Source organism: Coloeus monedula, assembly GCF_965178545.1.
Source record: "Coloeus monedula genome assembly, chromosome: 6".
Taxonomy (NCBI): domain Eukaryota; kingdom Metazoa; phylum Chordata; class Aves; order Passeriformes; family Corvidae; genus Coloeus; species Coloeus monedula.
The window spans coordinates 21475611-21547699 of record NC_138786.1 but is presented as its reverse complement, the minus strand read 5'-3'; positions in this window follow the sequence as shown (position 1 = coordinate 21547699).

Genomic DNA, 72089 nt, shown 5'->3' with positions numbered 1-72089 from the left:
AAAAAAAAAGACAAAGCTTTTCAAGATCTACCTCTTCTAAATGTGCCCTACTTAGTCCATTTCTAGGGTGGGTGAAGGTAAGAATATTGAAGGCTTCTTTTTTGAAACCATTTTGAAAGGTTCATAATTTCATTCTATTTTGTTTTAAATGCATTTTTCAGAACCCATACAGGTAAGGGAAGCTGGAAAGGAATAACAGCCAGCTGTGTTCAGGCCATTAAAAACCAATCTGGGCATATCTATGAAAAAGGACATCCTGTTGGTCTAGAAATTAGTAAATTGAAGTGAAATTATAAGTAATTAGCTGACACACTTTCACAAACCCTGTGAAAATTATTTTAAAACATCTAACAGCTGTTGGCTAATAAAGAGAAATAGTCTAATTGCAGCAGAACATTTTAAGTGCCACTGCCAAAAATGTTAGAATGCCATGAAGGGTAGCTGTTATGTGACAGAAGCAAGATCAGGAAGGATGAAGAACAGGGGCCATCAAAATGTGGGAAGCAGATGTGTGAACTAAACATGTCACATGCTGTGCCTGAGTTTCTCTAAAGCCATGGGCCACAGTGACTGGTTCAGCTCAACTGAGCACTCTTCCCTTTCTTAGCACCTGGTCAGGTGCACCACACGATTGGACATACATATGACTGTCCCCTACTTTCTTCCTTCTTGAAAAAAGAAATTACTGTTCTTTATGGCATTGGTGAAACAGTCCCTCAGCTGAAACTCTGTGGAGGACACCAATATTCCACATCCTGGTAAAGGCTGGTTGCTTTTTATTATTTGTGTGAATTCCTGAGGAGCGTTCTATGGCCAATGTAGCATGTTAGCTGAAGGCAGCATATTATGATTGCAATGTAATGGTTACCACTGCTGTTTTAATTTAGAATTTGTATTTGTTTCGTCCTTCCCTTGCATGTGCTAACAGCATGTTTATATCAGGAATGTGAGTTCCGATGATGAACAGCTAATTACATAAAACTTGACATCCCAGTCCAAATCCCAAATTAAAACAATTCGTCTCACCATAGGGTTATGCTATTTTATATGTAGATCTTTAACTTAATTGTAATTACAATTTTTTGCTGTTTTCTCGAACTGAGGTTTAAGCAATGAGCTGTGATGGTCCATTATAAATCCTGAGCATAAATGTTACACAGCTCCTTTCTCATTATTTGATGCAGAAAAGACTTTTCCTTTTCCCCCACAAAAGTCAGAAACTTTCCTGTACAGCAAAGCTAATGTTGAAAGCAGATACAAACAATCTGTAGAGAGACAAGACTATTTCTGTAATGTGTTACTAACAAATTTGAGAAGTGTCTTACGAATCAGGAAGCAACACCAGTTTTCAAAAAGGTCCTTCAATAACATCCTAGTTGAAAGTGTCGGCATTTAATCTGTAATGTCTGAAATTCAATCAAAAAAGGAGCAGTTTACACATCTAAGGATCACTAAAATGGGTACCCCTGAAATCATTTTAAAATTCCTATTCAGTGAAATGCTATTCGTGATATTACTGATGGCACTTCTTTCAAATATAGTAGGGAGTTTTTTTCTCAAAAAATTCTGCAAAAGTTGATTCTGTATTCAAATTCACTGCTATGTAGGAACCAATTCCAAATCCAAACATCCCTCAATTTAAAGAATATTGGATTTAAATACTTATCCTAAAATCATAGAATTTTTAAGGTTGGAAAAGACCTTTAAGATCAGGGAGTCCAATCATTAACCAGCATTTCCGTGTTGATCACTAAACCATGCCCCCTAGTGCCATTTTCACGTGATTTTTTTACTCAATCACTTCCCTGAGCAGCCTGTTCCAATGCTTCACCACTCTTTCAGTGAAGAATTTTTTTTCTAATATCTAATCTAAAACTCCCTGGTGAAACTTGATGTCACTTTCTCTGGTCCTGCCACTCATTGCCAGGGAGAAGAGATCAACCCTCACCTTGCTACAACCTCCTTTCAGGTACTTGTAGAGAGTGATAAGATCTGTTAGTGGTTTAATTGAACTTTGAATCTTTGATACCATGTTTCTCTTCAATCAAATAGTGTGTAAAGCTTAGTTAATGTAATCTCTTACTAGTATTTTAGCTGAAATAAATTGATAAGCATTGTGAAAAACTGTTCTTTTAGTCTGTATCTGTTATTAAGGGAGAACTGAGATGGCACACCCTCCCAAAACAAACTTTTGCATTTGGGAGTAAAGAGTTGTGAGATTGTACTTGTACATTTTTCAGAAAAAAAAAGAAGGTTGAAGATGACTTCTGGTCTTCTGTCCATCCCTGTGTGGCTGAGCAAAGATCCAGTACAAACTAGTCTGACATTGTCAATGAAGAAAGAATAAAAAATTTTGTTTGAAGGCAGAGTTCCTTATGAAATTTTCAGAAAAAAAAAAATCCTCAGATGTCTTCTATTACAGTTCCTTTTTAATGCCTGGAGTTGGGGAAATTCCTTAATTACTCTATTAACGACAAAATGCTTACTGTATTCCAACAAAATCCTGGTCAGAATGCCAAAGAAAATATGCTCATGCTGTAACTACAAGTACTTCTATTAATTAGATGTGGAATTTGGAAGAAACTTGGTCCTGAAACACATGATCACAGTTTTTTTCCAGCAGATGACACTGTATTTCTCTCTGGAGAAAAGATCCTAATGCGTGTTCAGACTCACTCTGACGTACAGAGAAAATGGGACATCTATCTTCTTGCTACAGCAAGATTTAAAAAATATTCATCTCCTGCAATAGCTCTTCCAGTGACTGCAGTTAGGTGTATTGAGTTACTTATGTATTACCCTTCACTTTGATTGATTTGCAATAGCGTTATATACATTCAATGACTGACAATAAGAAAAGCAAGACTTCAGTTTATGAGATGTTTTGTAATATTTTTTGAGCCCTTACGCAGACACCTGTGAAAATGACTTAACCTGAGTGGTTAATTGAGTACTGCATCTTCACCTACAAATCCAGGTAAGTAAATGATTAAAGCAGGAAGCCCCTACTAAGGGAAGGAAAACAAAAAAAAATTAAAAATTGAAAATTGTCATTTCAATTTACAAAGCCTGAGCTATCCGTAGGTACTTCTTTGGTATAGCCAGGGTACTTCTTTGGCTAGGCAAAGGTGTCCTCCTCAACCTGTGAACAGTGCTGCAGAATTTTATTCTTCCTCTCTTCAAACTTTACTTTTCTCATACTTCAGTGACTGCACAGAAAGGTCCAAGTGCAGGCAGGAAAATTGAGAATTTGACCACTGGTAAAAGAGAGAGCAGCAATAAGACTATGTAATAGATCCCATTCTTATATTTTCTACATATCTACAGGTATTCTGGATGCAGAATCTGTGTCAGAGCTGGTGTTCTAAATGCTTGCTAGTTGTGCCTTTCACTTAGACTATGTAAATCTTGTAGGGTTGAAAGAAAGTGTAACCATACGACTACATGTTTTCCCATTCAGTGCATGTGTAGCAGATTGAGCTCTCTTTTTCTTCCCAGACAAATTCCCCGAGCATTCAATGAGAATTCATTTCTGTAAAACTTATTAACTGACATTTAGAAAATAAGTTTCCATTTTTCCTTTGAGACAGAAGGTATGACAAAAAACCCCCGCAAACATTCATAAACCATGTGGAGTACTTCCCGTGAAACTGAAAATTATGCAATTATACTGAGTACTGAAATTCTAGTTCAAAGTGTGGATTTTCTGTAGAATCTAAGTTACATCTTAGAAATTTGAAATTCATGAGCATGAATCCAGATAGTCTTTCATAAAGGAAGAAAGAAATTTTTTTTTCTTTTCTTTTCTTTTCCCCTAGTAGTAATATAAAGTGAAAGCCTTTATGGGGTATCTACAGTTAAATATATATATCTATATATGAGCTCTTCAACAAATTTATAAGTGACTTGGAGGGAGGACCTGAAAGTATACTAAGCATAGGAAGTTCAACAAAGTGCCAGATTCTACACCTGGGACAGGGCAACCCTGTATGTGTGGACAGACTGGGGAGTAAGAGGCTGTAGAGCAGTGCTGTGGAAAGGGAGCTGGGGGTCCTGCTCACTGGCAAGCTGAATCTGAGCCATCAGTGCCCTGGCAGCCAGGAGGGCCACCCGTGCCCCGGGGTACATGAGGCACAGCATGGCCAGCCGGGCAAGGGAGGGGATTGTCCTGCTCTGCTCTGCACTGGGGCGGCCTCACCTCGAGTGCTGGGGCAGTTTTGGGAGCCACAATATAAAAATGATATAAAGGCATTAGAGAGTGTCCAAAAGAGAACTACAAAGATGGTGAAGGGTTTAGAGAGGAAGCCAGGCAAGACGCAGCTGAGGTCACTTGGCTGGTTCAACCTGAAGAAGAGGAGGTGGAGGGGAGACCTCATCGTGGTCTCCAGCTTCCTCACAAGGGGCACTGATCTCTTCTCCCTGGTGACCAGTGACAGGAGCGAAAGGGACATCAAGCTGTGTTAGGGGCAGTTTAGGCTGGATACTTGGAAGAGGTTCTTCACCCAGAGGGTGGCTGGGCACTGGAAGAGGCTCCCCAGGGTAGTGGTCACAGCACCAAGCCTGACAGAATGCAAGAAGTGTTTGGACAATGTTGTCAGACACATGCTGTGATTCTTGAGGTGTGCTGTGCAGGACCAGGAGTTGGACTTGATGATTTTTGGGGGTCCTTTTCAACTAGGGATAAATTCTATAATTCTGTGAACAACTAATGTGTTACACAAGTCTAAAACTTACTCACATAACATAAAACTGTGAATATTATTTTTACATAAATTTAACTTCTTTTTTTTTTTTTTTTTCTGAACTCCTTACATCTATTATCTTTGAATGGAGAAACGACATCATCCTTTCTATTGCTTAAAAATCTTTCTGTTGAAATATAGTCTTGATTAGACAAGGCCAGTTACTGATTTAAGGTACACATATCTTTCCTGAAAACAGTTGTACTTGCTTATAAGTAGTAATGTAGAGCTGTTAAATAGCAATATATTTCCTGAATGCCAGCACTTTTAGTTGACTGCACATTCCAGCTTTGACATTTGCTGTTTTATTAGTCTAGTGCTGATGAATGGAAGGAAAAGGTCTCATCACAAGAGGGTTTATATGAAACAGTTTATCTGAAAGAAGGAAGAGGCAGGATTTTTTAGGCCTTCAATTGACATAATTTTTATTTTTTCTGGTGGGTTGTGAAGGCAATCTGCAGGTCACATAGCCCTCTATACCCCAGAATGAACTAAATTTACTTGCACTGCTCAGGATGGTTTTTTATTTAACATAATCTTCAAAATTTCCAAGGCTGGAAATTTCCTAACCATCTTATTAGTACTTATTGATATTACATTTATGCCATTCCTGTAAAAAGAATATGCTTTCTCGTCTTATCATCCCCTGCAGCCTGTGGCAGACAGCTCCCTTTCCCCAGCTCTCCTTCACATTGAAAAGAACTCTTTTAAGGTTATCTCAACTGAATAAACACGAGTTTCCAAGGGTCCTTTTATGTTGCTTATTGTGTGACCAGTTAACACAGCTAATAATAATAAGCTGCATTTACTGGTAAAGAGCAGTTTCTGATTATGATTAGTTAATTTTTATGCAGAGTTCTTCAGACTATGGTAGTACTCAGAAAGTATAACTAAAAGTAGTTGGAAATGAGGGATCAATTGTTTGCAATGATCATTTTTTTATTTGTCCATTTGTGACACTACAGAACTAAATACAACCTTTTCCAAGGAAAAATGCTTTAGATTTTTTTAAATTGTGTATTATTACTTACTACTAATAGATGTTTTTAAAACATCCAGTAACTGACCTCTGCAGAATTTTGTCTCTTACATTATTTAACTTTTGAGTAAATTTTTTTAACTGCAATGAAAACTGTTATCCTAAAGCCAGGAGTACAATTAAAATCACTGAGCATATATTCGATCCCTATTCTGGCTTGTATGTTAGACACATTCTTCAGAAGAGTTTTAAAACCCTGATCATAGATAATGACCTTCGAAGAAAATAATTGACATAAAGGATAAAATGTCAGTGAGATTTTCATAAAATATAATATTCTTCATCATATATGCACCAAAATACAAGATATTAATATAATTCATTGAATCATTCAGCTGCCAGAAATTTGGAAATACACATTCAACATTTTCTTTCTGTTTGATTATGTGTGCAAGGTTACATATTTTTAGTTTTCTGGTTCGCAGAATCAGTTTCTTGTGTATCTTTTACTCATAAAACTTGCCATTTTGTAAAAACACAGTACAGAACTATTCAGGTGAGAGTCACTGGTCTTGATCAAAACTTTGTGTATTTCCAAAGGTATGTCCAAGTTCTGTATTTCTGTTGACAGTCCTGTAACTGCCTTCAGGCTCTCAGGAAAAAATTGTAGCATATAGCTGTAGTTCCAGGCTCATAGGAACAGGTTGAATAGAGACTGCTGAATGTCTTACTGCTCAACAGACCTGGATAAAATAAGGCTTTATAAAAAAACCAAGTTTTAAGAGAAGTTATGCCCTGAAGCTGGAAAGTAGATCTGCTGAAAGTGTTTCCAAGAAACTCAGTTTGTACACAATGCATTGTCAGGTAACAATAACTGCCTTTGCTGTCAGGAACCTCATTCCCCAAGCAGCAAACATCAAAATGTGTAGATGTATCTGGTGTGCCTACAATGGGATTTCTTTGGCTGAAATGTCTGATACCATTTTAGATGAAGTTGTTTCTAGCTTGAAAGAGTTGAACAGATACTCCTTACAATGGAATTGCAAGGGAAAAATATGGATACAGAGTTTAGTCTTCTGAAAATGGAAGATGAAATTTCATCACAATAACATGCTTCAGACCCTTACAGAACATGACATTATTAGAGCTCTCTCTTACTTCCTTGGTTTAGTCAGTTTAGTGTCAAACATATAAGTATTGTTGAATGTGGATAAACAGATTAAGATAACGCAGGGCAAAGTGCACCAGAAAACAACTAAAAATTTGTTTCATCAACCTTTGATGAAATAAACTCAATGAACACCTGAAATAAGGAGTATTAAAAAACAGACAGAATTTTGGAAATATGGAGATTAAAAAAAAAAAAAGAGATTTCATCATATAGTTAATTTAGGTGCTATTCAGGAACTGAGTATCAAAAGAAAAAACCTTTCAATGCAGATTAAGCCTAAACAGGGAGAAATTCCCGAGACCGGAAAAAATTATTTATACTTTTTTTTTTTTAATTTATTTATTGATATAAATTCTACTGCAGGTAGAAGACTCTTGAAAATTTTTCATCTATCAGCAGCTAGTTTTTGCATAAGTATTAAAAGAACATTCTGATTTCTTTTTAGGTAGGGAATACAGATAACTTTGTCAACTGAAATAGTGGAATCTAACAAGCAATACAATGAATACATTCTGCAAAGGCAAACAGTGCTGGAAAAGAAAGAAATGAGAACTAATTTTAAATAGTGTTATTTATAACTATGTAGACTTTTTGGCCTCAAGTGGGATCTTAATAGCAGTAAGGTGCTCCTTGCATATTCTGTAACATAAATATTAACGACTTAGAGCCTGTGTTAGCATTGCAAGGATTCATAGGTGAACATGAGTGTGCTTGTGAGTGTAGACAGCAAGAGAAGGTGTGTTTTCTTTAGTGAATACTGACACTGACCTGCTGGACAACAGCACTTGTTTGTGTTAGTGCTGCTGATGTTTACATTGGTGCTGACAAAGGCCCTGCTCTGTCTGTGGTGGCCTGTGTGGCTAGGCGTGTTAAATGGTGTGTGATTGTGTGTGATGTATCCTTCTGGAACACTCATTCAACTTTGCTGCTGACTGAACCTGCAAACTTGAACAGCAGCTGCATCAATCAGGCTGGACAGAGAGACCTCCTAAACCTCAGCATGCCACAGGCCTGGCTGCTGCAGTCAAGAAGAAGGATTGGCTGCTGGCACATGCTGGAGTCAACAAATCATGTAACATAATTAACAGGGATAGATTGTGCAGAAAAGATGAGCATTGAGTTTTAAAGCTGTGAGGACAGTTGCAAGAATTAGTACCAGATGTGATTAAAATCACTGTCTGTCTGATACTTAACACTGACTACTCTGATGACTACTGCCATCCTTTTTGTAATTTTTGTCTTTTGCTGCTTGATGTGAGGCAGAACTGGCTTGTCCATCTCTTAAGTCAGTGCTTGCCATGAAGTAATGACCCTTTCCTTGAAAATACCCTTGACATTGTCCATCCCCAATGTTATTTATTGGCTTTCTCACCTTGAATTCCTTTGCAAGAAATTCTTCCAAAGACTCGTTGTGATTATATGGGGCACAACCTGTTTTGTTTCCTTCTAAGCTGTTGTATTTTGACCTTTCTTGTACATAAGTCTGCCTTTAGAGATGAAGAGGAAAATGTAAGTGTCAATGAGAGAAGTAGAAGCTGCCTGCATTCTTTACTGATTTGTCTCAGGACAGCCATGGCACTGGAACACAATAATCAGTGTGCAGATGTTGACACCTTTTACATCTTCAGACAGCACACCACACACCAGTTTCACAAGGGTGGTTGTGAGAACTGATCAGTTACTGTGTACAAATGGGCCAGGGACATACATAAGGCCTAGATTAGTTTAAATGCTATTTCAGACAATTGACGTCAAGGAAGCAAGAACTAAAATTAGAAATTATAATACACAAAAGCACCTTTTAAACAAAAAAATAACAACTGTTCAAACACAAACATCTGCACATCTCACCCAAACAGGACCAGTACATACTACCTACAGGCCCTACCCAAAGCTGTGTAGGAGAATTTGTGTCTACACAGTTCCTCAGAGAAGCGAGATCTACCAGAACCATTTCTCTGACATCATGAGGGATTTTGGCACCACTCTCACTGCCACCTTCCTTTACCATGTCAGATTTATGTCACTAGTCCCTTTCATTTACTGTTGCTGGGTTCATCCTCATTTTGAGTTTTAATCTCCAAGTAGAGCTGTTATTTCTTCATTTTACTCTCAGGTCATTACTAGACTTTATGATGTTTGGTAGACTTAGAAAAATCCAACACACAATAAAAACTATATGTAATTTATGATTTCATACAAAAAATTAAAGAGAGCAGAAATGCAAGGTCATTAAGGAAAAGATGGAATAAACATCACTTGTATTTGGTGTTCAACATGACAACTTTGTTACTATCTACATAACGTTTCTTCAAAGGAATTCGTGGTCAGTGTTTGCTAAATGAACACTGAAAGAAAATTTAAAAGCGGGTAGTTGTTCAATGAAAATTAAGCCTGAAGCTACACTTGATTCTGTAGAAAACTTGTTCTGGATACAAAATGTATGGTTATTTAAATGGAATTTTTGTGGTCTTCGTTACTGCTGTTGCAGTGCTCTACATCACTGGTTAATTTATCTTCAAAATCCTCATTTTAAAGATAGGTTGTATATTCAGAGTGCAAGTTGCATGATCTACACTGGTTTTGTACATGTTTCCTGATTAAATGAATGGTGTTCGGTTTAGCCTGTAAATCCCCTAATGTTTTAAGACTTGGACACTTGCAGGCAGCAGCAGGCACCTGACCTTAACGCCCTCTCTGTAAACAGCAAGGTGGCTGGCAGATTATCTGTGAGGGTCCTCGATTTGGAAATTAACTTCCTTATCAATTAATTGGTCTGGGATTCAGTTTTTTAGAAATCTAGACATGTTATAAAGCCTATCTGGTTTTTTGTCTTCCATTTTTCTATTAAAGAAACTGAGGGAATAACTAGGTGAATTCCATACTTTTAATTTAGGAACTTATAGGCACTGTGAACAGATAGCAATAGTTTCCTTATGAATACTGAAAAAAACCCCATAAATTAATTTTAATAAAATTATGCTAACAACATTATGTAAATATTTATTCCAAAATTAACTATCTTTGTTTGGGCTATATTTTTTTTTTTCCTTTGCATTATCTTGAAGTATATTTCACAAATGGGTTTATGTGTTGGAATATTTACTGAAAAAGGCTTTTGCAATCTATCATTATAGGACAACCACTTACAACCAATGCTTTATAATATGAAACTACAATCATATTTGATACCTCATATTTCTCATAAATAGCAGCGCTCCCAGGCACACCATGTGATTCTCAGGGATTGTTCTGACTGTGTTCTCAGGCACATGCTGGGTCTCTTGGGAATGTCCTTCGCATGGGTGAGACTTGTACTCGATCCTTGTGGGTCCCTTCTAATTCAGGATATTCTGTGATTCTGTATTAAGTTAGTTTGGGAAATATAGCAGGCCTGACTTTTGTTTGCAACCTCAAATAAGCCTGTCACTGAATTCCAGGCAGAGATGATCTTAAGCATAACAGTAGTGCTGCTGCTGTCAATTAACACCAGAACAAGGAGCTTTGAGTACCTCAAGTGGCACACAGCAAAAATAAACAATTTCAAGAGAAGGAATGGAATGAATGCTACCTTTCCTCTTCACCTGCAGTAACCAGGTTGGTGTTTGCTCTATATTCATTCTTCAGCTCATCTTGACTCAATAGAGACAAGTCTCACTAGCTTTGGAAGAATTCAAGTGTATATTTCTTTATAGAGATGATCAAGGGTTCTGAACTTCTGACTCCAGAAAATTTTTATTGTCTTATAGACTTCCTGTAGAAGGAATTTTATAATTTTAATGTTTTAATGGAAAAATATTAATAAGATTTGCAGTAGGATTTGACTATGAAATTTTACTCGTGATGAGTTACTCAGGAATCTTTGACTACATTCCTGTGGAGTCTGCCTGCTGAGCTGAGTGCTCTAGAAATTTTGCACTATCATGTTAGCATGCTGTGTTCTACCGCTTTCAACAGTGCCTGTACCATTCATTGTCAAAACAACTCCAGGTTGAATACTGGGAGGTCTTTACATCCAGAATACAGAACAAAATCAATTGTCTTCTTATTAGTTTTCCTATTAGCTTAAAAATCTTCTTGCAAGAATGATTTCTATTCTTCCTACTCACAAATTGATGAGCATGGTTTCCTTAAAGATAATCCAGAAATAGTCAGTGTGATGTGACGTTAGCGAGATAATGGAAATAAATTTATTCTTTGTGTTTCAGGCATGGATTTGTGGTTGTTCTGTCTGGCTGCCTGTGTTGACACACACACATGGAATTGCTTTTAGGGTGTAGGACTGAATCTTTTACTGAACTTGTGTTGGCTAAAAAAGGAAAAGCTTTAAGAAATAATTAAAATTAACTAAAACAGGGAACACAGTATGTTTAAAATAATTTGAAAACGAGTTTTTTACACAAAGGCTTGCTTCATTTGTTGCCTGAATTTGTTGAATGCTAGCATTTTGTTGAACAAGTTACACAACAAAATAATGAGAGCACTTCAAAATAGGTTTCCTATTTCTTTCTCTGCAGCTAATCTCAAAAACACTGACTATTGACACCAACTCTAGAGTCCATATACATAAAACCCATATGGTTTAATCAGTCTCTGAGATGTGTCTATCTCCTCAGACACCTGCATCATCATTTAAAGTATACAGTCTATGAACTGAGCAATCTCAAACTGTAGTCATCACTGTCATGTGAAATTTTCAGATAAGAGTCTGATGATTTAATACTTCCTATATTCCTCCATCTTTGGATTGCCAGGACTTGGTTCAATCTATATTTGAAGCTTTGAATTTTTTTCATATTCAGAAAATGCTTTTAAGGATCTTGCAGTTCACATATAAATCTGTGTAGGTCACACAGACACTGAACTTAGTCCCATTAGGAATACAGGATAAGCTTTCAAGACCTGTCCTTAGCATTCTGTGTCACTCTATGTGGCTGTAAAATGATGACCAGAGGTAAAATTTTAAGATATGCTACTCACAGGATGTTCAAATGAAGCAGTCTTAGAAGTGAGACATGAACTTAGAAATACTCTTTTTTCTTAAGGTTTCTATCAAGATTTGAATCCATTTTTCATTTAACAGTTCTGCCTGCATATGATTATGACATTGCTGGTTTTGACAGCTGTACTAGGTAAAGTTCTTCTTCATTGCCCTCTCATCCCAGCCCCCTCTATTTCACTCCAGATTCCTTTGTCTGTAGGTAAACAGGTTACTGATTCCATCAGCAATTATGTTCTATTTTTAATATTGATTTAAGTATTTGTATGTTGAATATATTATTTTTACTTCCTCGACCTCTGAGTTGGTTGTTTCATTTCATTTGCAAAATAGTTCAAAGCCTCTGGTCATGCTCTTTTTTTTTTCCCCTTTCCTAAAAAATGATATGTAGAGAACCTGGAATATCAATCTCAAAATAGCTGTAGTTTCAACTCAAACATCTCAAGGTAATGAGTTAAAATCAAATGCCCATCTAAGAAAACAACTCCCAAAAGACAAAGTAAAATTTGCATAAAAGTTTACTGTGTGTTTCTTTATTCCTCCTTAGGGAAAACCCTTAACACATCAAGCGCAAAATGTTATCTCAGTGTCTTTCCAGAATAATCACTGATTTTAAGTGAGGAAAATACAGCCTTTCCACTTTATATACAGGTCCCAAGTTAAATAAGCTCCTACTTAGAGAAAAAAAGTATGATAAAAATTAGCCAACGAACACATTAATGCACAATTACCATTGAGTGTATTTCCTCATGTTTTCCTTTATTTCTTCTGTAACATCCAAAATGGTCCTCTCCGAGCCTCTGACATAGGGTGATGCAGACTCTCATGAGCAGTGCCATTTCTGTTCTATTACATCTTTTCTATAACATTCAGTATCTTCTCTAGCTCTCTGGCAGTTTTCTTATGAATGTATTCAGTTTACAAGACCAAGCACATCATTCTCTTTAAAGTTGTCCTTCCTGCTGCATTATTACAAGATGATTTTTTCTTCAAGTTTGTGATATTTATGACACCTTTTGATTTATGCTATAGATTGAAGAACTCTTTGTTATCTTTTCCTGCCTGTGAGTTTTTTCAAAATCGTGATGTCTAGTACCGTGCATCTGTTTGCAACTACATTTGAAACATTTCTGACTGAGAGTTTACTCATCTTCTGCTGAGTGCTGGTTCATGGCTCTTACAAAGAATTTCTCTGAGGTAATGGACCTATTGCAATCTGTTGGTGCTTGAAAAGGTTCTGTTAGCAATTGGCAAATGAATATTGCATGAGCCACTGCTTTGCATAACACAACAAACAGTAAACCCCTTTTTTCTGTGCATCATTTTAATTTACAGATCATTATATTTTGAAAGGTGATGGAGGAGGAAGAGAAAGAGTTCAAAGCAAAACTTTCTGAGGTGTCAGAGATGGAGGAAAATTCCTGTTTGTTTTCAGCAAAGAAGTGTGGAATTTTTTGCTATCTTCCTAAATAAATTCAACGACTCTGAACTTTGTAAGAGACTGCCTAGTTTACTCATGGAATGCAGCAAAACAAGTCCTGTCTAAAAGAAATGGACATTCAAGAGCATTCAAGAGGAAGGTGTACAGTCATCTCAGTCAAATCTATTATTCATTAATCAATTATTACAGAATGAAATGCTTGGATTTTATGGGTTTGATTTGTTACCATCCTCTTTAGCTATTACTTGATATTCTTCTAAAGAAAATCCTTGTAGGAAACAGGCATGGTATTTCCACAGGTAATTCACTGTGTGTTAATAAGAAGCATGCCTTGTATTATTGCCCTGCTTCATTAGCTGAAATTTAAAGCAATAACTAGCGTTAGAACATATTGTAATTCAGCCTCATTTATTTAATAGCCTCCATGGAAAATAAGGAAGTATTTGGATAAACTGTCAAAAGAAATGGGCTGGATAGTATCACCCTTCAATGACATCTGTCTGTCAAGTCCCTAGACTTCAGGTTTCAGTCCCTCATCCAGGGAAACACAGGAGACTTTTGTTCTCCACATTCAGAAGTCACTTGTGCAATTATGCCAGTTGTACTGCATGATCGACCTCCTCCGTTCTGAAGGGGTTTTATACTGTAAAGATATGCTGTACCCATGTGAGACCTCTGAGCAGTGCACAGGCAGAGCATGTTGTTGGGGGAAAAAGAAGACAAGTACATGGTTATTTGAGGAAAAATTATCTCCGGCTCAGATGACTGACATAAAGGACAGTGACAGAGAGCACATTGTTACCAGCTGTCCCAGATAAATATTTACACTCATAGTGGTACTACATTAATATTGATGATGTATTGATATTTCCCACATTTGTTATATAAATTAATGAACTACTGGAGCAAACAGCCAGAAGGAGTGGGATGATTTGTCACTTTGTAGCTTCCCCAGTTTGCTATCTTCCCAAGGCTATACATTACCAAGAATAACAAATGGAATGCACATGGCTCCCTTATTAACATGCATTAGCTGTATCAGAGTGTGCCTCGTGGCTTACTAGGGTCAGTTCAGGAGAGCCTCCATATCTTCAGGCAATCTTTCTCTTCCTTTAAGACAACTAACAAATAACTGACACCTCCAAAGAGAAAGCTTTTCAGTTTGTTTTAGATTTCTTGTTAAATTGTAAAACAAGTTCAACCGATTCACTTGCCCATGAAATTCATTTTACTGACCACCTTTGCCAAATGGCTACACCCTATGAAACTTATATATAATTTGTATTTTCTAATTATGCTGTTTAGAAATACAGTAGATTGTCTATCACTTTTGGGCAGAATGGGTTTCCTGACTACTGAAGTTTACACGCTGTTCTTTTGGTTTATAGTATCCATAGGGCTCCCTGTTTCTGCACTGGCGTTTTTGTTTATTTGCTTGTTTGTTTGTTTGTTTGTAGATTCTATGCTATGTAGTCATGTTTACTGTACTAGGTGCTGCACAGAAGCACTGCGAGACAGGCCTTAGCTCCGTTTGTAATCTAGGGAAAAGACAGAGAAAAGGCTCCATCTTACCACGTACATATGCAGCTCAGTGTCCCCTCAGAACACCAGACAGTTTTACTTGCTGCATTGCTAACCTGCAGGAGAAAATTTTTGAATGAAGCACTCACAGTTTTTAACCCAAAATGATCAAGTGGTTGAAATGTCTCTTTTTGGTTTTTCTTTGTTTTGTGAGTTCCAGGGATTTGTTTGTTTGATTGACTGCTTCGTTTGGTTTTTTGCTGTTTAATTAAGGAGATGTGGTTTGGTTGCTTGGTTTTGGGGTTTTTTTTGCTGACCAACCCACCTTCTAATATTTAACTATAAAAATCAACTTATATTTACCCTCTCTCAGGAAAGAGTTGGAATCAGTTCAGGAAGAGTGAATGCTTTTCCTAGTGATTGAGCTACCTGTGAAGAAAGAACCACAGATATGTAATCAAGCGAAGCAATTCAGCACAGTTCTACTATTGGCTCGATTTAATTGTTTTTATAGACAACTTATGGCTAATGAAGATTTTTAATCATAAATATTACCATGTAATTTGATGTCTGTGTAGAGGGTGTCAGATTTCTCTGTATTCTAGAGGCTTCTTTTATTCTACTAAACATTTTCAGAGCTCATTAGCACATTGCTGTAGATATGATTACACTTTCAGTTGGCACAGCATTTTCTTGTTGATTGCAGGGTGGTAAACAGCTCCCTTTGGTGCCTTTTCCTCTCATCTGGAACACAGAACCTAACTGCTGTGACCACTTATGTGACAAATTTGGCAGATGCAAGATCCCAGATGGAAAGCTCTCAAATTTGTGTTTCCAGTGTAGCATCTGGGTATATGATTGGCTTCCTGGCTGACTCCTTACAAGATCTCCTGGGCTGCTTCTACATATTTTCCAGTTATAGCAGCTGCAGTTATACTAGACTATTTGACAGGGCCTCCTCATTTGCATCATCTGTTGAAGTTATAACTTCCTTTAATTATACCTATCCTCCCCCCACAAGTCTATGACCTAAAATTATCATATTGACCAGAGAGTTAGGTTATTTGAATCTGCAACTATTCTGCTCCACTGTTGCAAATTTCCTTCCAGTAAGAGATTGTATTTCATTCTCTGTTCTAGGATAGTTCACAAGATTAATAATTTTAAAATCCACAGTAATTTCACTGAGACTAAAAGAATTTTCCCAGACTTGTGCTGATACCTCTGTTTAGTGTCTGGCTCTTCTATTGATCAGGGTCTGTTTTATTATCATCTTTTTAGATATTTAGTTTTATTCTTCTCAGTAGTTGGCTATGTTGCATTAATTGTATCTTATAAATACCAACATTTATCTATATCTAGCATTGTATTAAGGGCCATTGCATTCCTGAAAGTTTGGCTTTGCAGGTAAAATGTAAAAGTGAAAACTTATCTCTCTTGCCTGCTGAAGATCTCACAGCATCGTTTTGCAAAAATAATATTTTACCATCAGTTTCTTGTATAAACTGCAGTTAGCTTAATTACATTCTGTCTTCCTAAATTCCTTCTGTAGTGTCATTTTGGTAAGCCATTTTTCACTTTCAGTCTTAAAACTGTTGTGCAACACTGCTTTATGCTGTTAAACATCTGCTGTATTCCACCCCAGTGGTGTTTGATTCACCAGTAGATGAAGAGACCTCTGTGTGCCTGCTGTATAATACACCATGGTATCCTTTGGGATAAATGTAAAGGCAATGTGTTATAACAAATCTGCAGACAGAGGGGGCTTTGTGGTTGTCACTTGCTGCAAGTCATAGCACTTGGGAACATCACAAGCAGCAGTGGTGGAACAGTAGAAGCAGTTTTTAAATGCATCTGACTCTAAGCTAAAAGAATTTGTAGAAATAGGAATTACGGCATGCAGTTGAACAGCTGTCATCCCAACGCTTAGAAGACTTTGCAAGATTTCCTAATACTGATTCTTACCATTCCCCTGACACAAAATTACTCTGGATGCTTCCTGAGAGAAGGAAGTGCCTTGTAGACCATGGAATAAAAAAGATCTGTCCAAATCCTCCTTCTTCTGAATACCTGAAATTCCCATGAGCAAATGGGATGGGGAGTGGTGTACCCTCAAGTATTACACTTGGAAACTTCACATTTTTCATTACTGCCACAATAACAGTGGCACAGAAACTGGTTTAGCAGAGTTATATCTATCCTGGTAATAAAAGGCAAAGATATTATGAGATGGTTGTTTGCCTTTGATTTTCATAAGTACTCTAAACTGGTGAACTCCATTCCTAAACCACAATACTGTGTTTCAGGAAGAACGTGTCATACACCCCCTATTCCATTGGAATGCAGGTCACACTAACATGGGGAAAAATTCTAGGTAAAAAACTTACCCGTAAGAAGCAAACAATTTGGGAGATCTCAGGTATCAGGAATGACAACAGGTTGCTGTGTAAGGAGATGGAACTACTTATAAATGAGAAACCTCCACAATAGTGAGACAAATCCATAAAAAGTCTAGTACTTATCAGGGAGTATAGTTCATTAAATTCTTCTGCTTCCCATCGAAATTTTGAGCAGTCTTGCTAGTGATGTGCTTCAATTATAAATGAGAAACTTAATTCCAGCTGCTTGAATAAATATTTTATTTCTTAAAACAGATCATAAATCAATTTCAACATGCCTGTGCACTCTATAGCCTACTTGTAAATCTAAATATATATGCAACCTAGTTATGGTTTATGTGTCAGATGGGATCCAAAGAGCAAATAAGGACAGCTTATGTAGTACTGGAAAACCAATAATGCACACACACTGCTATTTATGTTAGGATTTGAATATGCTTATTAAACTGTTGATTAAAGTAGCTCAGAAGATGCCATACAGAATGTTTGAGACAATAAATGCCAGATAAAGTATTGGTAGATGCAAGGAAAGGTGTACAAAGAAGGGAGGGAAAAGCACTGCAATGTGTTACTTTGTTCCCAAGCTTCAATGCACAGCAGAACTAAATGCATTTTATTTGCTATAATAGCCACGTCTTCTTTGTCTAGTACAATAAAATGCTGCATTTAAATATATGCTATGATGTAATATGCTACAAATGTATAATACATCAAAGTATCTAGACTCAGTAGGCTGTTCAAAAGATAATAACTTTGATTTAAGGAATCCTTTTTTTCTCTTAAGCATTGCAGGAAGGGAAAGGAGGGAGAGAAACTCCAGAAGCTTGGCAAAGACTTTTTTCATTCTATTTTATAAGCCTTCCTTTTCCCTCTTCTTTAAATATACTGATAGACATTATGATACATTGATCCATATGTTATTTTCCTTCAGCCAGCATAAAAGGATGGTAATTTACTGACGATTAAGTCTTCAAATTAGTATTGGTTTAGAAGTCCAGCTGGATTTGGTGCAGCTTATTTGAACCATTTGGACCTCACAGGTCTCTCTAATTAAAACTTAGAGTGGACTTTTTATTTTCTTCTGAGAACTCCAGTCCTTTCCTGCTGAATATATGACAGGAACAGTGGCTCTCATTTTCTCCTTAATTTTAGGTGATTCTTACTGAACCAGGTTACGACTACTGCTATAGGAATAATAATATGTACAATGAGTAAAGTTTATAACCTAGAGAATAGGACAAGAAACAAAGCTTTTATGTTTTAAAAGTTATTCCTAAACACATATATATTGATTATAAGAATTTAGCAGGCAGTTAGCAAATTAAATGTCCAAGAAACATTATTTTCTTTATTCTTTTTCTTGACTTCCACATAAGCACATCTATCTACACACAAAAACGACCCTTGTATATATATTTCCTATTTTACATGAAAAAGAGAATGAAATTTAGTGGATGTGCTTTCTCTTTATCTTTCTGCCATTAGGCAGAAGGCACCTTGGGGCCACTTACTTGCTAGTAATGACGGGAAGAAAACACGAGCTCCTTGGAGAAAGGATAATGGAGTTGCAAACAGAGATGAGTTAAGAGGATTGTGTGTGTCTATGAAAAAACCCCACTATGCTACATTCTTAACATCTTATGGGTCTATAGTCCATTATATCATCTACCTTGTCAAACAACCTTGTTGGATGTAATTCTGTCCAAAAGAGTTCTCCATGGACGTTCTTTGTGGAAGCAGCCCCATATTCATGGCTTGTTCGTATTCTACTTAGAAGTATGTTAAATTAAAATTTAGTTTTAAGGCTTAATTCAGGTTTAAATGGAACAGCCCTTGGGATTATAATCTAAAGTGAGAATTTTCACTTTACCAATTCTAGTTCCATCCTAAAAGATCCTATGAATCTGTGATTCAGTGAAGTACTTGCACTTCAATGAAAGGAATCGGCTTTTTGCAAATGTAGCATTATATTTTTTTTAACAATGAATTATAAAAAATATATCAACTGCAGAATTTTCTTACACAACATATTTGTTCTGAAGTTCATAAACATGGCAAGAAGTCAGTTAGAGAATGCCAATCCTTTGAGTACTAAAACTAGTAGGTCCTAATATGGACTGTAAAATTAAATCACAATTGATAATAAAATGTGTATAATTCATTATTAGAGGAACTGGATGTCCTTGTAAATATCAGCATTCATAAAAATTATTTGTGTGTGGATAATGGAATATTGGCTCAACAAATGCTTTGTGATGCAAAGCTGAGACTTCAGGCTACAATACTATGTCAAAGACAATTTTCAGAATAATGCTATATCTCATAATTTATATTTAACAAACTTCTCTAAGCAAGATAACTAATTAATACATTTGCAATTAGGTGAGAAGAGATTACTGATTTTTAACTACAAATGCAGAAGAATAAATTAATCAGAAGATGTAAATTTTTTTTATAAAATTCTTCTAACAATTTTTACAATTTTGAACTCCTGACAAAATGAATTTAAATCAGCATATGTGCTGTAAGAAAAAAAAATCAGATGCCAGTAGTATTAAAAGGCTGGGAAAATTGATTCTAGTACACTTCAAAACCTCACAAACTAGGAAGTCAAGAAATAACTCTTATTTTCTTTTAAAAAATCTTGAGAATATAATGAAATCTTCATTATTATGAGAAATTTGCCAAATCCAATCATGATTCCTAAAAAAACCCTCTAATATTTAGGTCCAATATCAGTTTCCCATGACACTTTCCATCTCTCTTCATTATTTCACTTTATGTCTTGTTCCAAAAGTCCTCCCATTTTTCTAGAATCATGCTACTCTTGTCAATGGACTATCTCTGCACCATGGGTTTTGCCTATGTGTGCTCATTTCCATTTCCTGCAATTTTCCTCTACCTGACACTGATTTATTGGGGGCAAAAATCATTGATTTGTTCTTTGCAATCCCTGTGAAGAGACGATTCAATATTACTGTTACACAGGGTGGTTCTTCTAATCATTTTTAATTTCTGGGATTCTGTTGAAGCCTCTATAATATGTATACTGAAGAACAAATTTTTATTGGTGTAAGTATGGATGAAATGCTCCAGCCATCTTTTTACTTAAAGATAGCAACTGAGCATCTGTGGAGTAGCAGAAAATCCTCTGGGTTTTTTCTGAACCACGGTGCAAAAGGGAATTCTAAAGCAGAGGTGATACTAGGTTTATTACTAATATATTTAAGTGCAAGTGTGTGTGTATGTGTATGCATTGCCATTCCATTTCTGGAGTGACTCTAGCTCTGAGACCAACACAGCAGCCGTGGAACATTTTAATACCAGGGACTATGTGAGGAAAAGGACCTTCTTTTCTCTTTCAGTTCTAAAGGGATTCACAAGCACAACTTCCAATTGTGTGAAGGCTGAATGCTAGTGGAGGCTTGGGGTTTTCAGGGAATGTATTTTTAAGGGTCACTCTCTGCCCTTCTGTAAAATTTTTTGAGAAGTTCACTGTTCATTTACAGCAATGCGTCTTCCCGGATGGGCTGGATTTTTTTCACCTGAAAGCATAAGACCAACTTGAGCCCAAATATAGATGCAAAGAAGGAACATTATCTCACAGGAGAAAGAGAGTATCACATAGAGGCAACCATAGAATGGTTCACCAGCAAGCACTGGTGTCACACTTCTCTCTTTTGACTTAAGCCAAAGCTTCACTAGAAACAAACAGAAAGAAAAAATGGTGCCTATAAAGAGACTCCTGAGGGCAAGCAAATGTGAAAACTAAAGAAATCTCAAAAACCTCTATGAGGACCAAACTGGTAGTAATTACATATTTTGGCAGTTATTTAAAGCTTTACACAGCAGCCAACCTTTCAGCCTGCATCCAGCCATAAGCAGACAGGCACTCAGCAATCCCAGCACTGAGTAATCATACAGTGAGAAATCAACTTAGGAGTGCGATGTGATGCTTTGCTAGGAATTGGATGACAAATGATGATGATCAACCAGAAGATAAACAATAACAAGTAGGCTTAATGACAACATTACAAGATTCATTGGCACCAGTACTTTCATTGCCCACTGGCACAGTCCCCTGGATGTGCTGCATTTCTTGTGCCAAATTGGAATCCCCTCCATAATTACTTTTCTCTCTCAGTTATGTTTATAATCCATTTTGCTGTCCAAAAAGTAAGGTTTTATTTCATCACCAAAAAAGAGGCATTTATTAAAGCTTACTTTAATGAGATAGTAAGACATCGACAGACACATTTTTTAAGAGTCTCTTATATTTCTTTCTGTTAAAAAACATACCTATACAAAGTTTTTAAAAGAGAAACAGGGTTGAATTAATGAATAAGTTTGATATTGAAATCTCTATGCTAAAAATGGCAGCAATCTGAGTGAGAAGTGGCATTGTGTCCATGCAATTGCAGCTGGCCAGAAGCTTGGGGTGATGGGCTGAGATTCTTTCTTTGGAAGGAAGATCAAAGACTCAACAGTGAAAAATGCAGATGGCAGAAAAATCTGGGAGACAGCGTGCATATGGCAATGTAGGGGGAACTGATATGTTAGTGCTTGTGGGCTTCATTTGGACTCCTGATCATCCTTCAGTTTAGTGCCCTGGCTCCATCAAATTGTTAAGCAAAAAAATCACCAACGACAAATGTGAGCATTATTAAAAAACACAGATAAAGTTGAAATTGCTGACTATAAACATGCATACATTACTGCTTTATGCTTTGCAACATATGCTTGTAAAACTAGAACTATTATAAAGCTGTATACAGTAAATACATAAAAAAGCATACATGGGAAAGAAAAGAAATCAAACATAAAATTTCCTTCTCAGCTTGGAGACTGGATGAGCACCCAGCAAAACAACTTTTTAGCTAAATTTCTCAGTAAGGCCTGCATTAAATATTTCTCACAGAATCTCAAACCATGGGAAAGTTTAGTCCTTGAAAAGTTTCTCAATCTCAGTCTAAACCCATGGAGTCTCACTAAAATGGTGATGCTGATCACAGCTGGGAGTCTGAACTCGTTTTCTGTTTTTCTGCTTGTTAGTGCAGTTCTTATGTTCTCCTTCCCCTGGAAACCATAAGAGCCTTGGACCATTTTCATATTTATATTGCCTCTAACTTTTTGGAGGTCAACACTGATTGAGTTTTGGCTGATTGTTGTGATCACTGTGGAACAGAATAATTTCAGGCTTGTCATCCACCTAGCATACTACTCATAAAATGCCTGAATTTTCCAAATGTATGTTTCATGGTATTTCATTGCAGGGTACACCAGATGCAGTGAAATGTGTGGATGAAAAACAAGACCTGCAAGAGAGGCTTGGTTCATATTTATAGCAGAAATATATATCCATGTATATGGGTTATCTTTCCTATTTATTTTCCTCTGGGGAACATCAATTCCGTATGCTGTGTGAACTGGGACGCTGTTTGGTACTCAGGATATAAAATCAACTTACTCAACATGGCCGATGCTCTCATTTTTAAACACAAGGTGGCTGCTGGCATCCTTACACCAAAGCATATTTATAAAAAAGGTTTTCTGGTATTAGCTTAATTTTTGAGGTTGCTGCTGAGAAATTATTCCAAAATAATTAAAAATTAACTTATTTGAACAAAAATAATTCAAAGTAAATAAATTTCTTCCTGTCTCTATCTCTTTCAAGTAGCAGCATACTGACTTTGGTGTAAGTGCAAGTTATATATCCTGTTTATAATCCCAGAGTAGTAAACAATTTCAGTGAGTATTTAATTCACAGAGTAGCAAAAAGGTATATCCTAGTATAAAAAATTTAATATGGAACTAAAAGGAACCAACTCAAATTTTAAAAAAATTATATTTCCCTGGCATAAGTTTTTGAAGCCAAGAATGAAGATTAGAACATTTTCATTAAGGCAGTAACTAGCTCAACATTAAGCTGTTTGATGATTTTTAATTTTGGACACAGGAAATAATGAATTGGTTTTAAAAGTAATGTTTCTTCATGTTTCATTTTTGTTAATATAATTAATGACTGCACCTTACAATGTAATATAGTAAACAAAGAAAAGCAAGCAGGTATGCAGCAAGAGAATATTTGGTGTGAAAATATTTATTTAGTACCATGTAGCACCCTGGATTTGAATAAATGGCCTGGGAGCTAGAAAATATTTATTAACCATATACATTTAATCTATGGGAATGATTAAAAGCAAATTTTTTCCAGTGTAAACGTTTCTTAAAAAGTTCAATTCAGGACTTGTCCATCTGGTCCTCCCTCTGATTCAAATATAAATCCATACCAAAAATTTTATGAGTTCAAGATTTTTCTACCTTGGAGCAGCTGGCATGGTAAGAATTGTCCTAGACACATTCATTGAGACATTTTGTTCCCTTCATTTCTGTTTCTCTACACCTTCCTGTAATATAAAACTTTTCCTTAGGATGTTTCTAAAGAAGATTGCAACAGACTGAACGTGGATTACCAGAGCTTGGCTTCATGAGGTGTTTTTTGTGACATTTGTACTTAACCAGAAGAGACTCAGTAGATCAGGACTGAAATTAAAATAGAAAGACACATTTCTATGATAAAAAACATAGGACCATAACATAATTCAGGCTGGGAGAGACTTCAGAATGTCATCTAGTTTAACCTCCAACTAAAAGCAGGGTCAGCTATGAGGTCAGATCAGATTTCTTAGGGTTTTATACAGGTAATTCCTGAAATCCTCTGAGGATAGAGGCTGCAGAACTTCTCTGGGCAACATGTTTCAATGTTCTTACATTCTACATGGGGAAAGTTTCTCCTTGTATTCAGGCTGAACATCTCATTTCAATTGATGCAGACTCTTGGTAAACCTTTCAGTCTGCATTTCCATTTATAGCTGAATTCATCTTACTGATAATCTCAAATACATCTCTCTTGGACAAGAAAAAAATCTAATAATAACATGTAAACATTCAACTTCTTGCTATTAGCTTGAGGTTTTTCTAAGGATAAAGGAAGATTAAGACCTATGATCCTGAGCTACAGGAGAGTGCTGTAACATTACACAAAAAATGAATGGTAAAAAATACTGTAATAATGAAAATGTAGAGATTTAATGCATCAAGTTATAGGATAACAGAAAAAGTTCTGTTCTAAGCTGCAGCCTCTTTAGTTGAAAAAGAGAAGGGCAGAAAGAGATAGGTGTATTAACTTACCAGAAGATGATTATGAGTTATAAATGTGATATACCTGAGAAAAAGGTCAATCTACTTCTGAGATGCTTGAGGCAAAGTACAGATAGGAAAACAGAAGTGTTGTTGTGCAACATCATCAGCAAGACCTCATGTGGAAGGCTGTGTGCACCTGTGATTACTGTAATAAAAAAAGATGAGCTCAACCTGGAACAGACATGGTAAGTGCTATTAGGGTAACTGAGACTCGGAGAGGCTGAAAAGAAATACACCTGAAGAGAAAACAGGAAAAATTTATTTAAGGGACATATCCCTGGAGCAAGTTTTAAAAGACCTCTCCAAATAATAACAAAGAAAAGACAGGCTTGTTGTAATCATACATGCTTTGCTACATACAGACAGGGGGTGTGTTGCAAATGCAGTGATGCACTCCACTCATAAGAGAGGAGTGACAATGTACATTATTGATATAAACCAGTGTGTTAACAAAATTCAGTGTTAAATGTGACTGTGGTTTAACAAGATTCAGTGGCAAGGTCTACTAAAGTATTGTATTGGGTCTGGATGCACTGGTGCTTATGGCTTAAAGCAGGAGAGGGGGAGAGCACACTCATTTTTGTGAGTTTGTATTTATTTAATACCAATTTATTTAATACCAATTTAAATAAGGTAAACCAACCATGAACTTTCAAAGTTTGGTAGTATGTGCAAACACTGTTCCCAGTTATGTAAGCGCTGGTCATGTCTTTAATTATTTTCTTATATATTTATTTTATTTTTACATATATTACTGTTGATATTTCTTGAATACAGAATTCATATACTTCACCAAATGATAAGGAGTTAAAAAGTTAGTATCTTTCATGTATAGATCAACAATTTTCAAAGGAACTTGAAACCATTATAAACCATGCTAATTTAACTAAACTCACCAAGGTAATTTTCCTCCCTTTGCAAAAGACTGAGTTTTATGTTCAATATGTTAAATGACACAGAACAGACCTAATGCTAATATATAGAACACAGTCCAAGTAAATAGTTTCAATAAGTTTTTGTAATGAAGAATTGCTTATAATAAAAATAAAAACTGGTGCTGTATACACTAAATTCACAAATTATCTAATTTCCATGCTTCTTACCTGACACAAATTATTTTAGAAAGGGATCAGTAAGAGCATTGAATACTGATTTAATTTGTGAATACCAGAAAATAAACACAATTGTAATATTTTGGAAAGTACATACAAAGATAAAGCAGTTTTTGCTTATTGCAATTAGTTTTGACAATAATATACATGATATTGAAATACTGCCTTTTTCACCTCTTGTTCCATACATATATTTTATACATACATTTATTTTATACATGAATTTATTTATTATTTATCCCTTTTCTGTTATTTATATATGTATTATCTGGATTTTGTTATTATAAATTTGTTAATTTTTATACATATATTTATTTTATTTTATGCACACATGTCATTGGCTGCTATACCTGCACCCATATGTTTTTACTATAACATACTAGCCATGAAGTAATGCCTGGAAGTTTCAAATTGTTTACCCAAATAAGCCACAACTAAGGGTACATTAATATTAAATGCTCAGTAAATATATAAATGTGGTTCATACAGTTAGGTAACAAGAATATGAAGAGCACCTTTTTTCCTACCACTTCAGACACCGACTTTAGGAACCTGCGCACTGAACAGCTGCTACACTGAAATGCTCTGTCAGCAGCACAAGAGGTGGCCATCAGGTAAAAGAGCCTTGCCTTTGTGATCATCACCAACTGCAGCTGCAAACAGAAAATGTTAATTTACTGATTGTGTGCTACAGATAATTGGACTGACCTCTTACAGGATTGTGCCTTTCAAATGGTTCTCATTTCACAAATACATAGCTCGGCTGACAACCACACTGGTGACATTACCAGCTTTGTTTCAGTTAAAAAGAAAAAGAACACATAAATCGCCTATCTTCATGTATAAATGTCTTCTTTTAGTCCACTGCAATTTGTGAGGGGGAGCCATGAACTCTTGTGCTGAAATCTCAGTTTTATTGGTATGATATGGACTAGCTAAGTGAAATTATGTTTGGTTTTAGAATTCCATTTAGAAAAATTAATAAATCTAGGTGGTCTAAATTAAGCATGGTCCTCATTAAGGAGTGGATTAGAATAGCATTTGGCATGTCTAGAAAAGGGATTTCTGTTATAGGGTTTAATTAGAAGTGTTATCTTTGTAATAAATCAAGAGAACTGGGTAAGATATTTGCTATTCATACAAAACAATGCCTTTAAAAGACCAATGACTACAAATCGAAATTATTAAAATCAGGAAATGAAGAAATTATGATAACCCCCACTTTTTCCTTTTTTCACATACATTAGGACACAATTTCCAGTAAGGGAACTGCATGCTACTCAACTAAATCCTTATTTTTATAAGTGTGTAAATGGGAAAACACAAAACACCCACCATTTATCTCTGTAATTAATTTGCTGCTAGCTACCCAAAGACATCATTAAATAAGAATTTTACTTACTTTCTCAGTCATATTTTCCCTTTTTTTTTAAATTCTCTCTGTAAAAGTAAAAAGAACCAAAAAAACAGCATCTTTAAATGCCCTGAGACACTTAAAATATATCAGTGTATGGGCATGCTAATTATTCCCATTTTCCCAGCTGAAACATAGGTTTGTAGTTGGTTTTAATGTACTCCTAAATGCCATGTGCTAAATGTTAAAGCAGCAATTCTCTCCCACTGTAAAGAAGATGGGAAAATGCTTTTTTGTAAATCATTTGCAATTTAGTTAGATTAAACTCTCCTTTATTCTTGTAGTTAAGCATCATTTCAAGTATTTATTGTGGGACAAAGAGATGCATGCTGAAAAAAAAAAGCCTAGGAGACAGTACAGAAAGAAAGAAAACAAAGGAACTAGAAAAATTCTGTCTGGTGGATTATGGTCTGTCAGATTCTTGTCCCTGTTTCTCTTCTTAGAAACATGCAGCTTTTACAGTTTTAGTTATCGCAGAACCACAGAACAGCTGGGATTTGAACGTACCTCTGGAGACCATCTAGTCCAACCCCATTGTTAAAGCAGGTTCATCTAGAACAGGTTGTAGAGGATTGTGTCCAGGTGAGATTGAATATTTCCAGAGAAGGAGATTCCACAACCTCCCTGGGCAGCCTGTTCCAGTGCTCTGTCACCCTCAAGAACTTTTCTCCTCATATTTAGATGAAATATCTATGTTTCCCATATGCTGCACAATTTTTGCCCACTGCCCCTTATTCTGTAGCTGAGCATCTCTGAAAAGAGACTGGCTCCATCCTCTTGACACCTTCCCTTCAGATATTTGTGTACATTGACAAGATCCCTGCTCAGTCATCCCTTCTTGAGGCTGAACAGGTCCAGCTCCTTGTAAGAGATGCTCCATCCCTTTAATCATCCTTGTAGCCTTCCACTGGATCCACTCCAGGAGTTCCATGTCTCTCTTGTACTGAGGAGCCCAGAACTGGACACAACATTCACCAGAGCTGAGTAGAGGTGCAGGATCACCTTCCTTGACCTGCTGGCAGTGCTTTTCATAATGTGTCCCAGGATACAAATGGCTTTCCTGCTGTCCACCAGGACCATTCTCTGCAGAGCTAATTTCCAGCAGCTCAGCCCCCAGCCTGTCCTGGTGCATGGGGTTATTCTTCTCCAGGTGCAGGGCTCTACATTTGCCTTTCTTGAACTTCCTTACATTCCTTTTTGCCCCACTCTCCAACCTATCCAGATCCTTCTGACTGGCAGCACAGCCTTCTGGTATATTACCTCTAAGCAGTACAGATTTCACTTGGTGTTGTTAGTGTTAGTGTGATGCATCTGGCCTCACAGTAAGCCCCATGAGGATGAACGAGTGGTGGTGATACCTTAAAACAAGTAAACCTAAGTCCTTCTGCATTCACACATCAATGTTTGCTTTGAATTGGCAGATCTTGTCAGTTCCTTCTAGGAGAGTCTAGCGGAGTTAGAATTATTAGAACTATTTGTGGTGCTATTGCTTCTACACTTCACTATTATTTTAATGAATGTATTAAAATCTAGTTCTAATCAACTCGTAGTGTCGTTCCATTTAGGATATAACTACCATTAGAGAAAGGTAATTTAAATCTACTTTGGTATCTTCGTACTACATAGCAGTCAGAAAAATGGAATAGTTTGAGGGCTGTATTGTACAGGGGGGAGGAATAAACCTTGGAGGGAGCAATAAACACCAGAGAACTAGCTCTGGCAGTAGAAAAATGGAATGAGAATAATTTTATGTTGACCTACAAAATTTAATTAAAATGACTGCATGAATTTCAATGCCTGTGGTTCAAAAATGTTTTCTCTGATATATGAAATCTTTGTCATATTAACATGTTTTCTATTGTCCTTTCCACACTTTCAAATACAGTACTGTTTCAAAACCAAAACCATTTAAAAGAAGGATACTTTTTTGATAATAAATGTCATTTAGTTTTGAAATGTCTCAACTTTTCTAATGTTTTAACTTTTCAAATGTAATTATTCAATTAACTCATTTGGTTTTTTCAAATAAATCAAAATATAAAATTAAAACTGCAAAGCGTTGGGTTTTTTTTGGGTTTTTTGGGGTTTTTTTGGTTTTTTTAATCATGTTAAAAGAAAACAAAATTAAAAGATTGGTTTAGTTTATTATGGTCCTACTTACTGGGTTCTATATATAACTGTACTTGTAATTTAGGGCTCACTCAAAACAAGAACTTGGTTATTTGGCAATGTCCATTACAGAAAGTATGGGTTTTTAAAATATGAGATGTATCAATCAATAAGATGTAGGAAAGATCTCAGAAGTATATTAAATCACAAACAGATATTTGAACACAAACAAATATAGCACATTTTCTATACTGGCTGCTTTGGAATCAACTTTAGTTTAAAAGTCTAGAGCAGGCTTAAAACTATCTAGCAAAATCAAAAGGATTAATGAGTTTTTAATCCTAAGGAACTTTGCAGCGTCCAGTGAAAAGATGCTTTGTTGGGAAATTCCAAACAGTCACATCTGTTCATCCATATTATTGTAACAATATTTTATTTGTTGATATGCCTGTAATTTCTTACCAAGAGCTCCAAAAGGCTTATTTAAGTAAAGCTTTCAAGTATGTGGCTACAAGAGATTGCTCAGTCTTTTATAGACAGAGTAAGGCTGGCGTTTTTTTCATGGGGGACTTTAGAATACATAAAGTAGAAAAAAGAGTTTTCATATGCAAGGCTTCATCTTTCTTAGGGTAAATTAGAAAAACTTTTTCCCTGGAGCTGGTTCCCTTAGCCCTTGGTTTCAGACAATGCTTTAAGCAAGTCTCTGAGGTTAATAACCCAGAAAGTGGAAGTGCAAGGTGAAGAAACAGTCTTTAAAATTGGTCAGGAAAATAAACTCAGCCAGACTTTTAAGCAAGCCAAAAGTCCTGCATATGCAGGGAGTAATCCTGGTCTCCTCAAATGACTTCCAATTTTTCTTTGGCTTCACTGAGATACACAGTGCAAACTCAGCTTTCTAAAGAATTCGAAGAAGGTCCAAGCACTTTTTTTAAACCAAAGGATTTCATAAACAGAACTTTTATCCTAGGCTGGCTGTTTCAATAGGACTTATATGTATAAAGACTTTCTGTGCTGAAGATAGTCCCTAAACGTATAATCCCTGCTGAGCAAGCTGGTTAGGGGAAGCTGCCACCCTGTCTGTAGTTCTCAGCAGGCTTGCAATTTAAACACTGGGGAGTTTAGGTACTCTTTGTAACACTGTGCATTCTGCTCCAAAGAGCTTAGAAGTGCAAAGCCAGTGAATGTAACCTGTCTTCTGTTAATACTGCATTTTGGTGTGCTTCAATTGCATTTTACTTTTCCTCCCTTGTTTTCCCTTCAAAAAAATGAAGAAGTAAATCCCTGTGAATATAAGAAAGCTTCTTTTTCATAGACAGATAGACCCATGAATAACAAGTTTTGAAGTAAATTTCTGAAAATGTACCTGCCAGAATTTGCCAGAACACTTCAAATTGAGGTAAAATTACTCTTTATGTGCTGTTCAGAAAAAGATATTAAAATATAAAATCTATCGTTCCCAAAACTCCTGTATCCCTGGAGAGGTAGTTGAAAATGATAAAATTGTGTTACCTAATGAAGAAGAAATCAGCAAAAATTGTCACAGGATATTTACCATGTTGTCATTAGAAAATACAGCAGAGTTGTTTTGCTAAATGTGTTATTCCTGCTGTTTTCAGTACACATGGGTTTTGTAAAAACCCATGTGTTACTTCTTTGTCTGGAAATCATAGCAAGGTTTTTGGTATTTGTTTCTTCTTTTATTAGGAGGGAAGGTACCCTGAAATGTGGGATTCTAAAGTAAATTACACTTATTTGGAGTTAGCTCTTCAATTTTTAGTATGACTTACAGTAAATCTTTTTAATCACCCCATAAATGTCTAAATAAAAACAGTATCCCACCACAGTTATCTAGCCAAAATGTAATTACAGTTACCATATTTCATTTTTTCACATCGTTTATTCAGTGTCCTTTGATTTCACACTGAGCTATCATCTCTGGACAATTTCTCTGTGTTTAGCTAAGAATAACTTGAGATTTTCTTGGAATATATCAGCAGCAAAGGAATCAGTGAGATCTGCTTGAGGCTGGAGTTTGCAAGTGAGAAATGCTGTTAGTGCTAGTTGCTTATTACTAAAATATTTTTATATCTCATGTATTATATTAACAGCATGGATTAGCCATAAGGATTCAGTTAAGTTCTAGGATGCACAGAATTCTGGGCTTCTAGACAACTGGGCTTCTTCTTCAAAAGGTGAAAACATGATGTACAATATTTGGTGATACAACTGTAAATGGCAAACACATAGTAGTTAATTCAACTTTTCTTTGGAAACTTGAGGCAGATTGGATTTGTGTTTTGCTTTTTCCAAACACTTTCAGATTTGAGCTGTTTTTTTCAAATTTACTACTCTGAGAGTAGTCCATATTACTATTTACATCGACACTAGTAACTATTATTTTTCATTTCTTTTCAAAGCAGATATGTTTGTGCTGTTTGCTATTGTGCTAGATTTCAGAGATGTCCAACTATCACAAAACAGTGATGTGTTGATAGTTATACTAGTGGCAGAGTTTATCATGCTGCAGAAAGAGGAAAATTGCTAACCTTCAGTAAGGTAGCAGGAAGATTGCAACAAATACCATGAAACAAATGAGTAAGTCTTTTTCATAACTAAAAACAAGAGCAGGAAACTGAATTCTTGTATATTCCAGATCTTAGTATTATAGGAGTATTAGATAAAGGCCTGTTTGGTTTTAAAAAATTGAAGAAAATTAGCAATGTTGCCAAAGATGACAAGACACCACAACCTTGTTTGCACTTTTGCATGTCTTTTAATTAAGAATAAAATCCTAATTTTATTTGAGAAGAAATAGTCAAGAAAGCATGGGTGGAAATCCAGTATAAATTTCAAGTTGATAAGTCTTTCCATGTGCATCACCAGATTCTTGTGAAAACATAAAACCACAAAAATAGCTGCAAGACACAGCTCTAAATCTATAATTATTCATAAACCTTCCCTTTCACAGAAGCCTTAAGGCTCACTAGGTTATTGCCTGATCTTGAATGCTGCTAACTGACTTCCAGCTGTAGTCAGTCACACTGACTATGTGGCTTAGACATCCTCATGTTTATTCTTCCTCATCAAAGTGCCTGTTGTAATGTCTGTTCTACAAGATGAATCAATCCCCTTGGAACAGATGTGCACACTCGTGCTCTGCACCAATTGCAGAGTAGAGAGGGGTTGGATTAGCTGCAAAGGCAAGGGTAAAGAAAGAATTATAGTTGCCATGGACTCACTAGTAGACCTATTCTTATTTTTTATTTTGCCTTAGATAGTTTAATCACCAACTTTAACCTTTGCAAAGAAGCAGAAGTAGACCCTTGTGTTTAGACATATAAAAGAATGCCAGACTTGCAAAAGCCTAGTGGGGAAATAGTTTTTTCCTTACTTCTGCAAATTTGAACTGAAGTAGAAGGTTGCTAGGTAGAATAACCAGGTGCCATGACAACTTAGAAAGTCTTCACAGGTGAGTCACACTGGTTTATCCAATTTGAAGCTTTCAACTTAATCCTTCTGCTCAGTGATTCTTAACACAATGTGACTGCAAGCTGTGAAACATTTTCTTCTGCTTCACTTTTCTAACTTATTTTACAGTGTAAAAACCAGGTCTCTGATATATAATACCCTTCCATTTTGCTTAAAAAAAAAAACCAACCCAACACAAAAAAACCCAGAAGGTTTGTGCAGGAATTGGTTTGGACATCTTTCAGGTTACAGTAGTGCAAATGTCCTGAATTTATAATCTGTAACTGAAGTGAATAATTGACTGCATTTTTAATCTAGCCCTGTCTCAACACAAATATTAATATGAAAGGAAAATTAGCAATTTTGTGTTTAACTTACTTTCTTCCATTAATTTGTTTGAGAGAAATGGTGTTTTGTTGAATAACTGAACTGTCCATCATCTGAATTCATTCCCCTTCTTCTTAAAGTCACCTGCCAAATATGGGAGGGCAGAAAATAAATGTCTTATTGTAATGCTTTTGTTGTTGCTCATATTTCTGTGTACATCATTTCATCTTACACAATGCACTCTCAAACCTTACACTACAAAATTCTCCCTTATACTTCTCATCACTCTAATGTGGTGGTACTCTTATCAGGTCTTAGTTGATTAAGGTTGTTCGGTCTCATTCTGCTCAGCCTGACCACCTTTCACATGAAGATGTTACATGTAAAGGTCAGGTATTAATTACCTATTTAACTACAGATTCTGCATTTGAATTTTTTCTCTTAAATCTGGGATTTTACAATATCATTTCAATCAGGACATTTATTCAGCTAGTATTCATTTCTAAATAATTTCTTGTGTATAAAATTTCTTAGAATTTTCACCTTGCAAACAGGATTCTCCAACCTCTTCTGATTACCTATGTGCTGATCCATAATAAGAAGGGGTGGCTCTTTTAAAATGGGACTTCGTACCTGAATTGAGCAATTCTAACTTGTGATTAGAAGGTGGTAGTAATCCTGCTTGTGCACTGATACTCATTGCAGTCAATAGGCAAGGAGGGAAGAAGGACAGCTTGAAGCATCCAGATTCTGCTCTCACTGACATGAACGTGCCTTCAACTGATGTGTAGAAAAGCAATTTTAATATATGATGTTCACATAATGTCACTAACATATCCTGTGCCAGCAGCAAATCAATTGTAGCAAAGCCTCTTTCATCTTTCTTCCATTGTGACATTACAGATGACATTTTTTAAGTATTGAACACTGGCACAATTCTACATAAACCATACCCACAGTCACAGAAAGCAACTACAACACATAAAACTTTTCATGTCTGAGGCAATGAGCACATTCCACTCATGCAGATTAACTTCTGATAACAGTGTTATCTCTACTTCACATATGCAATTTATCTGGATACACACAGTAAAAATTTTGCTGCAGGCCAGCAGTCTGAGTTGCCAAGGACTGGGAAAAGCAACCTGTTCTCATAAAAATAGATGAGAAGCTTCATCCTGTTTTACAAAGCATCTCGGTAATTGCATTTGATATCAGACAATGATTATCTCTGTGATGAGTTCAGTTTTTCTTTAACATAGGGGATTCTCCATGGGATTTCCCCCAGAAGCTTTTTGTATTCAGTGGACTAAAGTTGTAGTGTTGTGCTTCAGTTGCCATTTCCATATCCAATGGAGAGACCAGTAGTTTGATGTTATTTTTACTGTTTCTTGCAGAAATGAGCGACACAAACGCTCATGTGTTAAAAACATGACAGGAAAAAAAAATCCTACACCAAAACAAAACCAAAAAATCAACCTTCAGAAAACTGAAGCATCTCTCCAGATTCTGGTCTTCACCATCATTGTTTCTATGCCTTCTGCATCCATACACCAGAGCTTGAAATATTGTGATGTTATTGATTTGCAGTTTTCCACTTCATCTCAAAAATTATAATATTTTAATTATCATTACTTTCATTCAGGCAAGTAATCCTTTTGTTGGGATAGTTTGGCTTCTCTGCTTCTGACCTTGCTTGAGCTGGGGCCCAGAGCATAATATCTGTGGGTTGCTATGACACTCTGGGGAGCTTCTCCCACTCTACCCCAGCACGGGTTTAAAGAAATACGGAGAAATTTAAGAGAGGGAGGGAAGTCAATAAAAGCCTCTTTCCTACCCAGGATTTAAATAATTAAACAAATCCAATGGTGAACTAAGTTGATGAGTTGCACTGCTCCCACTCCCTGTGGAGCATGTGCAGCCCATTCCTTGGACACCTCTCAACAACCTGGAGGTTTCTTCCATTAGCCTGGCAAATGTATCTCCCCTTTCTAGCCAGTTGGCAGCCTGTTCTGTCTCTGTCTGTAACACATTTGAGCTGGAGTTATTCCATCCACCTACACAGAAAAATGGAAGAGGAAAAGAGAAGGTTCTCACTCAATCATTCAAGAGCCGCCATGTCCAGCTTTCTTAATAGAGAAACAGATGCCTGAGACGTGGGAGAGTGAGGGTTTTAAATAGTTTGTTGCTTTGCAGCAATCTGATCTCATGGCATGACTGCTCAGCCTCTTCCTGTGACTGAAAGCAGTGAGGAGAAGATGGCCGGATTATTTTTTGTAGCTTTGAAATAATTTCTTTTCTTAATTCCCAAACTACTTATTATCTCTGCATCTTTTTAAGCAGTTTTCCAAGTCCCAGAAATTCTTGACAGCCATCAGTTTGTGTCCCTAATTGCTTGATTCCCATTCTGATGCTTTCTTACTATAATTACAGTCTTTTGACATTAAATTTTGCAATTACTTATATTCCATCTCATGGCAATATTAAGTATCGGTTGTGTATTCTTAATACAATTATAATTTACTGTTTGCAAATTATGCAGGTTCACCTATCTTACAGAAGTGTGGAACAAAAGATGTTTTCCTAGAGCTCATGCAACCCTTCAGACCAAAGGTTTTCTCTCACACACACCCATGAAATCTCATTAACAAGTAAAACTAGGACTGCCACATCTTCTAATTCTGTAGTTCTCTCCATCAAAGGAGTTTTAGAGACTTTTATTTTTCAAGAAACCTTCCAAAATCACCTCAAGGAAAATAAGACATCAGTCAACATCCAAAAATTCAGCCTGTTGAACTACATTAATTTTGTTGAAGGCTCATATATTGATCAGGATTCATTGACTTGGGGAAGAAAATAAATTATGCAGACAGTTAGAACTAACACTAAAAACCTACTCAAAACAATTATACAACTTCTTTCCCTTTTTTCTGCCCCCCAGACAAAATACCATGCAAATAAAAACGTGTTGAAAAAAGAAGGCTCAAGAAGAAAATCTCAGCTATAACATATTTAGGAAACAAAACTAAGGCTACTTAGGAAATCATAAAGTTTCTTAGCTCCAACTATTATGAAATAACTGCACTTACTTGGGTTTGCTCTCTGTTCGACTGGTGACAAGAGAATCAGAAAGGAATTTGGACCCCCATCACTTATTGAAGATACCTGTTGGAGAAATGCCAGGTAAAGCCTAGTAATCTCTGAATCAAATAAAAAGCTACACCACCACAGAGAAACCTTAAATGGGAGATTAATTTGCATATTGCTGCAAAGAAAATGCTGCACATAAACACTAGCACAAAAAGCAGATTTTCTCTTTTTTTTTAATTTTTAAATGGAAGTTCTTCAATGCCATTAAAATGTAAGCATTTAAAAGTCAAATTTTAAGCCAACCTTTCATTTGTTGTTTTGTGTTACAGTAGCTTAATAATTGTCTTTATAATTTACGCCTTCTTAACAGTTCTTTTCATTGTGATTTGATCCAAAATAGGAAATTGATGTGATAAGACTATTCATATAATCACATTCAGCCTCAACTCTGGAAATCTGTTTCACAGTCACTGAAATCCAGAGAAGAATGATTTAAGCAAGCCACTCTGTGAATGAAATACTGCTTGTTCATACTCTGCAGACAGACAGAGAACTGGTGTGGGACAGCCACAATTGACTGCCTTTAATGTCTGTGAGAAATGTGTTATGGAAAGACATCTTACAAACTTCATGGCATTGCATTACCAGCATGAGCAGAAAGAAAAGTTCAAAGAGATCATATTTCTTTTCTTTTCTTTCTCCTTCCTGACATTCCCAGTTTACTCCCACAAAAAAAAAAAAAAAATTATTCAAGGCATGAGAGGTTGGTTTTAATGTATGTAATATTGTATTCTAATTATTTAAATTATCTATTTTTAAAAATTTCAGTAAAAATTACGAATTATATTGGGAAAAATCAAATACAGCAGGAAAGTTATATTTCCAGTAAATTTTCATATGCTTTTTTGGTTGTTTCAAAAAGACATTTTTATTAATGAGAATATGATAGTATTTAAAGCAAACAATAAATACAAGCAAATTCAGTTACAGCTGTTAAAAAAAACCAGCAACAGTTATGGACATACAGAAGTAGCCACTCTTTCTTAGTCATTCATTTTGGTGGGCTGTTTTGGGGTTCTTTTCCTCTCCAAAGATGTTGTAGTGGTGGTATTTAAAAATATCTATATAGCAAAGAGCAATTTACAAACACAGTTTCGGTTTCCAGAATAATTATGTATATGATTCTCTGAAACAGTCTGCTATGTGATCTGTTCAAACAGCTCAGTTATTATTAGCATGTGTTGATTCATTTCGTGCATCTACACAAATCATTTTATAAAGAGAAAAAGAATACTTTGGTTACAAAAAATGAGCTACTGCTAGGGGAGCACATGGAAATGGTTTCTAAAAGGAAGAGTATTGTTTGAGTCAGGAGAATACTTAGGTGTTACTGTTCCAGAATTCTCCTCCTAAGTTTAATCACTTTACCCACTTTCACCAGCAGAAATGTAAATCAAAAAATGCAATGGGGGGAACTAAATACTTGTTGGGTTGTAGTTTAATCTTTTGTTACTCTGAATATGCATTTGTATTAACATTCATTGCATATAAGCTCTTTTTTTTCTCCCTTCTTTTACACATATATTTGATTTTCTTGAATTTATAACTGTTAGCCTGGAGAGAACTGCAAGATCTTTACATGTTTCAAGGTTACTGGCATAGTATGCTCCATTCGTCTTAATATATGTTCCCTTTTCAGTATGCTTTCCCTGAAAGCCTACCCCAGAGTTTGTGCAAAATAAGCATTTGCCTGGAAATACAGATGTAACTTGTCTGCACTACACAGTAACTTCATTTCCACTCACATGTTTAAAATGAAGCAGAAATCTGTCACTGGGTTTCACAGGGAGTCAAAAGAACTTGTGCATATGAGGCTTGCTAGAAAACTATGAACTCCCTCCAGACACTGAGATTTCTCTTGTTCCTGATAAGCTTAGGTGGACATTAATTTCTGAGCTGCTCCTGCACATGAAAATTGGTATGTTTGTGTATTTACAGAAATCCACAGCTTTGATTAGCCAGTGGCTAAGCTTAATGATCACAGTATGTATCCAGAGTTCTCATTTTGTTCAGTCCTAGGGTACTTATCTTTGATTTGAAACATTAAAATCTCTTTTGATAGGGACATAAACATGAAATTTGGCAGGTAGTTCCTCTTAGTCTCAATTTGAAAATAGACTGAACAGCTAGCACTCTCCCAAATTGCCACTCTATGTATTAAAAAGTCTCTCTGAGATCAGACGACCTAATTAATTCAGGTAAAACTAACTCACATACAGATAACATAACAGCAGCATCAGATCTGGGAATCTGAGCTTAAGTTATATAAGTTATATTTCTATTCTCTTCTTACTTTAAGAATGAAGATAATAGCTCTATTTTACCACTCCTGTGCAATAAGACATTTTAACACTGCTCTTGAACAGGTCTCAATTTGCAGTTGCAGTATGAGGGCATCAGGAGCTCTTGTGAGAAAATAGCTGCTTAACTGTCTTCTATGATTAGGAGTCATGGGGCAGAAAGATAATTTTCATCCTATTTTGCATAGCCTTGAGGACATTGCAATTACTTACAGAACAATAACATTGCCCCGGGCTCTTCCGGCAAGCCTGGTGATACTGTAATGGACAGCAGCAAACAAATAGCAACAAATAAGCAAACAAAGAGCTGTGTGAGACAGTCTCTATTAAAAAGATAAAAGGAAGGGGTGGAAAGGAACAGGCATTAGAGGCACTGCAACTGTTATTTACCAGAGGAAAACCATGTTGTTTTCTTGTGACTCCTTCTACGGGAAATAAGACACTAAGAAAAGTAAACTGAACTTGGCAGTGCTCAGCACAGGGCTTGTCTGTAAACTCTGTTCCTTAGATATGGTTCTTCCTGAGCTTTGGGAAAACTGATACCTTTATTTATGAATAATAACAAATTAAGCAAAAATAGATTTTTTTTTTTCCTACAGATTTTCTTTTCTTGAACTGTAGGAGAGTGTGCTGATATATGGAGAGAAATACAAAAGGCTGGGCACTATCATATTACATTCATTAGACAGTAGATGTTTTACTTGTTGGCATGCTGTGAAGCAACAAAAGAAATCATACATTATGGATTGGAATAATGGTATCTCTGAAATAACACAAGGCTAACCAACAAGCCAAGATACCTCAGTGCCACTGCCTCAATTTTCAGTTTACTTTATTCAGTACGCCTTTCCTCTGGAATATTAAATGCATCAAGTCTTTCATCTAATTCAGCTCCTGGATTCCTCTTATGCCAATAATAAGCTGGGAATGCATTACAAGAGTTAAATCAGTTCCCATGTCACCTATGTTCCCCATTGCCTAGGCATTTTTCTACATGCCACCCACCTGAGGTTGGTTGATTCGTGAGCCTCTGCCATGTTATATAGATAGCACAGGTGGTATGACCTGAAAATGAAAGCTTGAAGAGAGAGCATTGTTCATTCAGCTATTAGCTGAGGACAGGATTTATTCACCTTGTTTCTCTTGTATATATTAATCTCATTAGAGTTGTAACTCCTGCTATGGGAAAATTGCATTTAGAAAAAAATCCTTATGAATTATTAATTATTAGCTAAACCATCTTATCCCCTCTTCTTTTTTATATTTTTAACCGACCTTTTTCGATCTGTTGAAGCACACAATAGAATGAGTTGCTAGCGTTGTGATGCTTTACCAAACTCTTAAACAATTTTAGTTCTAGTCTCTCCTTTGGTATGTCTTATTAAGTTAGCATTTCAGAACAAATCGTAATGTAGCATTTCTGAAATTTCACATCTTTTTCAATAAAAATAATTTTTCTTTTTTATCAGCTTGTGACTGGAAAGTACAAGACAATGCACTTTTGGAACTTCTCGACTGGAACTTTTCTATTTGCTTTTCAAAATTTGTGTGTTGTTTGTTTGTTTGTAGTGGGTTCTTTGTTTGGTTGGGTTTTTTTAACTGGGAGGTACTAAACTATCTTATTGCTGTTCCATGCTGCATTTTGTTAGTTAATGTGTTGACAGCAGGGAGCTTCTGCATGACTCTCTACTGTGAATCCTGGTTCATATAAATGGCATTTCTTGACAGTAAATCAAAACAATCTCTAATTTGTTGGCTTTTTTGCTTTGATCTGATGCCAACCAAATGCACAGGGCCTAGTCAGTTCTAATGCATTTTTCATATCCTAGAAAAAGCGTTTGTCTGCTGACATTTACCACCCATGCTCTGCTCTCACAAAGCAAGCTTTCTACATGTCCTTGTACGGACTCACTATATAGTTGAAATTTCTTTTATTCTGTTCATACGTCCCAAAAATTCAGAGAGACTAATACCACAACATTACTCGAAAAGAACACCTAAGATTTTATTTCTCTGACAGAGGAGCCTGAACCAGAATCTTCTTTGTTCAAACAATAAAAGATTACTTTTATCCTGAATATATTTAATGGCAACACTGAGTCCTGCAAAGCTGAGCAAAAAATTAAACTCTGACTACCTTGAAAACAAATTTATTATTTCTTGGCTTTATCTAACTTGCTGGGAAATTTGTGACAACTTGAGTAGGGCTAGGATTTGTTTTTAATGATAGATCTCAGTGTTTTAACCTTCAGTATTCCCTTTTCTATATTTTGTTCGTAGTATGTCATATGTTCAAGATGCTTCAAAGACTCAGAAAAGTTTATCCCAAAAATACAGACATGCTAGAAAATCTCAAATTACAAGTTGCAAACGATAGCAGTAGCATGTCTGCAAAACTGAGTTTCTGCTCTGAATCTGTTTGCTCCAACATTTAACTGCTTCAAACTCATCACTGTTACAATAACCTTATTAGCCTTTTACAAAGAGAGGGATAGGAGGAAGAAAAAGGTTTTCCATTATGCAATACAATCAAGAGCACCTGTGCTGGGATTCATTAACTCCACTGAGCAGGCAGCTGCATATTTTTAACATCCTGATGAGGCAGGGGGAAAAAAGGAGAGTAGTTGACTGACTGTACAAATTGGAAAACACAACAAAATATAAAGTGCCTCGTTTTCTTACTCAGGCATTTGATTATGCTGCTCCCCTTTTAGAACTGTTGATTTCCTTGTATTTCTGTTTATACAATATATTTGTATCTTCATTATAAATACAAAGTAATATTGGAATGATGTATTCCAAAAAGTACAGTTTACACTATTGCTTCTGCAAAGTTAAATAACTGAAGTATTGTTGAACACCTTTATTCTGTAAATTTATCATTTAGGAGAGATCATTCTAGTTAGAAATCATCCTGCCCATATTTAACACGCGATTTTTATTAAAAAATGTGTTATTTTATTTGGGTTTTTTTTATTCTGCTTCTATCTTTTTTTTTTTTTCCTAGCCCAAATTTCTCTGTGCTTTATTGTGCAAAATGTGCTTTATACTGTGAGATTTTACTTGGACCTCTCTAATTGCTTGCAGCTGTGGAAGTCCCTTTTCCTAATTCACACACCTGTTTGTAATTAAGGGTCATGAGGTGGATATTGACCCCACTGTCGTCTTCTGGCCTGTGCTAGCAGGGACTAGAAAAGTCATTTCCAAGATCTTATGGGATTCTTCAAATGGATATTCTGAAAACACCTGATCATAGATGTCTCCCACAGGTAGCTTTTCTGATGCTGAGGGAATACTGTAACTATGTTTCCTCAGATTATGTTCAATTCTATTCACATTTCCTAAGGGATAGGCATGGATGAGGAATATGGATTGGAACAACGGCTTCTGAAAGCTGGGGCACCACAAAGTTCCCATGAACAAATTTCTTTAGGTTTAACAAGGGAAAACAGGTGCATGTTATTGTGACCTAAGCTTCAGTGGGATTTTCCACTAACATCTTTATAAATGCAAGGTGTGAGCAAGTGTCCATGAAGCACTGGGTTTTGTCTCTTACCCAGGTGCTGTGTTACAGCACATATGCAGGGAGTACTGGTGGTATTTGGTCTGCATGTCTGTCTGCCTGCATGAGCATAGTGTTTTATATTATGATTTGAGCTCTCTTGTTTATAGATTTTTGAAGTCTAATCATAGAATTATACAGAATTTTGCATACAGTCTATGTTACATTATATATATTTACATAAATTCATCTATACAGAGTACTCTTTATGTTCCACGAGAATTGGAAAATAACTACATACAAATATTCAGAATTAGAGATGCCATATTCACGTCTCTCATATGTCAGAGTGTGCCAGAAATAACGCTATGGAGCTCTACCAATTGAAGCTGAATTTGTATAACTGAGAACAAAAGTTGGAATTTACCTCTTTTCCATAGTCTCCAGGGCAAGATCGTGCTTATTAATATAATATGCTGTTGAAAAAGAGTTGTAAAAAAAAAAAAAAAGAAAAAACCTGAGCACTAGAATGGCTGAAAACTAGTCTCAAGCATTGAAATACAACTGAAAAAATGTATTTTCATAAGACTAGTCCAAATATAATTCCTTCTCTCAAAATCATGTAGCATTATTTTGCTATTCATTATCTCCTTTTTTTATTACTATTTAATTGAATAGTATTTGTCTGTCATTTAAAAGGACTCCTATTTCTCCTGTATTAGTTTTAAAGATAATCATGTTATTAATGTGGCTTTATTAACAGGTTTGAGGTCAAATGCATTAAACAGGCTCTTTACCTGGAAACCCTTTACTATGTGAGTTGTCATACTAATGCAGCATTGAACAGCAAAAGTAACACAGCAGCAAACGTGGAAGAGGAACACAGTAGCATCCGTGAACTATTTGTTATGTGACTATGGCTAAACAAAAGTAACTGATAAAGTTTCACATCTCAAGCAATTTCAGGAACTTGATCACCTGCTTTTGCTCAAGTTTCAGTTGTTAGCCCTCTTGGTGATGATACATAACCAAAGTCCTGAAGGAAACAGCCACACCCCCTTGCTACCAAATACACAGAATATATATAGGGATGCTCCAGCTGTTGGATTCAATCCTAGCACTTTTTTATTTTGGATGAATTTTCTACTCATATAAAAACTCTAATCATTAGGATATAGCTAAAGCCATGCACAGATTCTGTCCCTCCTGTTTTCTTGCATGCCTGAGGATCTTGTCTGTGTATGGCTGTCATCAGAAACAAAAGAAACAAATTAAGCCATTAGACTGCCCATAGAAATCTGCACTGGGACCTCTGTTCTTCAACTTTAAAACAGTCAAACCCAGAGGTGACCATGAAGTGAAGCAGGAAGATTTCAAAGCACTTAATGAATCAGTGATAAAATGGCAGATAAAAATCAAGTGTGAATTGACTTCATGTGGAGAAAATATCTCTAATGAAATGCATACAGTTATGGCTCTGAATAATGTACTGATACTCAGGAAAGGGATTTGGAACTCATGGATAGTTCTCTGAAAGTGTCAATCAATATGCATTTGTAGTCAAAAGACATGGATGTTGAGACTTAGTAGGCAAAAAAAGTTGACAAAAAAAAAGTCACTCCTTAAATCCTTTATATACTGCTAATTATAAACCCTATGAAAGTTTAGTAGCTCCTAAAGTTCATTTTAACAGAACTGATTTGAACTAAGAAAAATACAGAAAAAAAGCAACAAGGATATACAGTGGAGAAAATTATATTGATTTGGGGCAAACCACATATATTAGGATTCTTCATTTTGGAAAAGGCATGAAGAGAGATATGAATGATATGGAGAAGATGAAGAGAGAAGAGCTATTCAGTTTCCCTTAAGACTAAAACTGGTGGTCACCTCATTAAATTACCTGGTATTTAATTTAAAATAAGCAAAAGAAAAGGGGTTTTTTTGTCCCCCATCACTCAGCTACACAGTAGAACAGTGTTATAATGTGTAAAAAATAAAAGTTTTAAAAAACCCACATAACTAGCCAAACTCATGAAGCACAGACACAGCAACTGTTCCTTTGTTGTTTTCCAGGTTGTGTTCTTCCACAGTCACATCCTTAGAAGTGTTCAGCCTAGTTTTTGCCCAAAGGAGATTATAGTCTCCACTGAAATGTTCATTCTGTGTCACAAATCTGTCAAAGACTGGATTCACTGCTTTGAGAAATCGATTTCATGCATAAATTTTAAAAAGTTTCTCTTCCAGAAAACAAATGCACAAAAGCAGTCTCTTCAGGCTAAGTTTAAATCTTACTTTTAATGGGTCCTAAAGCCCTTAAGAAAGACTCATCTGCTCTTCCTTAACTCCAGAATGTCGTGAATGTTAATTGGCTTCTCAATGGATGTCAGCCTGGTACCACTGAAGTGTCATATGCAGTTTTCATTCATTTTATACCAAATTATGCATACAAACACTTGCCTTACATTAAAGAGACTAAGGTTGCAATACTGAGGATTTAAAAGTTGCCAGAATGAGTGCTCATTGTATTCACTGGTCCCACACATCATAATGAAGCCTTGCTATACAGCTGCATTTTTCCACAGAGCTGTGCTGCAAGGACTGTGATACGATATGAAATTCTTTGGGCTTGAAAAACATAAAACAATTAAAAAACCCGAGTGTATTGACAACAGATGTCATCATGTGGTGTTATCAGGATAAGACACTAACATTGCTGTCTTCAAATTCCTGCTCTTCCCAGCCAAACACTTGGGACTTAAACTAAATGCTGCCCTGGTGCCCATTCTTATTGTCAGTACTGTCTCAGGGAAATTTAATATGGAATTATAATTGCAGGGAAATAATTTTGGCTCCTAAATACTAAGAAGCAGCTGTTGAAGGCTGGCTTTCAAAATAAAACATTGGAGTAAACTGTCATGAAATAGCAAAAGACACATCCCTAACACAGAGATGACTCCAAGCTAAATTTCATCTGCCACTTGAAATGCCAGTTTGGTCAGAATAATGTTTCGGATTTTAAGACTGGAAAAACTGCTGGTTTTCCAACACAAATACACATTCGTCATAGAAAATTTCGTCCCTAGAGTGTAAAACGTGGCAGTGTTCCATGAAGAAAATTTTGGACGACTGTACTAATTTTATGTAATAATATATGCAAATGTATACAGCCAGTAATGACTAAAAACCAGGAAGGTAAACAGTTTACTCATTGACTTGACAGATTCCAACATACAGCAGTTATACAACAGCATAATATTTTGAAATACAGTTACTGTTCTTTATATGGAAGCCACTAGGAAATCAATGTGACAGAAATAATGAAGAGACATTGGTTTGTTTTATGTTACCATGCTAATTTTTACAGAACACTGATTATTATAAAATCATATTTTGTTTCATATGAACACAAATATTCTTATGGTGCTTATGTTATACTCATTATTTATTTGAGCAGTAGAGGAAGTATATTTTTTAAATGGTAAATACAGATACTAATTCCAGGTCCTTCCTGTTGTTCCTGAAGAAGCTCTTAAAGAACACAGATATTTTAAATAGTTGTTATGAAAAGGAGTATAACTGAATATAATTGGCTAAAATATTTACCTGTGATATTTTGCAATGCTCTGCAGGCAAACTTTTGCCTGCCCTGCCATATGAATAAGTAATATAAGATGAAATGTTTGTTCGTGCTTATATGCCAACCTACAAGAAATCCCAAGGAATTACTTTCCCTTGAGAAAGCAATATACACCATATATAGTAAGAAATTATTCAGTTTCTTGGAAAATGCCCTCAAATGGAGGAATGGATGGTTTATGAACATAAATTATTTTTTTCCTACACAGATACTGTAACTTCATTTTATTGCAAATGCAAGCGAGGTTCTCCCTGCTGACACCACAAGCTCTGTGAAAGTTGTTTACAGCATCACGACAAAAGTTAAAATGATGAAGGACAAAATAGTCATGTAGCTGCCAATACCTGGAGGATAAGTATAAGAACAGTTCTGACTGAATATGTTTTTAATTTATTTTTATTTTTGCTGGATGTAATTGCCTTTTTTTTAACCTGGTGAACATTGCATCCATTTTGCAGAAGCAAATGCTCTCCAACTGCCCTTAGACATTGCTGATGAAGAACAGAGGCCAGTGCTCTGGGTCTGTACTGACTTGGGAGTGGTGGCAAATGCCTGGTGGGGGTGGCTGCAGCAATGACTGCAGAGGAACTGGCAGTGCAGAGGCAAAGCCTTCTGAGCAGTTGGAGAGGCTGCCCAGAAAGAAAATATGATTGTAAGTTATGGAATAATTCAACAGACGTTTTAGAGGGATGGCCTGTAGACTATAGGAGTGATATCTGTGGGTATAAATTAAAGACAGGAAAGGTGGTGGTGATTAACTGGGATCTTTTGGAAAGTGTGGGACCAGGGCATGATGTAAATGGTATAAAGTGAGGGCTGAATATTGTCCTGATTTTTGAAGTGACAGAGTTTAATTTTCTTCCTCGTAGCTGGTATAGTACTGAGTTTTTGATTTATGGACAAGAATAATTATGAGAATACACTGACGTTCTAGTTTTTACTAAGCAATGTTTACACTAAGTCAAAGAGTTTTCAGCTTCTCACGCTGCCGTGACAGAAGAAGCTGGAAGACAACAGAGCCAAAGGAGTGTTTTATACTGTGTGACATCATGCTCAGCGTATAAACGAGGGGTAAAGTGCCTGGGGGACTGCTGCTCAGGAATAGGCTGGGCATCACTTTGTTGATGGTGAGCATTTGGTTTTCATTTGCATCACTTGTTTTTCTTGAGTTTTGACTTTCTCTTTGTTATTTTCCTTTTCATTACATTATTATTATTGCTACTATTATTATTATTAAGATGATATCAAACTCTTTTTATCTCAGCCCACAAGTTTTCTTTGTAACCTCTTTTCTTCCCATCCCCATCCCCTTGTGCAGGAGTGAGTAAGCAGCTGTGCAGTGCTTAGTTGCCAGCTGGGGTTAAACTGTGACAGTGTTAGACTGTCTTAGCTGCACTCTAATATTTGTCTAACACCCTTGTTAGAAATACCACCAGTCTCCAAATACCTTTAGAGACAATACACTCACTTCCCTCAATCCTTCAGAGAGAGAAAAAAAGTCCTGTCCATGATTATTTTTCCTATGTAATCCTGGTCAAGGTGTCCTCCATTTCTTTACAGGGGATATGTAGGCTGAACTGCAAAGATTTCCCACTATGTGCATTTTCATTTGAAAAAACTTTATTTTTCAGATTTTACTACAACATTAAATGTCTGTAAACAGAAATACTAAGATCTGAAGAAATTATTTGTTTGAACTAAGGAGTTCTTATTTTAGCAGTGTGATGAAGAGACAAAGTGCCATCTAGTGAAAGAAATAGCATAAAGAAAAGGTTAAGATCTTACTGAAGATTAGTTTGACAGTGCCAATTCCCAGATGTGGGTGAATTTAGTCAGTGTTTTACTAACACAGTATCACAATTTATGCAGCAAGGCAATTATTGCAATTTATCCAAATCTATGAGTACTCTGTGAATTTTTGCAGTTTTTTTAAGAAAAAAACTCTAACATATTAAATCCCTTTTATGTGTACAAAGTGAAGCATGGCTAAATTGTGCTGGAAGTGCTGTGGTTATTCTGTAAGAGATTTTCCTCCCTACTGGACAACAACAGTCCAGTAGGATGCAGAGCCTGTGTGGCTCCAGTACAATGTAAGTACTACACTGGACTGAAATGCTGGGGTCAATAAGTACATGCTTTTCAGGAAAACAAGGGAAATTACATTGGGAACTTCTATCTCTCTATTCTACCCACTTTTGAGTTCATCTGGTTTGAACAGATTCTTCAACACAAATTGCACTGTGCAATTTCTCTGAAATCATTAATGTTCCGAATCATTGCATTTGTGGTATTTCCCCATGGTAAATAAAACAAATTGTTTTAAGAAATAGAGCAGAATATCTATCCACTGAGTCACTATGAAGATATTTGAGCCAATTAAAATATCAGATTACTTTTTGGTTTTCAAACCCCATAGAATGACAAAAACTTGCCTCAGATTACTGAGATACAATACACAAAGTATATTTAATCTAAGGATTTACATACCTGCTTTTGTGGAAATATTATTTTCAGGGAAAATGGAGGGAAATGGAAGTGAAATATTAAGCTTGTGTCTTTGTTCTGTAATTCATCCTAAATTCCTGATTGTTTTACATTATTTAACTACTTTGTATCACCCTGCCTCCTGATTGTAGTGCCCCTCTCTAGTCCTGTAACTATTAAAAAGACCAAAACACTTCAGCATCACAGTATGAGTGCTGTGACTATCACATCATTGGATAAGCAAAACAGGCTGGGGAAGCACAATCATGGTTTTGTTACTGTATCCTATTCAATACTAAGCACATTGCTAGCAGTCCAAACTGCTTTTCTGTGTCAACCAGAACAGTTGATACACCTATGTTTGTAAATACACATACGAAATTACCAGAAGCAGAGTTAATGCGGCAAAAATTGCCTGCACACAAACTCCTTTGCAAATCCTCCTACCAGTTGCCCTGATTGAGATTTCAGAACTGAGCCTGACCCCCAAAGTTAATACTACTGGTGTTTTTCATCTCTGAAGATATATTTAATAACTGTATCCTGAGAGAAAGAATTGGGAAAAAAGCTCCTTTTCCCCTGTTCATGTGATAGATTAAAGATTTTGAAGTTACCTTAATTATAGAACACTGGTACATTTTGTTTAATTTCCCTGGACCTTTATTCTGCATCAAACACGTTGCTGTATTATTTGGATTATCATGTCTTTCTTTTAAGCAGCCTGTTATTTACTAGTGTTGCTTCCCATTCTCATGATAAACTTACTTTACCCAATCAAAAGTTACTTTACTGCTGATTTGGTCTCCCTTAATTTGTAAGCTCCCTGCTCAAGCTGAAAGGGTTTATAAACACTGTGTAAATCTTTAGCATAGCCAACTAATATGTTTTTGCTTCCTTGGCAAAAAGAAAAATGTCCCTTTTTATAAATTTATTTAGGATTCATAACACTGGGGCCTAGAAGGAGTTGAAAGCAGAGTAGGTACTGTAAGCAAATAGTTGCCAAACCCACATGAGGAAGGATTTTGAATGGTTCTGAGAATGGGAATAGGTAATAGTAAAATTAAAGAGAGACCACTACAAAAAACTACCACTGCAGAGCACACAATCCCATTTTTATGCTTCCTAGGATGTATCCTGTTAATGCATCCCAGGACATTCATGTCCCCTAGCATGCTGGAGCAATGATACAGGAACAGTGCCAAGCTTGTTAGTTCATTTATTAATTTATTCTACCTGCTATCTAAGCACAGAAAGAAACAGAACCTGACACTTTGGGGTTAGCTGATTTATTTAAATTCCTCCCTACTTAGATCTTTGTTTTATTTTATTTTTAGTTCCCTCTTAGCATTACTTTTTTGAATAAGAAGTTCCAAGTATGCTTAATCATTGAAAAGTTCTTGACAGTTTCTGTAAAACAGTGACATTTTCTTTTATTGTGGCTTATGTTGCAGAAAGAGCAGACTTAGAAACAATAAATATTGACACTCATGGAGGAGACTGAGGATTAATTTCTTTGAATGATTTCTACATATGCTATGGAGTTTCAATACATAACACTAATCTCTCAATGTTTGATACAATATAGCTGGTAGTAAATCTTCTTACTTCTGTAGCATATATTGCCAATTAAATAGTTCTCTCCTGCCCAAATTTCCTTTTCGGTGTTTACTTATGGTTCCTAATTCTCTGCTTACACATTGAATCAGTGATTTGTCCCCTATTTCCCCTTTCTGATGTAAAAAGTAAGCTGAGCCAGAAAAAAAAAGCAAGAGCTGAATATAGTCTGCTATGGAGAGGCAGTGGGGAAAGAAAGGCATACCACCAATGGAGCCATCAAGCCCCAAACTCAGACCCCAGCACATAACTTTACATCAGAAAAGATGTAAAAGAGTCCTGTGTACTAAATATACTGTCTCTGCCTGCTGAGATCAGGATGTAACACCAAGCTATTGCGAGTAAAAATACTCACATCTTTCATAGAGAAGTTTAAAATCCTAAGCTATTAAAATGGTATAACACCTAGAAGTTAGAGTGGTAAATTTACTCTTCTTGGGCAATCTTCAGATCTGCAAATGTACTTTAGAATGTCAGTAAAGTTGGCTGGATTTAAAACCTTGTCAGAGGTAAATTGAGGAAACTTTAACCATGGTACATAATTTCACTGCAATGTTTTTGAAAAAAAACCCAACTAACAGCACACCATAAAAATAAATAGGTAAAAATCTAAAATTATACACTGAAAGGGGATTTGTAATTCTTTTATAAATGTATATGTGCATAATCTATATTTGGCAAGAGATATGCTCATATATTTTCTACATACATTTTCTTGGTAATAAAAAAGTCAATGCATTCTTAATATTTATACACTTGATTTGAAAATTTATGTCTTCTGGAAGCAAGAAAGTGGTCAAAATATTAGGTGATGGTTTTAAAAGACAAGTCATTGTGTGCTTTCTTCACTAATGTTTTAGAAAATAGTTCCTGTGGGTTGGTTTCATAGTGCTTTCTCAAAATTATTGAAAACATTAATGTATTAATGAAAAAAACCTACAATTTAAAATAAAAATCTTTACCTTTTCTGCTGAGAAATCAGTTGGTAAGTTATGTCAGGTCACATCTGCAGCATTGGACTGCCCATGTAATGCAGTGTGACTGATGCAGGCTGACAAGACATGCAACCCAGTGACGTGTTAATTGGGTAAGGGAGTGGGGTGGAGGGACAAAAGAAGAAAAGGACTTTGTCTCAGAAGACAGGATGTGAATGTATATAGGCAGAATCACAACTGGCCTCCATGGTTGTCTTCCTGTAGTTCCAGCAGGGAGCTATCCTTTCATCTATGGAGTTAGACCTTTCACTGTAGCCTGGAGTTGTACAGAGGAGGTACTGAAATAAGTTTCACTGAAGAGAGGCCCGCACAAATCTTATCATGTCCTGCTTCAAAACTCATTTGAAAGTGCTTCAATGAGACACCAGTCAGTGCTTAGACCTTGCAGAGGTTCTCTCCACAGAGGAAATTTGCATATTGTACAATCATGGTTTTACATTTTTCAGTACTCAGTTAAAAACACATTTTTTAACCAACAAATATGCTTTAAAATTAGCACCCAGAGAAGCATAAATTAGCATATGAATCACTTTACTCAAGTTCAGAGAAAAGCTCTTAACCTTCAAAGCCATTTCATCATTTGCAGAAAGCTTCACACCATTGCTTATGGTCTGGTGAGCATCAGTGACTCAGAAACACGGGGCTGCTGAGTACGAAGCCTACATGCAACAAGCAACCATAATTTCATTTTCTTGCCAAATGAGCATTAAGCCTACTTAGTACAATTTCAGTAATTCAAGATGAAGTGGAGACAAGGGGACACACAGCTAATGAGGAGTGTTGGTCCATCAGGATAACGATTCTCCTGTCAGTTATTCTGGGCATGACTCCTTAAGTTTCCAAGAATAACTCCACATAATATTTAATATGCCATCACAGTGCAGGAAAGAACAGTCATGTTACTTAGACACCAAGTTAAAAAAAACCCTAAATCTGAGTTTTATGTAACCCAAAACAATACAAGGAATATCTTTATCAGAGCTGCACCTGCTCAGTTTATATGACAGTCAAAGCTTTTAACCAAAATTTGCTTTTAGGGAATAAATGTTGCTCTACTGCAGAATATTGGGCTGCTTTACACAACTTAGCAAAGCTCTTTAGCCTTCTTACTCCTGAGAGATAGATTTGTTTTTCTGTTGCCCACAGCCCTGCAGCATCTGAATTTGTCATAATAACTACTGAAAACATTGTCTAACACATATACAATAGTATCTGTAATTGTCTCTATTTACATGAAGTAAAGAAAACAAAGTTATTATAATAAAACTGTGGCATGACTGGGACCTCAAGCATAGAACAAGCAAAAAACCCCATGGCTTTTAACATTTTAGGAGAAAATTATCTTCAGCAGAAAACTCAGTAATATAATTAAGCTAGCACTCTTTTCTTCCAATTACCTGCTTTAGCTACTGAAAGTTTTCGTATACATTTTGATATGGACATCCTATACAGTTGCAGTCTGTACTTAAACCTTGTAAGGATGTCTTAAACCACCACAGCAGACACAACTTAAATTTTCCTTGTCATTAGTTTTAAAGTATTAAGGATTCTTAGATAGCTCTGAAAATATTTGACAAGGTGTTGGTTTAGATTCTAATGTTTTCCCCTTATTCCTAGCTAATTAAAAACATGCATACGAAACATTATTCATAGTAGCTTGGAATTCACAGAAGCAGTAAAATTACTTCCAACAAAAATGTACAAGGAAAGCAACTCTCACAGTCTTGACCTGAGATATCCTGCAGATTTATAATGAAGATTGTAGCTACCAAAAGGATTATGAACTCTTACATGATAATCCATATTTGAAATCTATTTGATTACAGCCCAACAAATAATTTGTAATGCATCAATTCAATTGTGCTTTTCTGGTTTGCCTGTTGGTTTGGAAAGGATCTTTAGGGGTTTGCATGCTCGCTGTTTTGTCCAATAGATATCTGGATATGTGTCGAAGGTATTTTACTTCGGTATGAATATATGATGACTGACTTCAAACTAGTTTTCTTCTACCATTCTGTTCCACTGCTTAGAAGTGTCTTTTTCAAAAGTTTTTCTATCAGCAAAATAATTTGCTGGAATTTACTATACAACCAAGTATTATGTATGACAGGCAGGGCAATATCAAGGTACATGTAAAGAACACTAATATAAATGAAAATAATGTTAAAACAATAAAAATAAGTAGTATGATTGAATACACATCAAATGTCTGACATACTGCAGGTCTTTTTCTAGATATTGGGAAGCCGCAATTTTTTAAATAAAAAAGTGATCCTCTAATTTGTCTTCTAACTGTTATGACAAATCTGGTTTTTAAACTTGCAACACCACCAATTCACAGCAGTACAGTTTGTCAAATGCTAAAAATATTTGCTTTAATTTATGTTGTGAATTTGAGTTTTTACTTTATTTTATTTGGATATTATCAACCCCGGCAACATTAAAAAAAAAGGGATTCATGACACCCCAGATGCATCTGTCCCTCTCTTTTGTTGCAAATTTTGAGCTATTGAATCCAAATTTTATAAATGCTGCTTAAACTGTATTTGCCCATGGCATGCATAGCCACTGCTTTAACAGGAAAAATGCATGCCCTTTCTACAAGGCCAAGAATCCTAGAAGCTCCAGCATTAGCAGGCATCATTAGGACACTGCTGGGTACAGCTGAATAAGCTTTGCCTCTGCTATATCATCTATATTCAAGCCATTAAAAATAACGTTGTGAGCTGTTATGTAGTTGTCATATCAGGAGGAAGTCTTATTCTGATTTAATTAAATTTTTCTGGCAACCGATAAAGACAGGGAGTAGAAATAATTAAGGCCATATAGGATATTCTTTTCATTATTCAAGGAGAAAATCTCTAAAGTTTTATCCTTCACTGGGCTTTTTTAGGAAACTGTTTTCTCAGGTCCTTGCCATTTATTAGCCATTTATTAATGTGTTGATTCATTTTAGCAGGACTGATATCCCTAGTGGGTCATAACTCATTTCTGTTGAATCCCCAACATGCAGAAGCTGTTTCAGAGAATTTTTACCAAATAGCTACAGATGAACTATCATCTGAAATCAGTGTGATGTATTTAAAGTTAAAGACAGCTGCAATGCACGAATTTTGATTAAAAGGCTTGGCCACTGTCCAAACAGATACACCTCTGGAAGGTTTTCACCCAGAAGTGCTCTGAATAGGCTGCTCAAGAGTATTCAAGGCCAGATCAAAGAACTTGGAAACCCAGTACCCTATTTTAGGGCAGATGCAGCAAAAATGGAGACCAGAAAACTCTGTCAAGCCTTTCTACACTGCGTAGACTGTTCAACACCTTCACATAGCATTCAGAGCAGCACAAGGAGCTGCAGGATGGCTTCAATCAGCCCTGTACATATTAGCTCCCTACTGCCAGCTCACTGGGAAATGCTGAGTCTTAAATCCTAGCTTTATTCAGCTATAGGAAAAAATTGGATTGCCCCCTCTTGGGATTCACTTCCTCCACCCATTGGAACAAGAAAGAAAATTCAATCCCCAAACACTCATGAAGGTAGAGGCTCAGATATTTCCTCTTTATTAAAAGCTTATTGTTAGACCACAATAATGAAATTGGAAAACAAGTTGGTTTGTTGGTGGTTTTTTGTCTCCACATACTGGTATTTACACTCATTTTCTTCACTTCCATGTCTAGTTATCTGAAAAAAGCCCAGTCTGTTCTTTGTTTGTTTAATTTTATACAGGAAATAATGTTGCTACACTTTAGCAAACTTGTAGCAAAGCTACAGGAAGAGGTGGAGGATCAACTATAAAACCAAGGCAGTTTCACTCAGGTGCTTGCTATCATACCTGCCTTCTCATGGGAGCTACAGAATGTACCCTTCAGATGGTGCCTGGCCTCCAGCCAAGAGATGTGTCCAGGGGATTTTGCCATGATCTTATGGAACAGACTGGGTGACAGAGGACACCAGCTCTCCAGTTCTGGTTACGGATTCTTTCAGAGGTTAACAGCACACTGAATTTGGATAAGGTTTACACCACTGTGGAGTTCACAGGGATTTTAATCTGCCATTGTACCCCACACGGGTGAGTCATTAGGAATTACCCATTGTCCTGTCTGCTGCACTGAATGTCCTAAGAACATGAACAGTGTCATCAGTACACAAAAATGCTACAGCTTTTTTTCTCTTTTGATCTGGTATTTCCACACCCAGTCAGTCCTGGTTGTTCCCTTGCACATCAATCCTAATATTCCGGTTACTATTTCCTACAGTTGGAGTGATATATAGAAGGAAGGGAGGCAGGGCCAGGCATGAAACGCAAGAAACCCTTTTCATCTGCCCCACGATTGTCTAATAAAAAATGAAATTTAAAAAAAATCAGTAAGGGTGACCAGGTCCACAGCCTAGCAGTTAGTGCACTTCCCTTTCCTGAGTTTTGCTCTCAGGACTGCTATAGTTTAAATTTAGGACAGACTAATGGACCAGTTGCTTGCACCTACTTGACACTGTTTGTGCACAAAATGGACATGATTGATATTAATCTGTGGGTTTGGGAAAGCAGGTAATATCATGTGAGTTGTCATTGCAAAACACCTGTCCCAGGACCAAATGAAGAAGGTTCAGCATTATATAATACATTAACTTGTATGCCAGCTACACAGTGTGCACAGTCAGATTGCATTTCACTTTTGATTTCAGGACCCCTTCCAGACTACTGCTACAACAGGCAGGAAGAGATCTGACCTCCCGTGATATGCCTCACTGCTAGATCATCCCAGAGCATCACTTCTATTTCATTTGTCTCCTCCCTTGGGCACACAGAATATTAACATATTTCTGCTAAATTATGAAAAGGAATATATTTTCACATCATAACCTTCATGTAGATGAAAATGAGCGTTCCTCATTCCTCTGTCAAACAAGCAGCTGAATGTGCAGCTGAATGTTTCTTATTGTGCCAAGAAAATACTCGGCTACTTTATAGTACCAAAAACTCTGTGGCGGAGATTACCTGATTAACATGGAATCAGCTGCCTCTCTGTCCACCAGCAGTTTCTAAATTGAAAGCTTTAGCACAATACTCAACAACCCTGAGTAGAGTCATTAACAAAACATAGTCTGTGAGATGTTGCAGCACTGAAGCCAAAAGGTGAACGCACAGCAATAATGACATTTTGTAGTTATGTACAGTTTTTCATATTCAATGGTATCAAGATGTTTTATAAATTAATACATAAAAGAAGGCATTCTCAGCTAAAAAAGGGAGTGTAACTGAAGGAAAAACATCACATTTTGGCAAAACTCTTGCTCTTTTGAGAAGTTCAGATGTGTCCTTTAAATTACTTTGCTTTGAAGCAGGAGTTGTAGAACAATACTTGTAATTTTTCTGTTTACAAATAATTCATTCTATAAAGATTATTTTATTAATACATGTATTCCCAAATATTTACAAGGTACTCTTTTTCACTGCATTTTATCTGATGGAATGTTTAATGTGAGCAGTGCCAATATAATATCTTGCAAAAATTAATCTTACTGTGCATTTGAATAATTATTACCTAGTGTAGCTCTCATTTTGAATAAAGGATTTCAACCTCTAAAACCATAGAATTATGAATAAGGAATTGATAGCTTATGATTTGTCTTTTAAATACCCTTGTTCCAAAATTTTGAGCAAACACCTTTATTTCTTGAAAGTGGGAAAATTTAGCTTTTGAAGTTTATTTTAAAAATGTGGAATTGATTTATCTTCATTTGGAAGCATTTTTAAGGTAAAATGGGTAGAAATAGAAATATCTGACTCACTTTCTCTCCCACATTTTCTGCTACAAATAAAATTAATTTAGGTAATTACTGCCACTGTAACATGAGTGCAATAAATGAGCAAGACTTTTCATTTTCCTGATTTATTTTGCACACAGAGAAATGTTATGAAGCACGTTTAGAGCAATATTTTACACGTATGCATTTCCTCCACTTCTCCAAGAAACTAAGTCAGGAGTTTGATTATGTCTTACCCTTAAGAGTATACTTTGGGCCTATATTCTCATAAAGTCACTGTTTGGGTTGGATTCAGAGTCAAAGCTTTGCCTCCTGGCCATCCTGGCTAGCAGCCCACCTGAAGGTTAACCTTCTCTGACTCTGGGATCTTCCCCTTTTTCCCTGTGCCAGCAGTAGGGCAAAGGGATAATCTCCACTTGTACAAGTGGCTGCCCTGAAGTGTGTTCTTCAACGTGGTGAAACAAATTTACCTCAGGCACTATGTGCAGTCTTAAAATTATTCATTAGAACTCTCAGCTATGCTAGTCCAGCATTTCAACTACTAATCCAGGTTAACAGCTCTCCATTTTTTGAGAGAGGCAAAAAACAAGGAAATAGCATTTGAGAGGCATCACTGGAGAAAAACATTAGTCAGTGCATAGCTTAAATTAAGTTTTTTGTCATATACAATCTTGCTTTAATAAACTTTCAACTTGTCAAGATCACAGTTGAAAAACACTTTTAAGGTACAGCACTTCAGTGCAACTAATATTCTTCTTGACATTTGAAGTATTATGTAAGGAGTTTCAGGTGTAAAGTGCATTGTAGACAAAAGACTTTCTTGCCTCACAAAGAAACTCATAAAATGGTTGAATTGTCAGGAAAGTGACAGCCAGTAAGGGACAAGAATGCAAATAGATTTAGTGCTGTGGTAGCTCCTGAAGGACACAGGCATTAAGTGACAGTCTGGAAACACCTCTGGACTTACATTCTCCCCTCCAATAAGCTCTCATCCTTGATTGCACCCTACAGACCACCAGGCTAGCAGAGAGCACAAGGCTTGAGCCAAGTTAAAAACTAAGCCCAGGGAGGAGGATAAAAGCTTATTTATTCCAGATCTGATCTACCCAGGCTGCCAGGTTTGTGTTTGGTGGGGAGGACAGCTGGCAAAGCAGGGGTGGCTGACAGCAGCTCCCTTAGCTGGCCATATCACAAGCTGCAGGATTTCTAAAAGCCTGTAATAATTACAGTAGGACAAAATGCAGCCATTTTCCCAAATAGGAAGTGAAATGCAAACTACACTATGCTATCACCACTTAAAAGCAGGGAACAGTTATAACCCTGCTATCAAAAACACGTCATAAGTTTAGTTATACTTCTTGGAACCCTTTCCACACCTTGAATCCCAATCTCAGCTGAATCAGTAGCATCCCTGCTTTTGTCACAGATATTAAACCCTATCTGACCCCATTTCAACAAGCATCTTCTGACAATAAGATCATGCTAACCATAAGGTCATGCAGCTGCATTAACTTATCAATTTACACAGACTACCAGCCCAGGTCCAAAGACAATTAAACACAGGTCTACCTGCACATTACTGGAAAATACTGGTGCAGTAAATTAGCCTTCACCCAAACCCCAGCTCCCATTCACAGTATCTCTGTGAGAGAACACCAGAAATTCTCAGTCATTGCACAGTCTTTTCTGATTCTTCTCGAAATTTCATCCTGTTTCATCATGGACAGTTTAGTCCAATACTTGACCCACTAAATTCAAAGACGAGTAAAGAACTTATCTCCATTGACATATTCCAGTTCTAAACACAGATTTTTCCAATAAAGGAACTAAAATAAAGGCTACTGCATGTGACACTGTTCTAGTGGAGAACAACGTTCCTCACCCCATCAGCATCACTTTACAATTGCAATGGCAGAGTGGTGTGACTAAGGGGTGCTGGAGAACAACTAGCTTTTGAGGATCACACAAGTACCTGTTAGATCTCTCCACAGGAACCTGTTAATTTCCTTTTCAGGGGGCAGGCAGAAGACTAGGCCCCAAAATCATATTGTTAAAATCAAGCAGTGAAAAATACCCATTTTGACTCAGCCACATACCAGCACATTCAAATATAACCAAGCTTCACAGGTAGAGAACAACTGTGTATTTTCCTTCATTTTGCAGTAACATGCTTCCTCCCCTCTCAACTAATTTCAGAAGATTTAGTTAAGTCAAAAAAAACCCAAACAAACTGTTACCTTAAAAGTAAGACCACCCACAAAGTGGGATACTATGGAGGGGGTACAAACCAAAACAGAACAGTCTCAAGCTGAAGGCCCCAGAATTATTTTAAATGGCACCTCAGGATCAGAAGGAAGGCAGAATGCTAAAGTGTTATAAATATGTGTCAGTACATATGTGAGCAATGTACACATCTGTAATATGTTGTAATCATTCTGGAATATGTTGCCACTTTAAAGTAATGATAGTATACACAGTGGATAGGAAAAAATCACTGAAAGTGAAGTTCAGACTTCTGAATCATAAAGCATCATGATTATCTGTTCTTCTTAGATGGTGAACAACTGTAAAGACATAAAAATCAATATAAGGTGCAGGTGTTCAGGCACTGCTCTTGAGCATTTTTAATAGATTTTCAAGTAGGCTTTTCCCACTCACAGAATGGTGATCATACCATGCTAGGCATGTCAGCTGTGCAGGCTTCTGGCTAATTCCACTGCCATTAAGAGAAGAAATGTAATTTAGAAAAGCATGACGAGTTTCTGTCAACCTGAATGGAGCTGCCTGTCCATTGTGTTGTTGCCCAGTGCTTTTGACAGTGAAGACTTGAAAAAGCAAGTGAACGGCTCTTTGTGTGCTTGCTCAGGCTAAAAGGAGTTCCACTTCATACCTCTGTCTGGGAGGGACATAACTGTTATTTGGTGATTTTCCTTGCTTTCTCTCTTCTTCTGTCCCTCATATTACAGAGATTAGAACAGCATATTTGGCAAATACCATATGTTCTTGTATGGTAATCTCCATTACTACCCTTTACTCCTGTGTGACTTTGTTAGACTGAAGAAATGCATTTCATAGGGCAAAGTAGAAAAATATTGATATAACAGAGCCTTCTTCTGATACTATTCCTTAATCTGCTTCTTCCTCTGTCTTGTATATCCATTCCTCTGTCTTAGATATCCATTTTCCATACTTGCTTTAGTTTCCAGCAACCCTTGAGACTATTACATTAACATGCATAATTGGACTGTGATCCTTTATGCTTGCAATTCAGTGTGCATTCTTTGAGTTTCATGTGCTCTGTTTTTTCTTTAAAAAATCTAAGTTTCAAAAGTTGCTTGCATATGGTTTATGGCTAATGTCATGTTTTAATGGTAGGTAGGAATACAGGTCTTTTGATTGCTGGCTGAAAAATTACTTTGGGAGAGCACCAATAATTATTTCTGTAATTTCTTGAAAAGCTCAGTGCTTCAAAAGCAAGTGATGGCAGAATCATACCAGTGTTCTCCTTTGACCTCTACCAATATTGAAGTTTACTAAGTTTTAATGTGTCAGGAAAGAATTTTTATCTATTTATCAATTTAGAAATAAACACATGTAGGAGGACTGCAACACATGAAACAGTAGGGTATGTTTTTTATGTTAATAACTCCTGAGCAGATACTGTTAGCTCATTCTGCTTAAGTCTGATCAAACTCCCTGCATTGGGTGACAGGATGTTCTAAAATTGGTTTGAAGAAATGTAGTCAGGTTTCTGCAAATCCTCTGGTGTTCTGTCTCTATATAGACTATTTCCAGTGTTGTTTCTTTCAATGGCTTTCAGTGCTGTACCATGATATTCTATCAAGTTATTCAGTAAAAAGGTAATAAAACTAGTATTAACCTCAGAGACTGCAGAAGAATAGAATTAAATCAAGTCAATGGCACTGATTACTTCCCATTGGTTTACCTCAGGATCAAAGGTAAAGAAATGGTGATTTGAGCAGGATAGAATGAACCTGTCTGTGTAATATATGCAACAACAAAATGCTTATGCTACTTTTTTAAGCACTGCACCCAATGCATCTAAAGTACATCCTCAGACCTATATCTAAGGATTAGTTGATGTAGTTTGGTTATGAGATCTCTGACATTCAGTGGTGAATGTGACGAAGGTAATTTAGATTCTCTTTTAATCTTGCTTGTTTGCATAGAAAACCACTTCGTTCCAGGCAAATTGCTGGTAAGTTTTGCTGACAAAAGAGGCAATATTTGTGAATACTTCTTGAAGTACTGTTGGGCAAATGATACATCTGAATCATCCTGTTTGAAGTTTTGGTTTTTTGTGGCAGTGCATGTCCTCCTCAGAAAATAGTGTTTACAACAGTTTTGAATATATATGTAGAGTGATTTGATTAATATATAAAAAACCTCCAAAATCTCCATGGATTACATTTTGCATGTATGTCATTTTCCCAATACACCTAGGTAGGAATATTTCTTTAGGAACATTTATTCAGATGCTAGTGCAAAAGAAACTGTACTTTACAGCAAAGGAAAAAAGATCTGTAAGGATCTGGAGACAGAATAGTAAAATCTTCATAGTGTTTTGTTGTTGTTGTTTTTTTTTTTTAATTTGAGGATTGTTTCTTGTAAAATAAAAAGGGAACTTGACATAAACAGAGTGCCAGCTTATTCCTTGCTTGGGACCCTGCTTTAACTACATCTATTATCCCAGTAAGCTTTGCAGGATACTTGAAGCTGACATGGGACACACACAGGTGTTTTCTGATGCTTGGCACTCCATGTCAAGCTGTTCTAAGTGCAGGGCATTAGGTGAATAATTCACATACCTCACAGAAGACAGGCACAGTGACAGAAAATGTACTTTTTCTGGGTAAGTGTTCTTCCTTGGAGTCCTGCTACCTTTGATCTTTGAAACACACGGTATATTCCTTTCTTCAGATACTCAGTTATAAGCTTTACAGATGTTTATATTTAATATCCAAGAGCTTTCTGATGTACAGTGATACCTTACCTCCTCACATCTGTGCCAACAGAGCTTTTTCCTCAAGAAGCATCCCTCCAGATGTGGTCAGTTTTCTGTGAAGCTGGTGGGACCTGCAGCTGTTTCTCACAGTCATGGTCCAGGCTGTGCCACTAATTACTCTCAGTATAAACCCCACTTCTTTCCCAAGCCCATGAAGAAATTTTTATTGTATTATATGGAGTCTTCAAGATATTTTTTTCCACAAAACCTCTCCAATTCCAATGGTTCCTCATAAAGATACTGAAGTCACCATTCCAGACTAATTAATCTTTGCCTGGTCTAGATACTAACAAATAATTCTCTTGCACACAGGTGAGACTGGAGGAATTTCTTTCCTTCCAAACACTCTAAATAAAAGGATTTAATTTACCACGTGCCTTTGAGTACTGTTTCTTTTTTTATGATCCAGTAGATTTCTTTTTGCTCTTAGCTATACTGGTTTGGGATTTTTTACTTGTTCTAGAGCCTTCATTACCATCAATTGCTTTCCCATGCTTGAACAACCAATGTGCTTCACTTAAAATTTGTTCATGTACCTTCCACTGTGCCTTGCTGGCAGAAATCAATCATGCTGAAGAAGTATAGTCAGAGTAATTTCCTTTGGAGAGCTTATGCTCAACAGGCTAAATCTCAGTTTTCCAGGAGAATGTTAGCCTTTCATATTTTTAGAACAGACGTCTCACCAATTGGATTGTTTCTACAGCACCATTGTTAGTCCTTACTTCCAGTTCTCATAATTGCAAGGTTAACCATCAACTCCTGCTTCATTTCTAAGAACCTTTACTACTGAATTCCCAGAAACAGCTTTTTTTTTTTTTTTCGTAGGGAAGGGTGGATACACTGTGCTCAAATGGGTCTTTGTGCTATGTATGGCTACATGATTGCAAAAGATGTCCTCATCATACAGGTTTGATGCACCAGACCCCACCTGAGTTTGATCTAAGTTATAACTTAACAGTCTCAACATCTCAATGTCACCCAAACAGCATTTATAACTGGATTTATCAGTAATTCCACCTGAAGTGGGTCTAAAGTATATATATTTTTTTTGCCTGGACATAAGATTGATTTCTGTACTGTCTAAAACCCTCACTGCGTGTGTTCCCAGCATATGATGTAGCTGCAGTGACTGACATACACTGTGTGCAGATAAAGCATGACTGACTTTACATCTTTCTGTTCACTGCCATCATTTGATGACATGGATGAAAATAGAAGAATCTATAGCAATCCCATACAATCTGTTCCCCTCAGCATAAATAATGTAGCCTGTTCGGATAAACAAACAAAAGTCCTATTTTATCACAGAAGCCTAAACTGCTCATGTCATGACTGGTATTTTATTGCCACACCAATTACAGTGAAATAGCAGTTACTCCTTTGAAATTACTCACCTGGGGGTTGGTTTGCAGATTTCAAATCAAGCTGCAGTAAATAAGAAATACTCAGAAGGAAAGAAGGCTTCCTTACAAAGAGGTTTGTCTCCCACTGGCCTTCCAGGCACTAAAAAACAACTTATGACAAAGCTGCTAACTATCCAAACACTAACTGAAAAGGAGTTTTCAGAGAAAAAAACTGATTTTGTGGAGTACAGATAAGAGTAATGTAAAGTAATAATGATTACCTAATAAGGCAATAAGCTTTTATGCTTTCTCTTAAATAAAGGATCACGATGCACTTTGTGACTTGCTTCTTTGCTTCACTTCACCTCTCCTAAAAGTAATTAAAATGAGAAGCTGATGCAAGTAGGCTCTACATATGATACCCAGAGTGTGCCTGGTGGGCATCCCAACCGTGTACCACTGAGTAGTAATAGATTCAGTAATCTGGAAGTAAGAAAAATGCTTCTGCTCTTCTGTTAAACTCTGGAAAATTAAACAAGAGGTTGAATGCAAGCTGCTGGCTTCAATGAAAGCACTGATGGTCCCTGTATCTTTCGAAGATGTTACGTGATGAATCAATATAGCTTCCCCAGGAAGTGATACCTGTCACTTCAGAGCACTGGTACCTTCCTCTATTATATTCCCTACCTGTGGCACTCAGGGTTATGCTGGCCACAGGACTGAAGTACCCTAAGTCAAGTAACTAGGTTCAGGTTAGTACAACTGTCTGGATTTTGATGACCCATTAAATGCACTACAGTAGATTATCTGATTGCCTCTGTTAGCTCTAAACATTGTTGAAAATCTTGTATGTCCCCTGTCTGTGTAATTGTTTGCTTGTAGAGAAGATTCCCAGGAGAGAGGGGCAAGAATTTTATGCTGGGCTACAGAATTTGCAAAATTAATATAATCAAAATTATTCTTTTCTGTGGTAAATTTCTTCATGACATTTATCTAAGGCCTGTTTCATGCTCTAATTTTAATTTTTCCAGAATTTATAGACAGTAACTCATCTAACAAAGGTCATAGAATAGACTTGAGATTTTTTTTTTTATTTTTTTTTTTTTTTTTTTTTTTTGGTAGTAAGCATGTGATCTGTGGTGTAATGCAAGAAAAAAGACAATTTTCCCTTGGTCAAATAATTCACTATGAAAAAAAATTGAATTCCACAAGGTAAGTATATGAACCCCTGAAAGTGGCATAACTCAAGTATTGCTTTGAGCTTGTTTTATAGAGTGTGTTGAAGAAGTGGTTAAAGAAGTAAGGATGCAGGCAAAGCATATAGATGTATAAGAACAGCTGGTATATTTGGAAAAAAGCTAGTATATTTGGGTGGCTCATTTGGGCACACATGAGGGTTTTGGGAGAAAGTCTTTTGTTATGTCTTTTGCCAAATGCAAAAGAATTTTCCGAAGACCAGTAAGTTCTTTACCAGCTTCTTCAGAATACGTGCTTAAGTCTGCCAAAAGCAGGAACTGTGTATGTGTTCACTTGATTATGATGAGATTTCTTTTTCTATCATTACAATCATTGTAATCAAAATTAGAGCTATTTTAAAAGCGCACTCAGCCAAAGAAGTAGTTGTAGGTTAGTTCAAGTGCATGCATAGATGTTCAGATACTCCCTCTATCTTAGCACAGTTCATGATGTTAAAGCCTTGAAAAGCCATTTTCTTTTGAAGAATTCCTAGACTGTGAACACTGGGATCGAATGCCCCATCAGCGAGTTTGCAGGAGACACCAAGCTGTGTGATGTGGTTGACATGCCAGAGGGGTGGGATGTCATTCAGAGGGACCTGGACAAGCTTGAGAGGTGGGTCCATGTAAGACTAAAAGTTCAACAAAGCCAAGTGCAAGGTCCTGCACCTGAATAAGGGCTAGACCTGGTATCAGTACAGTTATCAAGGGATTGAGAGAAGCACTGCTGATAAAGACTTGAGGGTCCTGGCAGGTAAAAAGCTGAATGTGAGCTCTATCCTGATCAGCATCAAAAGCAGGGTGTCCAGCAGGTCGAGGGAGGTGATTCTCTCCCTCCACTCTTGTGAGACCCCACCTGGAGTTCTGCATTCAGCTCTGGAGTCTTCAGTACAGGAAAGACACGGACGTATTGAAGCAGACACAGAGGGTAGCCACAAAAAAGGTTAAAGGACTGGAGCACCTCTCCTATGAAGACAGGCTGAGAGAGTTGATGCTGTTCAGACAGAGCAGAAGAGGAGGCTCTGAGGAGACCTCATTTAAGGCATTTCAATATTTTGAAGGGGCTTAGAAGAAAGATTTTTTAGTAGGACCTGTTCAGATAGAACAAGTGGTAATGGTTTTAAACTTAAAGAGGGTAGATTCAGACCAGATGCAAGGAAAATCTTTTTTACAATGACGGTGGTGAGACACTGGCACAGGCTGCCCAGAGAGCTGGCAGATGCCCCATCACTGGAAACATTCACGGTCAGGTTGGACAGGGTTCTGAACAACCTGATCTAGCTGAAAATGTCCCTGCTCACTGCACCTTTCAACCCAATCTATTCAATGATTCTGTGGGTTCCACTTGAGTCCACTTACACCTTTTAGATGAAGCTGGATGTAGCTGTATGTAGCTGATGTTGTTGACTTCAAATTCTGACACTAGTTAGCAAGAAAACAGGAAAAGCTTTCTATAGATTGTATTAATCAAACATTTCTCAAAGCCAGTTCTATATTTCTATGCTTCATTTCAGCAAGTATTTCAAAATATTCCACTCCTGTCTTTGCACAGTTGATATCCAGTGGTAGAAATGATTGCCTTTGCACACTACCTCCTTTGCCATATTCAGGTGGCAATACAAGGATTTCTAAAACACATTATGGAATGGTGATGTCTCTGGGATGCTACTTAAAATGCAATTACCACTAAACAGATACTTAGTCATTCAGCATCTGGAACATTCTTTTTTGTTTTGGACATTTTGAGAAACATTAGCAAAGAAGAAATTTAGGAAAGCGCAGTAATAGATGATTACCCATCAGAGGGAATCAAATTACAGCAAACAAAAAGGTTTTTTCACTTGCCCAAATGAAGATGTGAAGAAATGTGCTTGAAAAGCCTAGTAGGGCTATTTGTCCCTTCTAAACTTTTCCAGTATATGACTCCCCTTCATTCTGGGAGTTCAGGGAGGATTTCCAGAATCAGAGTTACAGTCCTGAGGAATCCTGAAAGGATAGGTTTTACCCAACTCTGAACTGTGGGACTCTATTAGGAAAGAGAATGAAGCTCTGAGAAAGGTGTTGAAGAAAAGACTCTCCAGAAAGTTCGTGGTGGCACGTGGGAATAGGATGGAGGGCACGGAAAAGGTAAGGTTGCTTTGGAGCTCAGGAGCAAGTGGATTTCTGTGTCTGCACAGGACTCCTGGCCAGGAGGTGCAGGTTGCCATACTAAGGCCTTCTCTTGAGATAAGTAGAGGTTACTCATACAGCTGAACAAGTCAGAAGGATAACCTGTCCCACCACCACCACATCTGCTCAGATGGGAGTGGAGAGTTCTGAAAAAGCCTCTGGAAGGCCTGGGTCTCACCTGGGGATAAAGTCGTCTCTGAAGGAAGGAAAGGCTCTCAGAACAACAGGCATTTGAGTCAATGGCTGTGGCAGAGAATTTCATTACTGTGTACCTGTTCTTCTACCTCTGAAGAAGTGTTATTTTTGTATCTGGGCAGCTGATGTGTCACCTGGAATCAGACTGTCACAGCAGCCATGAGAATAATCATGGATCAGAAGAGGCTGAAGGACAAAGTAAGAGGCAGGTGCCTCAATCTGCCAGGATGCAAAGTGCTTCTAAACCAGAATCTTCAAATTGTTAAAGATCTACATTCCAAACAAAAAGCAAATGCCTAGGTTCTACTGGTGTTGAACTAAAGATAGCAGTGAGGAAGAACTATATGCAATGCAAGGAAAAGATGTCTTAATGTTGATAGTGGAATGTAAAATATCGCCAAAGTAATTGATGCATATTGCATCAAATGATTCACTAAAATAACACTAGACAAAACATTGAAAATATGTCTGCATTTATGGGGAGATGAAATTAATGATCCAACATCAAGAATTTCCCTAACAAGTTCTTATTGACATAAACTGGTGAGAAGTCTGTATGCATCTTTGAAAATCATCTAAAATATCCTTTGCCTAACTAAAGTAATGGGCTCAATGCATCTCATCTGCAACATTTGAAATGGATTTAGTGGGACTTCTGGGACTATCTCCCATCTGAAAAGCTTGCTGTGCCATTACAAAAACCATAAGAAATTAGCACGAATCTTCATTACTTGATCCAAATTTTTAAGCTATGATTCCTATACACGATTTCACTCAAGATATAGCATGATTCAAAATGCACTGTTACTGTGATATTTTCACCACAAGTACTAACTTAGTGATTATTTCTTAATCTGCATTTGTAAATATTCAGGATTCTGAAATTAGGTTCAGATGAATATAGAGTTTCTGTGGCTGTTCAAAGGAATCAAAGGACCAATATGGTTCCTTGAACTGTGTGTGGTATTGCAGTGGCATCTGAGCCAAAGACAAAATTGAGGTCATATGCTGAAAAGAAAGATTTATTACTTAATAATTAAGAAATGTCTGAATCATGCTTCAAGAAGGATTAAGTATAAAAATATAATTAAAACAGTTTTAATGTATGTCAGTCAGTCAAATAATACGAAATAAAATTTCAAGGAAAAAAAGCTAGGCATACTTCCCTGCCACCCGTGAACAGAATGAAAGAGGATAATCAAAATATATCATTAGTAGCAAGAGAGGTACACTCATTACTTTCATGAAATCTAAAATGAAGTCCTGATTAAGACTTATAATTAATGCTTTTCAAACAGTGATTTGCAAATCCTATTTATTTTACTCAAAAAATATTCTGCTTGGTCTTAACTCTTCAGTTTGCTCTGGATTCATTTACTTATTTCTATCTGGAAGATAACTCATAGTTAAAGATGCCATAAATTTTTTTTCAATCTCTTTCCCATGTCAGTGTTCTCTAGATTTTGCCACAGAGATGTTAGAAATTTGAGAAAGAAAGAATTGCAAAGGTGGTCTTTGTCTAACTAGCGTTTAGCAGATAAAATAATCCTTAAACTTTTTAAAAGCTCCTGTTTTATGCCTTAGATTTTCCTTTAGTTCCTTGAAAATTACAATTTGAGTGGCCACTGAAGAACTTTTTGACAATGAGGGAGGTGAAACATTGTCAAAGGTTGCTCAAAGAGGCAGTAGAAATCCCATCTCTGGAAACATACAAGGTCAGGTTGAACGGGGCTCTGAACAACTCGATCTAGATGAAGGTGTCCCTGTTCATTGCAGAGGGGTTGAACTAGATGATCTTTAAAGCTCCCATTCAACACAACTTATTGCATGACTCTATGATAAAGGAAAATTCCATTGAGACTGGTTTTAGTGGCCTAGAAAAACTTTACCACTTGTAATAGAACATAAAAGCATTTAAGCACTGTGAGCTCATTGGAGGCAGGAGTGGGTGAGGCTGGTGAATCACAAAGATCTGGTTCTGTCCAGGTAGCTGTTCCCTGGGAAGGTCTGGGAATATTATAAAATTCTCATTTGGTGTGTTACTCAATTTCTACAAGGGATTTGGCAGTTTTCAAAACATTTTTTATGGCTGAAAATGTTTTTTGGGTTTTTTTTCCCTGACATTTTACCTCTTATAAACATTGCTTTTTCTTAGTTTTAGGGGTTTTTTTTTGACTACTGGCTTCAGTGGTTGCAAATTCTATTTAATTCAGAGGAAATATTCATTCAAGCAACTCAAGTTAACCATATGCATGCCTAAAATCTGGTAGGATGATTCAAGTGCTAATGTAAAAGAGGAGTGATGAGGATGATCTACATTTTGATGGGACAATAATCTGTCCTTTACAAGTTATGGCTGTTCTAGTGTTGGCTTTATTTTTTTTAAAGATTAGGATTTATGTTCACTGAAATTGTTCTCTGTAGAATAATTTCTTATACATCATGTCTACACAACTTGGTCCTGAGTTTCTAAGCATTTAATGACTTTGGGATGATCTCTATTCAGTAGCAAGTAAGCTGCAAATGGGTGAGGGGGTAGGTACAAATATTATGTTTGAAATAGTGATGAATCAAAAAGGGACAATGTGTTTAGAACAGGTATGAGAGAAGATTTGTAATGATTTGTAAAAAATAGGTGTGATATTTAGGGAAGTTTCCACCAATTGAAAAAAGTTCCAAAGGTTGTCACTAGTCTTAATGTAAATAAGGAGATTTCCTCTCTGAGATTGAATTATTTTTTGATCTGTTTGAGCCAGTAAATAATGTAGAACAAATTGGCCTTTGGTAAACTAAAATTCCCTCTTTTTAACTGCACATTTCTTGTCAGGCAAAAATAAAAGAAAAATATGACTTTCAAATTCCTCTAAAACTGCAGTGAGATATCTGCAGTTCTGGAATACGTCACCTGGAACCAGAACTTGAAACAATGCATCAGGACCAAATCTCTTTCCTTAGGGTCTATTGTCAGTCACTTGCAGCTGCAGACAATCTAATAGTACTTTTAAAGATATCCTTCTATTAACCAGTCAGCAACCTTTTTTCAGTATCACTGAAGTCAGCTTCCCCAATCACAATTTTATTTAGCAAAAGATTGAGATTTCTTCAAGCCTTCTATGCTTTTACACAGACAGCAAGGGCTTGACAGTTAAAATATTATATATATAGTTAGTGCTGGTTCTGCAGGTTGTGTTGTCTTGCCTATTATATAGACAAACAACTTTTCTTGCAGGAAATTGTGCGTGTATTATTTTCCTTTCTCTTACTTTATGGTCAGGAGAATATTATGAATACACACAGTCAGTCACACAATAAAGTAATTGAAAGTCAGGTGGGATATGTTTCTTTTACCCAGGATGAAGTTTTTCTTATTTTACTGTTGGTGTCATGCCCACAACAATAAGCAGCTTTCAAAATTGACAGATTTATCATCTTGACATGCAATTTTCTGGGTAACTTTTCCAAAGCTGTGGTTAAACCATGAAGTTATTTGTATTTGGAAAAATAAACTGATTATGATGATGTACAGATGCTTTTACAATATTCATAATTTTTTCCTGAGTTCTAACCTTGGTCTGTTATACTGAGGATATTAAATTCCTGGGGCCGATAATTATGCTCAGTGCTTAAGAACTGGGGAAAAAGTCATTATGCTGTATTGATGGTGTTGAAAATACTGAGATTTACTCAAACTGTGGAGCAAAGGCTTGAAACCTTTAGTGCATGGAATGCTTTCTCTAGACAAAAAATATTGTTTTAAAAGTTGGTAACAAATTGCACACGGAAACAACTGCAGCATTATAAAAGTAAGGGCTATGTAGTAAATAGGAGAAAGGTGTAAAATGGGGAACTGTCTAATCATAACCATGAAAATCCAAGCAGTCAGGTTTAAAAATCAGTGGTGAAATGTGACAAATATATGATTTGCTATATAAATGATTAAATTTGAGTAATTATTTTGGAACAGCTTTACAGGGAATTTTTCTTTTCAGAAAGACTGATTGTGTATAGCCCAAAGTATTAAAGTCAGCACAGAGCAATTGTGACAAGTTTGCAACTCCTCTTAGGTCTGTCTACTCCATCCCTGGAAGAGTTCCAAAAACAAGTGGACATGGCATTTCAGAATATATTTTAGTGGGCATGGTGGTATTAGTTCAAAAATTGGACTTGATGTTCTTGGATGTCTTTTCCAACCTTACTGATTCTATGATTCTATGGTGTGTTCAAGGCCAGGTTGAATGGGGATTTGGGCAACTGGGTCTAGTGAAAGGTGTCCCTACTCCTGGCAGGGGGGTTGGAACAAGATAATCTTGAAGGTCCCTTTCAACCCAAACAATTCCATGGTTATAAAGGGGAAACTGGCTTTATGAAAATAGGATGGACCAGCAAAATAAGTTAATTAGCCATTGGGGATGTCAGATGAAGCAGCTTCATATTATGCTGGCTAATTTTCAGTGACACTTCAGGAAATGTTTTTTGTTCTGTGTCCTTCTTTTCTTGGGGACTGGAGTGGGTGAAGAAGTTCTGCGGACTGAACCAAGCTCCTGATGAAAGACAGAAACTATTAATTTCTCACCATTGCAAGAAGTCAAGGAAGACAATTCAAACATAACAAGGGTGTTGTAGTTCCACAAATCCAAACAGTTGTGAGCCTGTACAAGGGCAGACTCTGAATGCAGCCATCCATTTCTCCTCTTCATCTCTTTCTGAAGGACAGAAGGTAAGGAAGGAGGATCCTGTTTATCACTAAAAGTAATGGTGAATTTTAGAAAGTGCTATTCTGTGTGACTTTGCAAGCCATGCAAAGCCTGTGGTATTCTTATGCCTTATATAGAGTCTTATGTCTATATAGACTCTATGCCTTATATAGAGTCTTATAAGTCTATTCTTATGACTTATATAGAGTCCTAGCTTTCAAATAAATGGTGGGCAAGAGGTAACACCACCTTTCAATCTCTCAGGTTATGTCTTCAACTGAGCTTGAAATAAATTGCTCTGTGGATGAACAAAGGACTCAATTCTCCTGGGCTACCAACCTAGCACTCTTCTCAAGTACAAAAGTCAAATATAAAACAAAGAAATCAAACAGCTGTAAGACCTGATAAAGTGCTAGCTGAAATAGGAGACCCAGAGGACTACAAGTATTACATAGGAAGCCAAGTATCATTCTCATATGAGTAGTGCATCATGTCAACTGTATTACTGCCAAGACAGGAAAAAGCAAGCAGGTAAACTTTGAAAAGAATAAAACTTTGAAAAGAATAAAAAAAAAAAAAAAAAAAAATCCTAATCTGGAAACAAATCTTTTTGTTGCTGTAGGTACAGAAGTTTTGATTAAAAAATCAGGCTTTAAAATAGGCTGATGTAAGGTCAGAAGTATTTATTAGCCTAGCTAACTTCCTGTATCTGTACCTGTGCAATGTAGATGTGGCTGTGTAACAAGCTGTAGGAACCCAGAGTGCCAAGAATATTTCTCTGCCTGTTTTGAAGGGTTCTTACCCCCCTGAACAACACTGTTTTGACCTTCATACGTGGAAAAAATTGCCAACTATTTGACAAGAACTAGAAAATACAGTCGTGTGAATTAGGTGATACACTACTATGTAAGATTGTCACAGGGTGAAAAATTTAGAGGTTTTGGGCTTCTCTTTGTAGCAAATAGATAAGCATAAAAAATATCAAAATGGAGGATTGTTGTTGTTCTCTAAACCTTCTTCTCCTTCTTCTACTACTCCATGTTCTGCAGTAAAAGTAATTTAGGATGATTGGACAAAACATTCTGCAGTTCCT